This window comes from Myodes glareolus, chromosome 17 (genome assembly GCF_982192425.1).
Source record: "Myodes glareolus chromosome 17, mMyoGla1.1, whole genome shotgun sequence".
Lineage (NCBI taxonomy): Eukaryota > Metazoa > Chordata > Mammalia > Rodentia > Cricetidae > Myodes > Myodes glareolus.
In genome coordinates, this window is record NC_142042.1 from 68,091,925 (window position 1) to 68,162,180 (window position 70,256).

General features: G+C 46.0%; 2 protein-coding genes and 1 long non-coding RNA gene across 5 annotated transcripts in view; 2 read left to right on the forward strand and 1 right to left on the reverse strand.

The window, feature by feature from the left end:
• The first annotated feature begins 14,659 nt into the window (after positions 1–14,659).
• Positions 14,660–39,796, forward strand: Prcc (proline rich mitotic checkpoint control factor). The gene is made up of 7 exons (XM_048453996.3): positions 14,660–15,396; positions 28,889–28,936; positions 31,333–31,899; positions 34,261–34,356; positions 36,270–36,413; positions 38,216–38,281; positions 39,384–39,796. The coding sequence occupies exons 1-7, from the start codon at positions 14,935–14,937 to the stop codon at positions 39,468–39,470; spliced, it is 1,470 nt and encodes a 489-aa protein (XP_048309953.1). The 5' UTR covers positions 14,660–14,934; the 3' UTR covers positions 39,471–39,796.
• Positions 39,797–46,305: 6,509 nt separating this feature from the next.
• Sh2d2a (SH2 domain containing 2A) lies at positions 46,306–53,882 on the reverse strand. 2 transcript variants are annotated; one of them, XM_087897398.1, is made up of 7 exons: positions 53,671–53,882; positions 52,740–52,893; positions 51,970–52,151; positions 51,392–51,481; positions 51,078–51,246; positions 48,849–49,004; positions 46,306–48,665 (listed from the first exon to the last, which is right to left on the reverse strand). In XM_087897398.1, the coding sequence occupies exons 2-7, from the start codon at positions 52,827–52,829 to the stop codon at positions 48,327–48,329; spliced, it is 1,026 nt and encodes a 341-aa protein (XP_087753524.1). In that variant the 5' UTR covers positions 52,830–52,893; positions 53,671–53,882; the 3' UTR covers positions 46,306–48,326. The 2 variants fall into 2 exon arrangements, with proteins under 2 accessions (XP_087753524.1, XP_087753525.1); XM_087897399.1 differs by lacking the exon at positions 53,671–53,882 and adding an exon at positions 53,536–53,647.
• A 13,077-nt stretch (positions 53,883–66,959) lies between these two features.
• Positions 66,960–70,256, forward strand: part of LOC125412993 (uncharacterized) — an 8,069-nt gene continuing 4,772 nt past the window's right edge. The window contains exons 1-4 of one of the 2 annotated variants that reach the window (XR_007235799.3): positions 66,960–67,053; positions 67,343–67,655; positions 68,293–68,395; positions 70,156–70,256. The exon at positions 70,156–70,256 is cut by the window's right edge and continues 1,418 nt beyond it. This is a non-coding gene — a long non-coding RNA (uncharacterized LOC125412993). The remainder of the gene's footprint in view (positions 67,054–67,342; positions 67,656–68,292; positions 68,396–70,155) is intronic. The other variant, XR_007235800.3, reaches the window with a different exon arrangement.

Genomic DNA, 70,256 nt, shown 5'->3' on the forward strand with positions numbered 1-70,256 from the left:
TTTTGGTTTTTTGAGACAGGGTTTCTCTGTAGCTTTGGAGCCTGTCCTGGAACTAGCTCTTGTAGCCCAGGCTGGCCTCGAACTCACAGAGATCTGCCTGCTCTGCCTCCCAAGTATTGGGATTAAAGGCGTGCGCCGCCACCACCAACCAGTGGAAGCAACACATCTTTACACAGCTGAAGTAATAGTCCACAGTATAAGCAAATATAACACATCTTTGCCTAGTTAAAATAATATTCCACAACAGTTTTTCCTTCATGTCCTGCTAGTATGAAGTTTTATTGTTTTTAAACTTTTCAAATCATGCACATTCCAATGTACTTAAAATTTAGGTCCTGCCCTTTTTTCCACTTTGTTAAACGTCAATAAGATTTCTTTTTTTCACTTTTTGGTTTTTCGAGACAGGGTTTCTCTGGGTAGCCCTGGCTGTCCTGGAACTCACTCTGTAGACCAGGCTGGTCTCAAACTCACCAAGATCTGCCTGCCTCTGCCTCCTGAGTGTGGAATTAAAGGCATGTGCCACCACCACCATCAAAGATTTCTAAATTCTTGGTGGGGTTGAGAATAGAGCTCAATGATAGAACAGAAACGATATCTTGGACTTGATCCCCAGCATCACACATAAAAACAAAGAAAAAGTTGTCATGGCATCAGCCTCCTTGGCCTCTCCCTCACCCACCCATGCAGACAGCATGCCACAGCAGGACTCCTTTTGTTGCAATTTAATATCCAAGTTCTTAGATCAACTCCCACAGCTGTCCTACCCAAGCCATGAACCTTAGAGGCTCAGTTACACCACAGCAGAAGCCTAGGCCTTGGGAGTTCCGGCTTCCTGTTGTTCTTTGAGACTGGGAATTTTCTTCAAGAGCAAGTTATTGATATCCAAGTCTTCTATTCGGTTCCATTGGTCCTCCTGTCTGTTTTTATGCCAATACCAGGCTGTTTTCAGTACTGTAGCTCTGTAGTAGAGTTTGAAGTCAGGGATTGTGATACCTCCAGAAGTTCTTTTATTGTACAGGATTGTTTTGGCTATCCTGGGTTTTTTGCTTTTCCATATGAAGTTGAGTACCGTTCTTTCGAGGTCTTTGAAGAATTTTTCTGGGATTTTGATGTGCATTGCATTGAATCTGTGAGAAACCCTGTCTTGAAAAACAAAAAGACAAAACCAAAAAACCAACCAGACAAGAACAAGAAGAAACTTTAAAAGAATGTCTAGTAAAGAAATATGAAATGTTTAGGTTGAAGCCAGGCTACAGCTCATGAATATGAAGCGCAAATATACAAAATGTTGATTATTTTCCAACAAATCTTAAAATATGTTCTTAAATTAATATGTCAAGTAAAAAAGCAAGGCTAGGGGCAGGAGAGATGCTCAGAGGTTAAGAGCACTGACTGTTCTTATAGAGAACCCAGGGTCAATTCGTAGCTCCCACATGGCAGCTCACAACTGTCTGTTCCTGATACTCTTTTTTTTCTTTTCTTTTTTTTTTTTTTTTTTGTTTTTTTGAAACAGGGTTCCTCTGTAGCTGTAGCTTTGGAGCCTGTCCTGGAAGGAACTCACTCTGTAGACCAGGCTGGCCTCGAACTCAGAGGGATCTACCTGCCTCTGCCTCCTGAGTGCTATGTTTAAAGGTGTGCACCACCACTGCCCAGCATTTTTGTTTTTTTGCCCGACACTCTTAGACAGGCACACACACACAGGCAAAACACAAATGCACATAAAAGAATGAATCAATATAGAAAGGCTACATCTTTGCTATTCTAGGACTGTGCTTAGACATTCCTAAGATCATTTGACCTAATATAAACTTGTCAGTTTCATTCGGAGACTATTACAATTTGATGTATCATGTTGATAAACTGGCTTTTACTGTGGACATACATATTTAAGTTATTTAAATTAGCTTCTAGAGTCACTAAAAAATCTAAATCTGGCCAGGTGGGAGTGCTCTTGTTTTTGAGATGAGATTTCTCTGTGTAGCCCTGGCTGTCCTGGAGCTTGTTCTGTAGACCAGACTGGGGTTGAACTCTTGTGCACAATTTTCACTACAACACATTCATCGCATTTCCTCTTTTCCTCTTAGCAATGCACATGAGACCCCTTCCTGTGATGATAGGAAGGCTGTTCTCTCACTAGCAGTGGTTCACACCATGTGTCTGGTGTAGGTTGTTCCCCAGCTCCAGTTGACTAGGACTAAACGGTTTATTTTCTTTACATAACAAATTCTGTGGATGTCAATAATACCACACATCTCTCCCTCAGGGTGGAATTTCCTGTCACTTTTTTTTTTCTGTTTTCAAGTTAAAGCAGGTTTGAGGTCATTCCCAGCAGCACTGCGTACAGGAGCTAGCTGACAAGGAGGAGCCAGAGTGGCTGGAATACCACCACTCAGTCACAAGCCTCAAGTTCCTCTGCTTTCCTTCTGGTACTAAAGACTACAGCAGTGAGTCAGGAGGACTTGTTTTGACATGTCTGGTTCCACCTTACACTATCCATCCAAGGGTGTTGTGGAATATTATTTGTCTATGCTGTATTTCTTTAATTATGTAAAGATGTGTTGCTGGTTTACCTTCCCTGCCTAAGGTACCTGATTGGTCTAATAAAATGCTTAACAGCCAATAGCTAGACAGTAAAGGGATAGGCAAGGTTGACAGGGAGAAAGGATAAGTAGGAGGAATCTAGGCTCTTGAGGAAAGAGAGAACTAGAAGAGGGGAGAGGGAGAAGAAGAAGATGCCTGGGGCCAGCCAGCCAGGCAGCCACCGACTAGTCAGACAAAGAGTAGGACATACAGTATGAAAGAAAGGTAAAAAGCCCCTAGGCAAAACATAGATGAAGAAGAACAGGTTAATTGAAGTTATAAGAGCTAGTGGGACAAGCATAAGTTAAGGTTGGAGACAACTAATAAGTCTCCAGTTCATGACTTGGGAGCTGGTTGGTGGCTCAGAAGAAAGCCTGCCACAGGGTGTTGCTGCAGAGATACTGAGGGCAGGAAGATACTGAGGACTGATAATACTGAGCCCTGTGGGGCTCTCTGTCTCCTTCTCTGGGATGATAAACTCTTCTGATGTCAGGTCAGTATTCTGGAGTTGCTGCAGGAGGCTGATTGTAATTTCTGTTGAGGACAAGTGGTAGTAGTGGGGACTGAAAGGCCATTTCTGTCAGCACATCTTTCCTGTAGGCTCAGGGCTTTGTTTATTCCCTTGGTCAATCATTCATTCCTTTCACAAATATTCTTGGCCTGCTGGATGGCAGACCCTGGGTCAGTGCTGGAGCATGGTACCCATGGAAGGGGACAGCAGGGCATGGTAGCTTGCACATTTACTACATTTAAGCACATGGGAAGCAGAAGCAGGTAGATCTTTGTGAGTCCGGGCCAGCCTGGTCTACAATGTGAATTTCAGGCCAGCCAGGGCTTCTCAGTGAGAACTTTCTCTCAAACAAACAAACATGGAAAGATTAAAAAGCTAGCTGGCTGGGGGGGCTGGAGAGATGGCTCAGAGGTTAAGAGCATTGCCTGCTCTTCCAAAGGTCCTGAGTTCAATTCCCCGCAACCACATGGTGGCTCACAAGCATCTGTAATGGGGTCTGGTGCCCTCTTCTGGCCTGCAGACATACACACAGACAGAATTTTGTGTACATAATAAATAAATATTTTTTTTAAAAAAGCTAGCTGGCTGCTAGAACTATAAAGAGCAAGAATAGAATGCTTTTCAGCGTTATTCTGCTAGTCACTTGGGCCCACTCTAGAAATTCTTTTATTGCCCAGGATTGTTTTGGCTGTCCTGGGTTTTTTTTGCTTTTCCAAATGAAGTTGAGTACCTTTTTTTTTTTTTAAGGATTTATTTATTAATTATGTATACAGTATCCTCAGTGCTCTGCCTGCAGGCCAGAAGAGGGCACCAGATCTCATTACAGATGATTGTGAGCCACCATGTGGTTGCTGGGAATTGAACTCAGGACCTCTTCCTCTGGAAGAGGAGGTGGTTCTCTTAATCACTGAGCCATCTCTCCAGCCCCCTTGAGTACCGTTTATTATTCCTTTGGTCTCTGGTCCCTTTAAGGGACAAGCCATGCCCACTCCCAGCGACCTCTGATCTCTCGTTGCCATCTTTAATCTCTTTCTGTTTTCTCTCTTGGCGTGCACACACGTGTCTCCTCTCTGTCTCTCTGTCTCTCTGTCTCTCTCTCTTTCTTTCTCTCCCTCTTCTTCTCCCTCTCCCTTTCTCTCTCTGCCCCCTCCGTTTCTCCTCCATAACCCCCTGAATAAATATTTCAATCTCACTCTACATGTCCATGTCTCTGTCTCCTGTCCGCCTGCCATGTGTCTGCTTGCCGCTGCACTGGCTGCTCCCAGAGCCCTGCCTGCCGTCTCTCCTGGGACTGGCTGCTGTCTGCTGTCTCTCCCATGACGCAGGAACTGCCCGGGGATCTTGGGCAGGGTGCTCGGGAACAGCATGCCAGCATTTTTTAAAGAATATTACCATTCTTTCAAGGTTTTGAAGAATTTTGCTGGGATTTTGATGGGCAAGTCTTTGTGTGTGTGTGTGTGTGTGTGTGTGTGTGTGTGTGTGTGTCTTTTTTCGAGATAGGGTTTCTCTGAAGCTTTGGAGCCTGTAGACCAGACTGGCCTTGAACTCACAAAGATCCACCTGCTTCTGCCTCCCAAGTGCTGGGATTAAAGGTGTGTGCCACCACTGCCCAGCCGGCTAGTGTGGTCTTGAACTCATGATTCTCCTTTCTCAGTCTCCTGAGTGCACAGCCATGTCTGGTTCTTTTATAGACATTTTGTTTGCCCAGAGCCTTTTGTTTTCCTTTTGCTCACTTTTCCAGACTCTGATCTGTGAGGTGTGAGCTCACCATTTCAATCCCAAAATGCTTAGATAGACTAGAAACCCTGCCTACTTCAGTTTTGCAGCTATTCTTCCCAAAGTCACTGACCTATTTTAACCTAGTTCAAACTGCATTTGAACTAGCTGTCTTCCAGTCTCCCCCCCCCCCATTGCCCTGGGGTTCACTTAGACTTCTTCTTTTTTTATATAAATATTTTTATGGTTTATTTAACTTTACTTTATGTGCATTGGTGTGAAGGTGTCAGATCCCCTGCAACTGGATCTTCATACAGTTGTGAGCTGCCATGTGGGTGCTAGGAATTGAACCCGGGTCCTCTGGAAGAGCAGTCAGTGCTCTTAACCACTGAGCCATATCTCCAGCCCTCACTTAGACTTTTTTATAGCATGTTGTAGCAGACTTTCTTTGACTGCCAGCCCTCAAGCCCCCAAAGCATGACATGGAGACTTAGTTATGAATGCTCGACCTGATCTTATGTTTATCCTTCTCTCTCTCTCTCTCTCTCTCTCTCTCTCTCTCTCTCTCTCTCTGTCTCTGTCTATCTGTCTCTCTCTCTCTCTCTCTCTCTCGATTTTATTGGTTTCTCTGTGTAGCTTTTGGAGTCTGTCATGGAACTAGCTCTGTAGACCAGGCTGGACTCAAATTCACAGAAATCCACCTGCCTCTGCCTCCCAAGTGCTGGGAGTGCCTAGCTTCCTCCTCCGACTTATTCTCTCTGCCCACCAGCCCCACCTATCCCTCTACTACTTAGCTATTGGGTGTTCAGCTTTTTATTAGACCAATCAAGTGTCTTAGGCAGGCAAAGCAACACATTTTTACATCATTAAACAAATGCAGCATAAACAAATGTAACACATCTTTGCCTAGTTAAAGTAATATTCCACACCAGCATGTGGACTGTATTTTCTAAATTCTAGGTCTTTCTCTTTCATGATTCAGTCCTCTTTCTTTGTCACTATTGGGACTGGAACCCAGGATTTCTCATAGAGTAGGCACTGTATCTTATGCTAAACTCCATCCCAGCCCTTAATCGTTTTCTAAGCACATCTGTTAGTTGCTTCTTTAAAAATGATACTTAGGGGGGCTGGAGAGATGGCTCACTGGTTAAGAGCACTGACTGTTCTTCCAGAGGTTCTGAGTTCAATTCCCAGCAACCACATGGTGGCTCACAGCCATCTATAATGAGATCTAGTGCCCTCTCCTGGCATGCAAGCATCCATGGAAGGAATGTGGTATACATAATAAACAAATAAATAAAAAAACAAATGATACTTAGGTGCTGTGGGACAATCATTTTCTACACTATGAATATGTATTACTCTCATTGGTTAATAAAAAAGTGACAGGTCAGTAGCTGGGCAAGAAGTGGGAAAGAAGGAGGACTGAGTCAAGGGAGATGGCAGCCAGCCACCCAGAGAGCAAGATGTGCTAGAGAACAAGTAAAGCCATGAACCACGTGACAAAACACAGATTAACAGAAACGGGTTAATTTAAATGTAAGAGCTAGTTAGTAATAAGCCTGAACTATTGGCCAAGCATTTACAATTAATATACGCTTTCGTGTGGTTATTTGGGACAGAAATATCTGTTTACACTTAGGGGTGAGATTACACACGCCTTTAATCCCAACACTTAGGAGGCAGAGGCAGGTGGATCTCTGTGGGTTCAAAGCCAGCCTGCTCTACATAGTATGTTCCAGGCCAGCCAGGACCATGTACTGAGAACTTCTCTCCAATTATCAAACAAACAACAATACTTAGGGACTCTAGAAACAGCTCTGTAGTTAAGAGTATTGCTGCTCTTGAAGAAGGTGGAGATTTGTTTCTCAGAGTCCACACTGTGTTGTCCATGACTGTTTACAACTCCAGCTTCCAAGGATCTGATGCCTTCATCTGGTCTCCTTGAGCTCTGCATGAATGTGAACTCATATAGATAAGCACACACATAGGCAGCATACACATAAAAAAATAAATAAGTAAAAATCATTTGCTAAAAAACGGTGCTTAGGACTGGAGATGTGTTTTTATTTTCATTTTGTTTTGTTTTATTTTTCGAGACAAGGTTTCTCTGTGTAGCTTTGGAGCCTGTCCTGGAACTCACTCTCTAACCCAGGCTAGCCATGGATGCAGAGAGATCTGCCTGCCACTGCTGGGATTAAAGGTGTGAACCACCATTGTGCCTGGCTCAATGTATGCGGGAGGTGTTGAACCCATGGTTCCAGCACTACATAACTGAGTGTTCTTTTGTCCACCTGTTATTCTGCTCTTAGGAGGTGGAGGAGAGAAAAGTTGATGCCGGAGAAACGGCTCAGTGCTAAAGAGCATTTGCTACTCTTGCAGAGGACCCAAATTTGGTTTTCAACACCCACACTGCATTTTACAACCAACTGTAACTCCAGTTCCAAGGGATCTAATGCCTTCTTCTGACCTCTGCAAGCATCCAGCATTAACATGGTGCCACGGAGGCAAAAAACTCATATACAATAAGATAAATTTAAATTTAAAAAAGTTGGACTGAGCCAGGCAGTGGTGGCACACACCTTTAATCCCAAAACTTGAGAGGCAGAGGCAGGTAAATCGCTATGAGTTTGAGGTCAGCCTGGTCTACAAAGTGAATTCCAGGACAGGCTCTAAAGCTACACAGGGAAACCCTGTCTTTAAAAATAAAACAAAACAAAAATAATGAGAAGTAAAGAAGCTAGACTGTGGTGACACACACCTTTAATCCCAGCACCTGCGAGGCAGAGGCAGATGGATCTCTGAGTTTGAAGCCAGCCTGGACTATGAGTTAGTTCAGCACAGCCATGGCTACACAGAGAAACCCTATCTTGAGAAAAACAAACAAACAAACAAACAAACCAATCCTCAACCAATAAACAAATAAATGTAATAGAAACTTCAAATTCATCCTCAACTTTGTAGAAAATTTGAGGCCAGTCTGGGCTATGTGAGGCAGTCTGAGGGGAAGAAAAGATACATAGTACCATGCATGTTTGGAGACTCCCCAAGATCCACCTGCCTCTGCCTCCCAAGTGCTGGGATTAAAGGTGTGTGTCCCTACCGCCTGACCTTTTCCTTCCTTCCTTCCTTCCTTCCTTCCTTCCTTCCTTCCTTCCTTCCTTCCTTCCTTCCTTCCTTTCTTCCTTCCTTCCTTTCTTTCAAGACAGGGTCTCTCTGGGTAGCCCTGGCTGTCTTGGAAATTACTCTGTAGACCAGAATAGCCATGAACTCACAGAGATTCCCCTGCCTCTGCCTCCTGAGTTCTGAGATTAAAGGTTTGGGCCACCACTGTCTGATGAGACCCTATTTCAAATGAACAAACAAAACCACCACCACCAACAAAACAAAACCAAAGGAGAAAAATGAGAGAGACTGAGAGAAGAAAAACGTTGGCCCAGGTCACCAGAGAGCAGGCAGAGAACTGGCTGAGGAGCCTGGATCTCACAGCAGGTCTTAGAAGTCACCATTGTGCAATACACGTCAGCGAGAGGTGGGACTCAATGGTCTTGTTTCTCAGTATAATCTTCTGTATGCCTACTTTTCAATCAACTGAGAAATTTCTTAAAGAGCCAAACTTTTGGGCCCTACCCAACATCTACTCAGTAGGAAGTTCTTAGGCTAGAGTACAGGTATTTGATTTAAAAATATTTACTTAATGTCTCTGTATATGTGTTTGCCAGGGCACGGGCGTGAGAACAGCTCATAGACTTGTAGGAGCCAGGCTTTCCCTTCGCTATGTGGGGCCTAGCTATGGAACTTGAGTCAGAAGGCTCCAGAAAGTGTCTTTACCTACTGATTCATCTTGCCAGCCCACCCCTGCATTTTTAAATTTATTTTATTTTTATTTTTTATTTTTTTGCCAGACAATGTCTCACTCGCTTTCTAGCCCTGGGACCTAGTATGTAACCCAGGCAGGTCTCTATATCATGAATGATCCTCCTGCTCAGCCTTCCCAGTACTGGGATTATAAGCATGAACCATCATAACCAGCTCTGTATTTGTGTGTGTGTGTGTGTGTGTGTGTGTGTGTGTGTGTGTAGACAGAGAGAGAGAGAGAGAGAGAGAGAGAGAGAGAGAGAGAGAGAGCGAGAGAGAGGACATGTAGAGGACAGAACTCAATATTGGGTGTTATTCCTCAACAGCTACTACACTTTTTGTTGTTGTTTTGCTTGTTTATTTGTTTGTTTGAGACAGGATTTCTCTGTGCATCCTCTGTGTAGTAGCTCTGACTTTCCTGGAACTTGCTTTGAAGACCATGCTTGCCTCACAGAAATCTGTCTCCCAAGTGCTGGGATTATAGGTGTATGCCACCACTGCCCAGTTACTACCTCACCTTTTAAAAAAATATTTTATTTTTGTTTCATCTTTATGAGTCTTTGCTTACATATATGTGTGTGTGCACCACATGTATGCCTGGTGCCCTAAAGTTAGAACGAGGGCTTTGGATTCTCTGTGATTTGAGGTACGGATGGTTGTGAGCTGGGAACAGAACCCAGGTCTTCTGCAAGTGCAGCAAGTGCTCTTAACAACCAGCTGATCCATCTCTCCAACCCTCAACCTTGCTTTTTGAGACACAGTCTTTCACTGGGACTTGGACCTCACCAAGGCTGGGCTGCGTGGCCAGCCAGCCTGTGGGGTCCCCTTGTCTCCACTCCCTGGTGCTGGGATTACAAGTACTGTGCTTGGCAGTTTTACATAGGTGCCAAAAATTAAACCCAGGTCCTCCTGCTTCATCAGGAAGCACTTTACCAAATCAGTTGTCTCTCCAGAGCTTGTTTGTTTTTGAGACAGTTCTCACTTAGGTCAGGATGGCATCAAATTTGCTATGTAGACAAATCCTGATCCTGCCCCACCCTCCCAAATGCTGATGTTACAGGCATGGGCCACTGTATCCAGCAAGAATTCATAGTTTTCAGAATTTTTCCTATGGCACATTACCTTTTTTCTTATACACATTAAAATTTGTTTTTGGGCAGGTGGCAGTGGGGCATCAAATTCTGAATCTTACACATGTTAGGTAAGCAATTAAGCTGCCTAGACCCACAGTATAGTTTAAACACAGGTGCACACGAAAGCTATTCTGGGCAGATCTAAAGAGATGTCTAGAGAAGGTGGTATAATTTGTCTAGGAAGTCAAAGGTCCTACTACAGTTGGTGTGCCAACGTTGTCAACTATATCCCTGTAAAACCTGAAAAAGCTTGGAAAGGAATTTTAGACACACACACACACACACACACACACACACACACAAAGTTTAGCCGCATTTTTTTCGGCTGGTGTCATGCCACAGCTCCCTTACGAGAAGTCTTCCTGATTCAGTGGTAGCAGAAAAAAGCAAAGACAAACAAACTGCACCGTTTCAAAACTGCAGCTCCATGGGCTGTGCTACCAATATGGACTCCGGTTCTTTCAGGAGACTGAGCATTTAAATGGGGTTAGTGAGCATGTGTTACAAACTGCCTGATGACAGGACATAGACCCACTGCATACTTGAAATTGGGGTGGTGTGCGCTGCTTGCAGAGGTGGTGGACATGCCTCCTGCAAGTTCAACTGGGTGGAGCCAAAAGGGAAAGCAGCCTTAGTCCTTGTCATGCTGCGGCTTAGCATCTTAAGAAGTGCTCCTGGACAGAAAAGGATCTCAGATACACAATAGGACAGATTCAGACACAAAAGACCTCTAAACGAGACACAGTGTGTTTAAAAATGTACATAGGCTTGAGAAAGAGAAGAAAAAGAGTAAAGAGACAGTAAATGTAATATAAAAGAATACAGACAGTCATAGATTAAAGGAGTAAAGATAATGAAATAAATATTAAATTTGTAGAAAAAGTAATACTGTAAGAAAAATAATTCATGAAAAGATGGACTACACACAGAGTCTGGATTATGCATATTATTGTGTTTTCTTTGAATTTTTTTTTTTACTATAAAGGAGCTAAGTACAGAGGGACATTTCATTGTATGGGCTGCTGAGTTAAACCAACCTATATATTTTAAAGGTATCTTTACTTCAGAGCTTGGGTCTAAGGATTTGTTGCTTTGTAAAAGAGGTTCTTCTTTTGTTTCCACAGAAGATGAGAACCTATGGATTTCTTCCAGACTAATGTGGTTTGATGGACCAAGACCCCCCCAAAAGGTCACCATGAATGCCCCCCAAAAATTACTTCACTCAATAAACAGCAGGAAGAAGTTTGGAGAGAACTATGACCAAATTTCCTAAATGATTGTTTATAAATGTTTGTTTACATTTAAAGGGGGATATGTTGTAGAGATTTGCATTGCTATGAATTTTGGTTTATTGATACAAATTTTAAATTTTAGATCGGTTTTGTTATATGTATATTTCTTCTCTTGATTAAGGTATTGTGTTTGTGCAGTTCATTCAAAAATGTAATGTATAATCAAGAAATATAAGTTAATAGTCATCTATAATAGTTAAGTCATGTCAGTTAGATTTTCTAGATATATATAGATATATTTCAGTTGGAGGAGTAGTCTTCAAAACTTTCAGAGACCTTCAGAATATTTAAAAGCATTTAAAGTGTTTTAAAACCTTAGGACTTTTCACGACAATGAGACACATCTGCTCCTGACAACACCAATCTACTTCAAGAAGTAGATGGGCATCAAAGAGACTGCTTATGGAGTTTGTTAGCCATTTGGGCGAGAAACTGCTCTTGCCTGGACTTCATGATGCTATGCTGTATAAACTGTACATGCAGGACCTACAGAAAAATGACTGCTGAACTTGCCTAAAGAAGATGAGACAGTCCTTCAGGGTTTCCACTTCATGAAAGAGTCTGCCAGACATTCTACAGGATATAGAAGAAAGTGACTGGCAAATTGTCAGTATAGGCAGACCTGTCTTTGAAATTTCCTGCTTTGTGGAAAAGTCTGCTGGATACTCTGGGCCTGTGGACTGAAGATTGGATGCCCCAACATTACAGAAAAACTTTGGGTGACTGTCCAGGCAGCAAGATATCTCTGTTAATTCTAGAGTTTCGGAAGTTGCTTATAATGCACTTCCTGTTTACTTAGGAGTCTTTGATGGAGTTGAAGAATAGATATAGTTTTCCTTAGTTATGCTAAAAGATAAAGTAGATATAAATTTTGTAACTGTAATTCTTGCTTGATACCTGTTTTGTTTTATGTAATTTTACTATGTTAAAGTTAAACCTTCCTTTTCATTTAAACAGAAAAGGGGAGATGATATGGGAACTTCTTCTGTATATGTGTTGCTTTTATTGTTTAATGAATAAAGAAGCTGCTTTGGCCTGTGATAGGGCAGAATAGGCTAGGCAGGGGGAGGGAGGAACTAAACTGAATGCTGGGAGAAAGAAGGTGGAATCAAGAAGAAGCCATGGAGCCTCCAGAGGAGAAAGATGCAAGTTGTCAATCAGAACCTTGCAGGTAGGCCACACCCCTTGTGGTAAAATATAAAATAATAGAAATGGGTTAACCAAAGATATAAGAGCTAGCTAGTAATGTGCTTAAGTGACTGGCCAAATAGTGATTTAAATAATATAGCTTGTGTGTGATTATTTTGGGAGTCTACGTGGCCGGGAATCAAACAAGTGGCCTCCCACAACATGGCGAGGATGATGAAGAGACACATTAAGTTTGTCCTTCAGTTCTGTCTTTAAGTCATTTTCCTTCTCTCAAAGCTCACTTTATAACTCTTTTAGCTCCTTGCCAAACTCAACAGCTTTTCTTTTTTTTATATATTTATTTATTATGTATACAATATTCTGTCTGTGTGTATGTCTGCAGGCCAGAAGAGGGCACCAGACCTCATTACAGATGGTTGTGAGCCACCATGTGGTTGCCGGGAATTGAACTCAGGACCTTTGGAAGAGCAGGCAATGCTCTTAACCTCTGAGCCATCTCTCCAGCCCCTCAACAGCTTTTCATTTGGCTGATCTCAATAGTTTTCTGCTCTTAGGAGCAGGGAGGTGGTACCCACACAGATGGATGTAAAGGACACGTACAGACTGGCTGATAAGTAGAGGCCATTCCATTACAGGGTGACAGAAAGTGATCCAGAACACAGGTGGACAGGGAAGAACAGGTGCGGAGCACATTCTTATGGGCAGACAGTCAGTGGATGAACAGACAGCTTGCCCAGCCATTAAAGACATGCCAACTGTTTGGTCAGAAGTGAGACCCTCCAGCCCCTGACACCTCTATATCCAAGGAGTCTGGGATATTTGGGTGGAAGCGTCACCTCAGCCCCTGGCATCCATTTCAAGACCCCTCCTCTGGGAGTTGCCTTAGTCCAGACTCCACCTCCGGGAAAGCCCGCCAAGCAGTGACCTCTTCCCAGAGAGGGTCAGGACTACTCCCACAGGCTATTTAGGCTGCCGCCCAGAGAAAGAACAGTGGTGTCCGGTTTTCACGTGGTCTCCCTTCTCTTCCTCTTGCCACGCTTTCCTGAAATCATCCGGGAGCATTCCATTAAACGTGGGCATCTTTTATTTGGTCTGATGGTATTATTTGCGTCGGTGGAGAGGCTCGTCTTTAAGAAATATTCCTAACACCTGTTATGCCCAAATCTGCAAAGTCCCCACAAAAGCCAACAAGGAGACCGAGTCCGTATGTGAAAGCAAAGAGCCTTTATTTTAATCAAGTTTGCATACTTAGTCTCTCTGCATGTACAACAAATTGGAACAACCAGAGAAACCCAAGCTCAATTAGAATAGGGTTTTATAGTAGTAAAGGTGGAGGTGGGGGGTCTTTGAGGTTTAGGACCCCTGATTGGCTGACATTTGTCTAGGAGTGTCCTGGTGAATGTGCACTGGCAGGGTGGTCCTATCTACAGCGGTTGGAATGTTAGGCATTTCCTTTAATGGCCTGTTCTTGGGTGGAGGTTGGGTAATCTCAGTTTGTGGTTCTTCCTGCAACCCTGCTTCAGGGTAAACTACTGAGACTCCATTTATGGATGGCCGAGTTTTACTCTGGCAGGTGATAATGGTTAAAAGTAAAGAATTTCCTTTGGGTGACCTGCCCATATTTAGCTTATCATGGCTGGCTCCCACACACCAACCACATATGCAGAGTTGTTAGGTTAGGGGGTGGCACAGGAGATTCCTCAGAACTGTGAAGTGATCAGTCCTGGGTACCTTAGTATAGCTTCCCGCGCCTTGGCCTTCTCTCTGTCTCGCTGGTTGCTGCGGAAGGAGCCCAAGCTCCAGACTTCATGGGTGGTGTGCTCCTGGATGTGTTCTATTCATAGCAAAGGAGATCGCCTCCTTCCTTTTATGTCACATTTACTTCAGTTCTCAGCTGCCTGCGGCCTCGTTTTCTTTTGGTTTTGCAGCTTAATTTCATACTTGTCCCTTGGTCTTTGGCTTTTCTCGGAGTGCTTTGTTCTAACTACCAGGTCGACTTGGAAGCATCACCGTTTATTTACTGGTAACTTTCCCTTTAAGCTAGTTACTAGTCCACTTTTCCCAGAAGCCATCACTTTCCCGACAACACTTGCAGTTTCTAAGGGTACCACAGCTCCCATAAACCTTAGGCGCTCTGAGGAACTAACTTCAAGTACCGAAATGCTCTAAGTGTTTCTGTGACTACCGCGCTGATTCATGGGACTTGTAGTAACATAAGACTTGCAAGGTAACAACAATAACAACAACAAAACAAACTACGAATCCCAGGAATCCCTGCGTCAAAGGACGGTTTCCGCTCAGTCTTTCTGCGCACCATTTACTCCACCTTTAGACTCCAGCTCCCACCATGCTTTGCACGGAGTTACTTGAGGCGGAGAATGGGTTGTTGTACAACTGTTCTCTGGGAATTGTAGTTCTTATGTTTGTGAGGCGAGTAGTAGGCGGAGTGACTCGGCGGCCATTAGCTGTGTGTAGTTTCCTGGCGCTAGGAGCTTAAGTGAAGCGGGAATTCTTACTCGGTGGAACTCAACCCTGGCCATGGGTTCCTGCCTAGGATAGCTCTAGAACACGGAGCTGGGGGCGCTTTTTGGTTCTCCGCCTTGCCCAGTGGTGGGGCCTACTAGGCCGCCGGGACATCCCGGGTCTCAAGTAGGCCTAGTCTGCGGGCAAGGGCATCCCAAAGGCGGGAGGCGCCATGTCTCTGGTTGCTTATGCCAGCAGCGATGAGAGTGAGCCGGATGAACCAGAGCCGGAGCCGGAGGAAGAGGACGTGGCGGCTCCTATGCCGGGGCCCACTTTAGGAGGCCTGTTCGCTTCTCTCCCCGCACCCAAGGGTCCGGCCTTGCTGCCCCCGCCCCCCCAGATGCTGGCCTCAGCCTTTCCCCCGCCGCTGTTGCTGCCCCCTCCCACCGGAGACCCCAGGCTGCAGCCTCCTCCACCTTTGCCCTTCGGCCTGGGTGGCTTCCCGCCACCTGCAGGAGTGAGCCCAGCTGAAGCTGCGGGAGTTGGGGAGGGGCTGGGGCTGCCATCGCCCCAAGGCCCTGGTCTCAGTCTGCCCCCAGCTGTGGGCAGTGTCGGACACCCCTTGGGGCTTCCCAAGCCAAAGAAGAGAACCGAGCCGGTGAGGATCGCGGCGCCGGAGCTGCAGAAGGGCGATGTGAGTATTAAGGGGGCACCGCAAGCCCCATTGGGTTTGAGTTTAGGGGTTGGGAGGGACTTGTGGCCATAATGGAGCTCTGTAAACTCATCCGTTGACTCAAGGCCTCTAGAATCCTCTTAGAAGGCGGTTAGTTCAGATGAACTTGTCAACTTTGGGAAGTTAGGGTATTGGCTATGGGGCATTTTGGAATCTGGGGCTAGCTTGCAGAAAGGGTTAAATGTCCTTGGCACTGACAGGCTAAGGTACGTGCATAGGGACACTTTCCCCTTTAGCGTCTTCATCTCAGGTTGGTCTCTCCTCTTCCCATATTGAGGTCAGGGTAAAACGTGGGCACCTGTAGTGACAGCTGATAGGACTTCAGTGCCCATGTTGAACATCCAGGACCAGCCTTTTCCTTTGCCCCATCCTTAAAATAATCAGGCTTGATGGTGGCTTGTTTTTGAGGGGAGTTAGAGAAGAAATGGAATATTTATTTATTTTGAGGCGGTTTCACTGTGTAGCCCACGCTTTCCTTGGATCACTGTGTAACCCAGGCCAGACTGGGCACCAGTTTGTGATTTTCTTGCTCCGTTGGATTAAAAGTATGCCACACAATCCTTGGTTTAGGAAATTGACGATAAGCCCCTCTCCTCCCGCAGTCTCACTGAGCTACAGCCCCAGCCCTATTTCCAATCTTTATTTTGAGAAATGGTCTTCCTAGATTGTCTATAATGACCTTGAATTTTGGATTATTCTGCTTCAGTCTCTCCTGTAGCTAGGATTCCAGTCTACACAACCAGGACTGGGAAACCCAGACTGGCTTCAGACTCCTGCATAGCTGAGGTTAGGTTCTCCCAGCTCCCCAGGGCTGCTGCTGCAGCCACACGTGCACCAGCCCAGCTGCTTATGCAGTTTATTCCCGTGCCTAGGCTGTGAGCGCGTTAGGCAAGCACTCTTCAACTGAACTACATCCCCAGCCTTAACATACTATTTACATATATGAGCTGGAAGCCAGTGTCCAAAATCTTATTGGACATTGAAACTGGATCTGTGTGAATCTGTTTCACCATTGACATATTGTCAAGGCTAGATGAATTTGTGGACATAAGGTATACTTTCTAGAATAGGTGACAGTCAAACTTATATTGTTTTGCATTTATGTATTTATTTAGACAGAGATCCTCGTCTCTGCCTCTTGAGTGCTAGGATTAAAGACATGTGCCACCATGCTTGACTTTATGTCTTTTTCTGATGTTTGAGCAGAAAAAGACATGGCCCCTTGGAAAGAAGACTTCCTTTGGTAAGGAAGGCAGTAAACTAGGGAGGAAAGTGTGAGAGTCCTTTGCTTTATACCTTTTGATCAATGAATTGGTCCATCCTGAGCTCCCTTTGCTAACTGCTTCTCTTTAGCTTCCTTTTTTTTTTCCTTCTTGGACTTTCGAGACAGGGTTTCTCTGTAGCTTTGGAGCCTGTCCTGGAACTCGCTGTGGACCAGGCTGGCCTTGAACTCACAGAGATCCGCCTGCCTCTGCCTCCCCAGTGCTGGGATTAAAGGCTTGCTCCACCACTGCCCCATCCATCTCTATGTTTTGCACTTGCGGTTCTTTCAGTTTCTCCCAGCACATGTCCAGTGCTCTCACCATTCTCTGTCAGGTCTTGGCTTCAAAGTTAACAAGCATGTCCTCAGTTAGCATTTCTAGCCTACCTAGTCACACTGCAGTTACCTGTCACATGCCCCTCCCTGTTTTTTTTTTTTTTTCTTTTTTTTTTCTCTGAGTCAGGGTCCCACTAAACTGGCCTGGAATTTGCTACATAGAACAAGTGTGGCCTTAAACTCAGAGATCCACCTGCCTCTGTCTTCTGAGTCCTGGGATCAAAGATGTGCATCGCCATTGCCTGGTGCTTAACCATTGCTCTGTAGCTGAACCACCACATGCATACTGTATATACTTAGCTTTCCCCCCCTCTAGCATGCAGACTCCTTGAAGGCAGAGCAAAGGTTACTTCTTTTTTTTTCTAATTTTTTCTTTTAAAGATTTATTTATTTATTATGCATAGTATTCTTTCTGCATATATATTTGCAGGCCAGAAGAGGGCACCAGCTCTCATTACAGAAGATTGTTGCTGGGAATTGATCTCAGGACCTCTGGAAGAGCAGCTAGTGCTCTTAACCTCTGAGCCATCTCTATGTTATTTTCCTTTCCCTTCTTCCTCTAAGCCCTTCCATATATACTCATATTGGTTCTCTTTCAAATTCATGGCCTCTTTTTTCATTAATTGTTGTTACATACATATATGTTTGTGAATATTCATACATATGAACTGCTCAAACTGTATGTTACTTTGTACATGTTTTAGGGTTTGACCATTTGGTACTGGAGAGTAAGACTTTCCTTTTTCCCCTTGGTGTTCCTAATTGCCTGCTGTTGTTTGTGTAGCGTGAGACCTGCTGCTCCTGCTCAGCTCACGTTCAGGCAGCCATGTTGGTTAATGGGCATAGGTTCTGAGGTTGCTAGGAAACACAATAGCATAGCTGCCCCTCTTCTGCCATATCTTCTGAGCCTTAGATGTAGGAGCTGTTTTGTAGATGTATCCATTGGGACTGGACTTCACAGCTCTGCATTTAGATTGGTTGTGGTTTTCTGTAGTGGTCTCTCTTCATCTGTTGTGAAAAGAAATTTCCTTGATGAGAGGGAACACTCTCTAAGTTTATTTTCTGAATGAATGACCTCAAATGAATTCTTTCTTCTTCTTCTTCTTCTTCTTCTTCTTCTTCTTCTTCTTCTTCTTCTTCTTCTTCTTCTTCTTCTTCTTTTTTTTTTGCTCTTTCTAGACAGGTTTTCTCTCTCTAGTCCTGCATTCTCCCAGAACTCTGTAGACCAGACCGGACTCAGACTCAAAGATCTGTCTGCCTCTGGCTTCTGAGTGTTGGGATTAAAATCATGCAATATACACCAGACTCAGCTACCTACCTGGTCTTGTGTTTTATGTGAGTGGGTGTTTTGCCTGATTGTGGTCTGTATACCCACATGCATGCAGTGTCCATAGAGAATAGAAGAGGACATGGAATCCCCAGAACTAGTTGTTAGTTCTGTGTGGGTGCTAGAAATTGAACCCCGATCCTCTGGAAGAGAAGCTAATGCTGTCAACTGTTGAGCCATCTCCCCACCTCTGTGTCTGGTTCCTAGAGCTCTGATTCTGAACCCCATGCTGTGCACATCGAGGGCTCTCAGTGCATGTTTGCAGGCTGTCTTAGGGTTTCTATTGCTATGGCGAGACACCATGACCAAGGCTGGCTTTTAGTTCAGAGGTTTAGTTCATTATCATTATGGCAGGAAGCATGGTGGCATGCAGGCAGACACGGTGCTGGAGAGGTAACAGAGTTCTGCATCTAGATCAGCAGGCATCAGGAAAAGAGTGAGACTCACTAGCCCTGGTTTGAGCTTCTGAGTCCTCAAAGCCCACCCCCAGTAATACACTTCCTCCAATAAAGCCACACCTGCTCTAGCCAGGCCACATCTCCTAGTGTTGCCACTCTCTATGAGCCGATGGGAGCCATTTTCTTTAAAAAACCCCACACAGGGATAAGCTCACTGCCTTAAAGAAAGAATTTTCTTAGAATTTGGTGCTTCTTACCTTTGCTGCAGGGGAAAGCTACCTACATCTTGTTTTTTATTTCCTTCTTTTTATAGAGCAGCTCAGAATAAACTGTAGTCTAGCCCTCATTCTAGTTTCCAGGCTAACCCAATTGTCTGTCATCATGGGGAGCAAGGGGAGAGGAGTGGCATGCAGAGGGACAGTCCAGTACCAACCTCACTCGTCTTTTCTTCTCTTTGGTTGTCATCCCTCCTTTCTCCCCCGCCCCCCCCCCCGTGTGTGTGTGTGTGTGTGAGAGAGAGAGAGAGAGAGAGAGAGAGAGGGGTTTTACTCTGTGCGTGGCCCAATTCCCAGTTATCCTTGAATTCAAGATCCTTTTGCCTCAATTTCCCTAGTGCTAGGATTACAGGTATGTGCCCACAAGCTCAGCTTCTCTCAGCTGTTGGCTTAAGTGGGAAATGATCCATGGAGTGGATGGTTGTTTTTCCCCCTTTCTTGCTTTTCTTGTTCTAATGAAATGTCATTGGTTGATTTCCTAGGCCCAGGGGATGAAGATACTGAAAAAGACAAACTTAGGATAACAAGTCAGTCAGTCTGTCTGTCTGTCTGTCTTTCTTTCTTTCTTTTTAAATCTTGTTTCCTTTTATTCATCCCCCTCCTCCCCAGACAGGGTTTTTCTGCAGCTTTAGAGCTTGTCCTGGAACTAGCTCTTGTAGACCAGGCTGGCCTCGAACTCACAGAGATCCACCTGCCTCTGCCTCCCAAGTGCTGGGATTAAAGGCGGGCACCACCACCGCCTGACTAGATAACAAGTCTTATTTCTTCTCATTTAATATTTTCTGGCACAAATAGACATTTTAGGGTTGGTTCCTTGTGGAGCATGGCACACATCTTTAATTTTCAGCACACAGGCTGTAGAAGCAGGTGCAGCTCGGTAGTTTCTAGCCAGCCTGTCTAGCCTAGGCTGTAAGCAGCTCCCTATGTAGCAGAGGATGATCTTCAACTTCTCTCCTCCTGCCTTCACCTCCTGGGTGCTGGGTATGGTTACTGATGTGCACACTCTCTGCTCCACCCACTTTGTGCTAGGCTCCTAACTTCGGTTTACCTAGAAGGAAACAGGTTTAGAGAACACCACATAGTTTTGAAGTGGTGACAGATGTTATATTTGAACCTTGATGTACTTTGCTCTGTCTTGGTATTTATTGAAAAGGTAAGGAGAAGGCCCATGGGTAGACAGAAATCAAAAAGGAAGACAAACAAGAAGTAAAATGGAGAAAACAAAATCCTAATGAAAGGGCAAATAAGAGACCAAAGAGTTAAAGAAGTTGATGAATCTAGCTAATGGGATAATAGTATAATTCATTTGGAGTCTAGCAAGGTGGGGTGTCTGTTCTTAACTTTGATTTCCTACTTGGCTCCTGGCCCTGATAGCTAGTGATTGCTTTTTGGAGAGTCTCTCAGAACCAGAGCCTGAAAAGATAAGAAGAATGCTGCCTGGGGAATGAGGCACTGATAGATGAGCAGATCCCACTGGACCTGCCTAATGGAACATGTCTGTTTCCGTTCTTGCTCAGCAGTCTAGGGCTGTGTATATTGTCACTCTTGGCAGCTAGGGAGGACAGTAGTGGCCACTGAGGTTTAGGTTCTTGTCAGGCTAAAAAGAAATATAATAATACCACACTCCCTGTCCTGGTCTTACTCAGTAGACCAGGCCGGCCTAGAACAGTGAGTTCTACACTGTGTAGTCCAGGTTGGCCTCCAGTTGTGTGATACTATTTCTGGGGCGATATAAACAAATGTCTCCTTACCCCAAATATACCGAAATATACTACCAAAGTCCAGCTTGATAAGTCATTGAGGCTATTGGGGGTTATAAGTACCAGAACTCAGAAGCAGTTGTGTCACTGAAAGTCCATCGTTGATGGCTCACAAAGCTGACTGCCCAGAGCAATCTGTGCTGTCTGCAATGTTTATATAGCCATGGGGATGGAGAAGGAACTTCCTGAAACTGTGAGCTCTTCTGTTTTGTTATTCAAGATAGGATTTCTCTGTGTAGACTATGTGTCCTGGAACTGATCATGGTGGGTTTAAAGACATGTGCCACCACCTCCAGATTCATTTATTTATGTATGAGTGCTCTATGTATGTATACTTTTATGCCAGTAAAGGGCGTCAGACTCCACTATAGATGGTTGTGAGCCACTGTGTGGGTGCTGGGAATTGAACTTAGGACCTCTGGAAGAGCAACCAGTGTCCTTAACCACTGAGCCATCTCTCCAGCCTATTTCTTCCTTTTTAAAAATCTAAGTTGTAGATATTAAATTCAGGTCCTCATGCTTGTATGGTGAGAACTTGATCTAAATTGTAGTATTTTTTACTATTTATATGAAGTTTTCTGCTCCTGTAGAAACATATGGTTCACTTATGGAAAACAAAGCTTTTGATATTTTTCTTCATTCCTCAGCACACAAGCATCAAATTAATTATGTCTTGATATTTTGTGCAGAGATGGGGAGCAGGGTTACGTGTTAAGCTGGCCTGATTTCTATCCCTGGAACCTGCATGGTGGAAGAAGAACCCTGATTTCCACAAGTTGTCCTCTGACTTCTACTCATACCCCCTAAAATAAAAATGTAAAAAAAAAAGAAAAAGAAAAAGTTAGTTTGAGTTACTCATTTGAATTTCATTAAAAAAAGTCATTAAACGAGCGAGGTCCAGCATGATGGCCCAGCACTTGACATCAAACTTGACAAGCGCATGTGTGCACACACACAAAAATACAAATAAATAAATGTAATACTTTTTTTTGCTATATGAAGCTGGGTGGTGGTACGCTTTAATCCCGGCACTCAGGAGGTAGAGCAGGTGGATATCTCAGTTCAAGGCCAGCCTGGACTACAGAGTGAGTTCCAGGACAGCCAGGCCTACACAGAGAAATCCTGCCTTGGAAAAGAACAACAAAATCACTATATGCAAGCCAGGTGTGTTGCTGCACACCTGTAACCCCAGTGTTGTGGAGGTGAAGGAGGGTTGGCAGGAATTCAAGCTCACCCTTGGCTAGATGCTGAGTTTAAAGCCTGTAACCCCAGTGTTTGGGAGGAGGAGAAGGAGGAGGAGGGTTGGGAGAGTTCAAACTCACCCTTGGCTAGATGCTGAACTTAAAGCCAGCCTGGATGACATGAGATTCTGTCTCAAACCAGAGAGGAGAAAAATCATTAAATGTATTTTGGCTTGGGATTAGAACAAAATTTTAAGCTAAGTTAGTTTTTTTTCCTCCCCATTCTATTTTGTGGGTGTGGGTGTTTTGCCTGCATGTATGTCTGTGCACCACATGAATATAGTGCCAGTGAGGGCCAGGGGAGGTTTGTGAGCCACCATGTGGGTGCTGGGAATCCAACCTGGGCCCTCTGGAAGAGTAACTAATGCTCTTAACTGCTGAGCCATTTTTCTAGCTCTCAAAAAATTCTAAAATAGCTCCAAACATACTTCTTCCACTTTATATTACATAATATGTGAAGCTATATTCATGAAATAGGGTCTTATGTAGCCCCTGGATGGCTTCAGACTCATTGTGTAGCCTAGGATGACCTTGAACTTCTGGTTCTCTTGCCTCTACCTCATGAGTGCTAAGAGTACTGACCTGCATGTACCACCGTGCCAGGTCTTAAAATTCATTGCTGACTGCTGGGCTGTGGTGGTACACGCCTCTAATCGCAGCACTCGGGAGGCAGAGTCAGGTGGATCTTTGTGAGTTCGAAGCCAGCCTGGTCTACAAGAGCTAGTTCCAGGACAGACTCCAAAGCTACAGAGAAACCCTGTCTCAAAAAACAGAAAACAAAACAAACAAACAAAAATTCAGTGCTGAGAATTAAATTTAGATCCTAGTACTTGGTAGTAGGTGCTCCACTAATGGAGCTGCATCCCTGGCCCTAGTACTGGTGACTATAATATCAAAGTATGGGTCAACCCTGAAAAAGTCTGAGATGCTCTACATTCTATTAGATATGCACTAATATGTATTGTATGGGTGTGGTGGTGCATACCTTTAATCTCAGCAGATGCAGGTAGGTGTCTATGAGTTTGAGTCTAGCTGATCTACATAGTGAGGTCCAGGCTAGCCAGGGCCATATGACATATGATAAGACACTGTCTTTAAAAAATAATAATAAAATAAAAGTACATAAAAAGCAAAACATAAAAATAAACAACAGCAACAGATAAAAATGCTAAAAGTAAACAAAATGCAGGCTGGAGAGATGGATCAGAGAGTAAGAGCACTGACTGATGAGGGGACCTAGTGATGAACGGATGCTTGAAAGAAATCCCACACTAGCTCAGAAATGAGAAATGGATATTTATTTAGGGGTAAGCTCACAAATCAGAATTCTCTGCTTGAACAGTGGACAGTGATCGAATCCCGCAATCCAACAATCTGAACGAGCAGCCGGTGAAAAGGAGGAAGAAAAAAAGGGGGCAGGTGGATGCAGATTCTGCATCCGCGTATATTGTCTAAGAGGCCATGCCCCGGTAGGCGGGTAACCACAAGCTACAAGCCTTCCTACAGCAGACTGCTCTTCCAGAGGTCTTGAGTTCAATTCCCAGCAACCACATGGTGGCTCACAACTATCTGTAATGAGATCTGGTGCCCTCTTCTGTCATGCAGGCACATATACAGGCAGAACATTGTATACATAATAAATAAATAAATAAATCTTAAAACAAAACAAAACCAAAAACCCAGGTACACTTTTTGGGAGGTAGAGGCAGGCAGACAGTCTACATAGAGGGTTCCATGCCAGGAAGGGATACATAATGAGACCCTATCTTAAAAAACAAAAGCATACAAAATCCACATTTCATTAGTCTCATTAGCATGCAGATTTGTATATCTTTAAAAAATAGTAAAATTAGCCAGTTGCATGCTGGGTGTGGTGGTGCATGTCTTTAATCCCAGCATTTAGGAGGCAGAGTTCGAGGCCAGCCTGGTCTACAAAGTGAGTTCCAGGACAGCCAAAGATACATAGAGAAACCCTATCTCAAAAAACAAAACAAACAAAAAATTAGCCAGTTGGTGGTGGTGCACTCCTTTAATCCCAGCACTCGGGAGACAGAAGCAGATGGATCTCAGTGAGTTCCAGGCCAGCCTGGTCTGCACAACAAGTTCCAGGACAGTCGGGGCTACACAGAGAAATCCCGACTTGAACTCCCCACCCCCAATAAAAACAAAACCAAACCAAAAAAAGACCCCAGAAGAAAGAAAAAGTGAAATTAAATGTAAGAAAAAGTTTTCTTTTAGATAGACGGCGTCTCACTGTGTACCCCTGGCTGGCTTGGAAATTGCTCTGTAGACCAGGATGGCCTTGAAGTCACAGAGATCTGCCTGCCTCCGCTGCCAGAGGTTGATATTAAAGGTGTATATCATGCCTGAACCAAACAATTGTTTTAAGATAAATTTCTTCATGGTTATTATCAGAAAGCATTTTATGTATGTGCTTTTTATATATTTATATACTCGGACCACATAAAATTTTCTCCAGCAAAAGAGGTCACAAGTGAAAAATGTTTAAGAAGCCCAACTCCATACTCACTATCCTGTATCCATTCAAACTAGGGCCTCATGTGCACTGAGCAAACACATTACTTCTGAGCTGCAGCACCAGCAGCACTGAATGTTACCTTCTTTCTTTGGTTGTTGGGACACTTCCTGTTAGTCTGGGGTCCGGTGCCCTCATGCCCAGAAGTGCTTTGAGTGGCAACTGAGCTTCTTTCCATGGTATACCACAGAGTCCCATGTTTGCTGCTACTTTTGGGGTCAGGTTGGTGAGGTTTGTGACAGGGACAGGAGGTGCAGGTGTGTATATTGTTTCATCATCTACTGGTACTGTGGTCTTTTGTGACTATGTTGTCTCTGAGCCTTGTTTGTTAATTGTTAGAGGCAAACAATCACTTATCGTTACCTGCCCCTCAAATATAAAACACTGACTTTGTAGTGGTTTAGGGGTTCAGTACCTATGTGTGTGCCTGCATTCGGTTGCTCCTACCTGGTAAGCCATCTCACCAGCATTCCATCTTACTTGAAACAGAGTCTCTCACTAAACCTAACAGCATTTTTGCTAGGCTGATTGGTTTGCAAGCTTCCAGGGTCTGCCTGTCTCTCTCCTTTCACAGTGCTCTCACTGGCTGAGGCGTCTCCCAGCCCCTTGATATAGTTTAGCTTCCTGGATGTTGTGTTTCTGGGAGTCTGTCGTAGTGATCTGTGTCACAATATAACATTCTTTTTTTTTTAAGATTTTTTTTATTATTATTATGTCCAGTGTTCTGTCTACATGTATGTCTGCACACCAGAAGAGGGCACCAGGTCTCATTATAGATGGTTGCTATTGAATTGAATCAGGACCTCTGGAAGAGCAGCACCCCTCCCCTCGGGATAACTTATGAAAGGACTCTCAGTAGAAGGTCGGAGAAGGATGTTTATGAGTAGTGAGCAATCATAGATCCAGGAGTAAAATGGCTTATTAGAGACGGCCAGTCACCGGGTGGTGGGGCACACCTTTAATCCCAGCTCTTGGGAGGCAGAGGCAGTTGGATCTTTGAGTTCGAGGCCAGTCCGGTCTACAAAGTGAGTTCCAGGACAGCCCAGCACTGTTACACAGAAATCCTGTCCTGAAAAATCGAAAGCAAAAAACCAAACCAAACAAAACAAAAAATCAAAACAACAACAACAAAAAAAGATATGGTCAGTCATGGGGCTGGAGAGATAACTCAGTGACTCAGCGCACTAAGTTTGAGGCCAGCCAGAACTACATAGATGCTGTATTTAAACATATATTTATTTAAAAATAAATAAAAACAAGCAAACTTCAGGTTGTCAGTATAGTGAGAACAGTATGTGACATTTAAGGAGAAATTGAATTTTTTTCTTACTGCTGATCTGGCCTTCACTTCTGTTAGCCTTAGGACAGTTTGCCTCCACCATCACAGTGGACACTGTGTCTCACAGGATCTAAGAAACGAGGGTGTGCTTTTACAAGGCCTGATGCTGTACCTGTAATCCCAGCACTTGGAAAGCTGAATCATGAGGATTACAGAGAGTTCAATGCCAGTTAGGGCTGCAGAGTGAAATGTTATCTCCAAAAAACAACAGTTAAAAACCCCACAAACAAAAGGCATGGTCTTCTGTTGCCCTAGTGCTGCCAGTAGACCTGTTACAGCAGGTGCTTTAGTTTAGATGTGCCCATGACTCCATGCTAGCCCACAGGGTTATGTGCTGGGGGGTTCCTAGGCTCTCCAGGGTCAGAAGAAGTCGGGGTGAGGGTGGGAGGGATGGGAGTGGATGGGTAGGCTGGAATGGGGATTGAAGAAAGAAAAGGTTGAACATACCCAGATGGTGGTGTTCACATCTTTTTCTTGGTTGAGTGTGTCATTATGGAGAGTCCGAGAATGACAACCCCAGAGTTCTGCTAGGAACCTTGGTTTGTGTGCATTTCTATCGACAGTAGCCCATGCAGTCTCAGCACCACTGTGACAGGGAGAGTAGTATTCCCGCTCGCCTTGGGAGAATGAGTAGCCACAGGCTGACAGAAAACCTGTGTTCTGATTTGTGCTGTTCCCTCTGAGATCCAATGGCACTTTAGTGTGGTTCTCAGACTTGCACACTGTCAGTATGGTGTTACTTTCCAAACATAAAAGCCAAAACTGGTTCAGGTTCTGTACTGTCCTCGCCACAGTGTGACTTCTCTGAGCCTTGCTTTCCTTACTTATAAAATCGGAATTATAAAGCTATCTTGAGATGCTACTGGAAGGGCTTTGGCTCAGTTGATAGAGTACTTCTGAGGCTGCAAATAGAGGCCTGGGTTTGATTCCTAGCACCACAGAGCTGTAATCCCAGCACTATGGATGTGGAAGCAGGAGGATCAGAAATTCAGGGCCATCCTTGACTACTTAGGGAATTTAAGGGCATCAAGTAATCACCACGGGATGGTGGCAAACACCTTTAATCCCAGCACTCGGGAAGCAGAGTAAGCAGATCTCAATGAGTCTGAGGCCAACCTGGTCTACAGAGTGAATTCCAGAACAGCCAGGGCTAACACAGAGAAACCCTGACTTGAAAAACAAAAAAACAAAATAAAACAAAAACCAAAAAGTCACTGGGAATAGGCACTTGGTCAGTGGTGGATCTCTTCTTTGCTACCTTTTATTTTTCACATTTAGGTCTAAGACAGACTCCCTTTTAAGTATTTTTTGTTGTTGTTATTTTTAATGTTATAATAGCAGTTAGCAATCAAATCAGTGCTTCTTTGATTGCCAGGTGGTGGTTCAGTGTAAGATATAGCCATTGTCAGAATAAAGACAGAAACACGTGGAAAAATGTCTTATTTACACAGAAAGTGCTAGTGAACAAGTTGGTATGATGTCACTGCAGACAGGAGTGACATGGGGTCACAGTGCAGAAGGCTCCTTGGTATCACACGATAAGTATGTGGAGGTCAGAGGACAACTTCACAACCTTGTGATACTGTTCTCTCCATCTTTACATAAGTTTTGGGGATCAAGCTTAGATTGTTGGATTTGTTTAACAAGCACCTTTCCTGACTGAGCCATCTCACTGCCCGTAGTTTAAACTGTATTCTGGACCTGATGAGACGGATCAGCAGGCAAAGTGCTTGCTTCCATCCCTGGAGCCTGGAGCCAGCTCTTGAGAGTTGTGTTCACCTCTGCACAGTGACTGTGGCATGTGTGTCCCGAATTAATAATAAATAATTAAACATGTTCATTTATTGGTATGTGTATGTATGTGTCAGTGTGTGCACGTCAGAGTTCTCTGTTCTGTTGAGGAAGTGTCTTTTGTTTTGCTGCTGCACAGTGTACTCCATCCTGGAAGCTTCAGACCAATTATTTTGTCTCCATTCTTGCTGTAGGAATGCAGCAATAGTACAGATGTGTACTATTGTATCTGGCTTTCATTTTGTTGTTTGTTTTTTGTTTTTGTTTTTTTTTTTTTTTTTGAGATAGGTTTCTCTGTGTAGAGAGGCTGCTCTGGAACTAGCTCTTGTAGACCATGCTGGCCTGGATCTCACAGCGATACACCTGCCTCTGCCTCCTGCGTACTAGGATTAAAGGTGTGCGCCCCCACTGCCCAGCAAAGGTTTTGTTTTTGTTTTGTTTTGAGACCAGGTCTTACTATGTAGCTCTGGCTGGACTGAAACTTGTTATGTCAATCAGGCCAGCCAAGAACTTACCTCTGCCTTATGAGAACTGAGATTGAAGGTGTGCGCCACACTTGGCAAAAAGCTCAGGCGGGTCTTTTCAGTGTGACCCAGTTCTGTTGAATCCAAAGTTCACATTAGTGGCCTCCTTTCTCAGCCAGGATCTCCCAGCCATCATTTGCCTGTCTTCCCAGCCAGGAATGATGGTGTCTGGCAGGCAATAGATCATACTTGGAGAGGGAATGAATTTCTCCAATGATTTTGACTGTTAATACCTAATAGAGAGGTAGTTAACACACCGTTCAATCCCACTGGAGCTCCCCAGCTGTGATGGTCATGTAGTCTATGTAAATAGTTTTAAAAGGGAGGCTGAGGTTGGCTGAGACTGTGGGCCAACTCCTCTTCGTCTTCTAGTGGATGCATTTATAAGAACAGTCATAGCATTTCTTTGTACCCAGGACCAAATGGAGGAAATAGTCTCAGTTTAACAGAGTAGAAACCAAGGCAATCAAGATATATTCATCCTCTGTAGCTGTGTAGTACCCAGGGAGAGCACTGTTGCTTGGCTAGGGCTATAGGGGCTACAGCTCTGCAGAGGTGGGCACACACATAATGGGCTCTGTCCAGTCTTCTATGGATGTTTGTGGAGTGTGTTTCTTCTACTGTTCTAAAACAGTTATGCTTTATTCTGGTTCTTTTTCTCTTAGTCAGATTCTGAGGAAGATGAACCTGCAAAGAAGAAAATTGTCCTGCAGGTAAGCTTGGTGTACCATAGCTCTTCCTTCTCTTTCTTTTTCTTTTTTTTTTTTTTAATATTTATTTATTTATTATGTATACAATATTCTTTCTGTCTCTGTATATGCCTGCAGGCCAGAAGAGGGCGCCAGACCTCATTACGGATGGTTGTGAGCTACCATGTGGTTGCTGGGAATTGAACTCAGGACCTTTGGAAGAGCAGGCAATGCTCTTAACCACTGAGCCACCTCTCCAGCCCCCTTCTCTTTCTTTATTGTTTTCAGAAAGATAGGACTTAATTGCCCAAAGGTTTTCATTTGAGGGCTAGCATGTTTGCAGGTATTTGAGGACTGTTTTAGTCTGACTTTGGTTTCCAATGTAGCTTTGAGTTAGATGCACCAATCTTTTTCTCATTTCTTCCTGGCATTAGCAATGGAGTTGACTTTTCTGGAAGGACAGGTAATGGTAGGAACAGGAACTGTAACTTAATTCAGTCCATTATGTTTCGGGTAGAAGGATTGTTTAGAGAGGGTGTAAGTAGGGTGATGAGATGATAATAGGGAACATCTGTGTTGTGTTTCTAACCTGGAGATGGATACTCAGACAGCACTTACTTTGTACCAGGTACCATTCTAAATGCTTTACCTGTGTCTAGCTAATTCCTTTTTCAACCATAGGGCCTAAATTCTAAGTTATGATTATTCTAGTTAAGTGAAGAAACTGAGGAATTTGCCCAAAGTTGACAGCTAATGTGGATGGAGCTGGGCTTACAACTATATCTGATGTGCTGACTCCAGAGTTCAAGTCTGGCCCTGGAGAGTCTAAGTAGCAGTTGTACTTGACTGCTTCTCTGCAGTCAAAACCAGAAGTCTCAGCTGCGTGACCTCCCTGCTGTTTGTTCATTACCGCTCATCTCAGCACCTTTACTCTGCTCTGAGTGTCTTCCAGTCGCCTTTACACTCGGTGTGTGTACACTGTTGGATTTCATGTTGTTCTTATATATTGGGGGAAGAGTGGTTGTCTTGGAATTCACATATGCAGTGTTGAAGCTGTCCTTTTTCTTCACTTTGTTAAGGTGTCACTTCTAGTTTTGGCAGGTCTTAGGACAGGGTCACGTGGAAGACAAAAGGACTTGCTGTGAGGGTAGTGTGTGTGTGTTGATAGTGAGTGCTGAGGGAAGAGCCACCAAAGAAGCCAGTGTGATTAGATCAAATGAGGCCAGTGATCCGCTTGTCTCCAGGCTTTCTTACTTGAAAGGCACTCCACAAGTAAAGAGCTGTCTTTCAGGTGGTGGAGAAAGATGAGCACTAAGAGATGACCCGTGAAAGCAGAGTGGGAACCTGGCCCTGCGGAGGGATGTAGCTGTGATCCCAGATGGTGCTGAGAAGTTGAACTCTTCTAAGATGGCCTAAGCAGTACTTTCTGCCACCCCCAGCGCCTCCCTCTGATGGTGTAAACTTAGAGAGCCAGGAAGAACACCTCTCCTGCCTGGCCTGCTTGCCTCAGAAGTCCTGTTTAGCTCTTTCTGGGCAGTTCGTGACTGAGAAGATGTCCTGGTGCTCCAGGACAGTGATACAGTGACCTTATTCCACTCTCCTTTTCCTATTGATACCTCCCTACTCCTAGGGCGGACCAGCTTCAGTGTACAGAAAGTAGAGTCCTAGCAATTCTATGGTTGGGTGGGGCCAATTAGTGCACAAAGCGATAAACTAAGTGCTTGACTCTGGCATTAGCCAGTTGAGGTACCACATGCAGAGGGCTTTCCTTGCGTGGGTTGGCAGAGGGAGCTTTTAGCAATAGGTCCAGATGTCTCTTGAGCAGAATCTGTTCAAAGGAGGGAGAAGTTGAGTTTCAGGTTTTTTTTTAAGATTTATATTTGTTTTATGTGTATGAGTGTTTGTCTGCATGTATATACATTTGTACCACACATGTGCTTGGTGCCTGCCAAGGTCAGAAGAGGGTATAAGAGTCCCTGGAACTGGGGAACTGTGAGCTGCAGTATAGGTGCTGGAACTAAGTCCTGGTTGCCTGGAAGATGAACTAGTGCCCTTGATCCCCTGCGTCATTTCTCTGGCCCTGAGACTTAGGTTTTTAAGGAGAAGGGATAATGTGAGACCGAGGGCACAGTGTTTGCTGAAGATGTAAAATTGGGGTAGGATCTCTAGCAGTTAATTGTGGAACTAGGCTGGACAGAGCTGAGACAGGATATCGCCTCTCATTGTGGAAAGAACAACTATAGTAAGTCCTTGAGGTGGGGGGGGGGGACTGAGTGCATGGAGGTAACAAAGCCTCAAGGGGCTTTGAGGCTTTCAGGAGAAGCACAGAACTATATGATCCTGTTTGTCATTGTTGCTAGTACATAATATAAAGTCTCACTTGTCTTTCTTCCCTCTTATTCCAAACCTGGGCTCACTAGGGATCCGGCGAGGGGACTGGTTTGTCTGCCTTGCTTCCCCAACCTAAAAACCTGACTGTGAAAGAGACTAACAGGTTGCTCCTGCCCCATGCCTTCTCCCGGAAACCCTCAGATGTCTCCTCGGATGCTAAGCCCTCTAGACTGGCTTCTAAGACCAAGCCTGCCTCACTGGCTCCTGTTTTGGGCACCACAACGACCACTCCATCACCTTCTGCCATCAAGGCTGCTGCCAAGAGTGCTGCCCTGCAGGTGACGAAGCAGATCACACAGGAGGATGACGACAGTGATGAGGAAGTTGCTCCTGAGAACTTTTTCTCCCTCCCTGACAAGGCTGAACCACCTGGAGTTGAGCCTTACCCTTACCCTGTCCCCACTGTCCCTGAAGAGCTGCCTCCAGGCACAGAACCAGAGCCAGCTTTCCAGGACGATGCAGCCAATGCTCCCCTTGAATTTAAGATGGCAGCGGGGTCAAGTGTGGCCCCCTGGATGCCGAAGCCTGGGGATGACTATAGCTACAATCAGTTTTCCACGTATGGCGATGCCAATGCCGCTGGTGCTTATTATCAGGTGGGTGAGGACACAGAAGGCAGATGGTGCTGAAGGAGAATTTGAACCAGTGAAATGACCTGTGTGTCACTTAGCTTGGTTTTCTTATACTACTAGGTCTTAAAATACACCACTTTTATTTTGAACCTTATGGAATTTAAATTGTCCAAGTATTTGGGAGTCTGATAAGGTGACTCATGTCATACTCATGTCATATCATATCTGCATGATAGCTTTCTGTCACTGTGATAGAAATCCTTAGGTATGTGTTAGAGAAGAGTATTTTGGCTCGGGGTCTCAGTCCAAGGTTTCTTTGCTCTATTGCTTTTGGGCATGTGGGCATATATCTGCTCCATTACTTTTGTGCAGTGTCTCATGAGACTGCAGCAGAGGAAGCTCTCAGCTTATGCAGGCAGCTAGAGAGAAGGGGCCAGGATCCCAGTGTTTCCTACAATGTCACACTGCTGATGTCCTTTCTTCCAATAAGCTCTCTCTCTTTTCTTTCTTTCTTTCTTTTTTTCTTTGTTTGTTTGTTTTTTGGTTTTTCGAGCAGGATTTTGCTGTAGTTTTAGAGCCTGTCCTGGAACTAGCTCTGTAGACCAGACTGGCCTTAACTCACAGAGATCCGCCTGCCTCTGCCTCCCGAGTGCTGGGATGTGTGCCACCACCACCGGGCTTCCAGTAAGCTCCACTTCTTAAAGGTCCCACCGCTTCCTCGTAGTACCACAGGCTGGTGAATAAACCTTTAACGCATGGTTCAGCAGAATATACTTAACTTAAATCATAACATTTTAAAAACAGAAGCTTATGGTGGGAGATGGTGGGAGATTTAAGAAAGTAGGAGAGGAATGGTCTCTAATCTTAGAACTAAGAGATACGTCTTTGAATGTGGGTATTGAGGAAGAGGAAAGTTGGGTGTCAGTTTCTGAGTAGCAATTACTGTCACATAAAGGAGCCTAGGAGCAGAGGGAAAGTAACTGGTCAAGGCAGAACAGGCACCCTGTAGCTCTCCTAGCTAGTCAGATACAATGCCAAGATGGCCTCTGGTTTTTTATCCTTAACTTAGGTGGTGACTTATATCTTATCTCATTGGTAGACGCTCAGCTTCACACTCTGACATGATTAGCTAATCATCGAGAAGAGAAGAGAAGGGGAGATTCAGGGCCTATGGGCCCTTGTGGGACTAGCTACCATTGATAGGAAAAAATAAAAATTTTCACAGTGGATATTTTCCTTTCCCTTTTTTCTTCATTCTCTTCTCCCTTCCTCTCCTGTCCTATCAAATCGGAGTTCAGATTCTCCTGCCTCAACCTCTCCGGTGCTGTACACTACCACACCCAGCTTTGCTCTGGGTTTTTTGTTTGTTTCTTTGTTAGTTATTTGTTATATATTTGTTATATATATGTGTTGTTTGTTATATATATTTGAGCTATATATTTTTCTTCGCTTGCTTTGGGTTTTTGTGTTCTACTTTTTGTGTGATAAATATGAATCATGTTTTCCACTTAGCTCATTATAAGATGCATGTTCTTAGGAGCCTTCTAGGCATAGGACAGTACAGAGAACTCGAGTGTATTGGTGCACTGAAGAGGAGGCGGGGGAGTTAGGGCTACATGGTATTATGACTATCTCAGAAACAAGCTGTTGCTAGGCACAGGGACCAGCTTGCCTTTGTCTCCACCTGGTCTTCCTCTGGGCTCTGCATTCATGTCTGAGGGGAACCACCACATTCATAAAGTACTCGTCTCTTATAAAATTTTTGTAGTATCTTATTTTTATTTATTTTTCGGACAGGGTCTCACTATGTAGTTCTGGCTGTCCTGGGATTTACTACATAGATCAGAGTGGTCTTTAACTCACAAGAGATCTGCCTACCTTTGCCTCCTGAGTATTGTGATTAAAGGCGTATGCCACCATGCACAGCAACAAGTAGCTCATGGTGCATGTTTGTACCTCTTCTGACTGTAGGATCACACCATATAGGCAGTCGGTGAAACTGTCCAGTGGGTGGGAGGGGATAGAATGCCCTGAGGTGGTGCAGCTCCTGATCTGATAGTGCTGGAAGGCCTGGCCAAGGGTGCTGGAGAGATGAGGTGTAAGTTATCTTGAGAAGTAGCTAAGGGATCAGGGCACAGCAGGAGAGAATGTGCATTCTTTGTCTCTTTAAACCCCCCCCCCCCCCGCCCCAAAATGTCCCTCTGCCTGGATGGTGCAGATGAGGGAGCTTCTGGGACTGTTGGTGAGCCAGAGGGTAGGTCCTTGGGTCTCTGCTGGTTCATCTAAGGGGCTTTGGTGTGGGAATCCCTTCTGCTTTTTCCATACAGTTTGCTTTATTTTGTCTCCGTTATGCCTTCAGTTCTGCGTTTTCTGTTTTGGTTATAGGATTATTACAGTGGTGGCTACTATCCTGCACCGGACCCGGCTCTGGTCCCTCCCCAAGAAATTGCCCCAGATGCCTCCTTCATTGATGATGAAGCAGTGAGTTAACAAAATGTATTAGTTACTTCTCTGTTGCTGTGAGAAAATACCATGGCCAAAAGCAACCTAGAGAAGGATTTTTTGGGCTTATAGTTCCAAAGGGGTGGGAAACCGTCCTGGTGGAGGGCATGGAATCAAGCAGCAGACATGGCATAGGGATAGGCAGGAAGTTCAGAATTCAGATCTCCATTCACACACAGGAAACAGAGAACAGAGAAAGCTATTGGAAGTGGGGGCAAGGCTGTAAACTCTTAGAGTTTACCCATTGTTCCAGTGAGACTGGACTATCTCCCCAATGAGCTCCACCAGCTAGGGACCATGTTCAAATACCTGAGCCTATGGGAGACACAGCCAAAATGACTTTTTATTTTCTGTGCTGGGGATCAAACCTAAGACCTTGTGTCTGCTAGACAACAGTGGACTACTGAGCCCACATTACACTTAAGATTTATTTTATCTTTAGTTACGTATATGTTTGTGTATCAACATCAAGATATATGCACATAAGTGCAGGTAGCTACAGAGACCAGAGGAGTCAGTGCCCTCAGGAGCTAAAGTGAAGGCAGTTGTGAGCTGATGTGGGTGTTGGGAACTAAATTCAGATCTTCTGCAAGAGCAGATCTCACTCTTAACAGAGACGTCTCTCCAGCCCTACAAATGACCATTTTTGACACCAGATTTCAAAACTGAAGCTAAAGGAAACTTTTGTTATTTAGTTTCATTTGTTTTTTGAGACGGTGTTACTATGTAGCCACGCTGGTTTTGAATTTGCAGGCTTCTTGTTCTCAGTTTCTGACTGCTGGGATTGTAGGGAGTTTATTGTTATTAATTAATTAATTTTTGTTTGTTTTAAGACAGGGTTTCTTTGTGTAGCCTTGACTGTTCTAGATCTAGTTCTGGAACTGGAGAGATGGCTCAGTGGTTAAGAGCACTGACTGCTCTTCCAGAGGTCCTGAGTTCAATTCCCAGCAACCACATGGCGGCTCACAACCATCTATAGTAGAATCTGATGTCCTCTACTGGCATAAAGTTGTACATGCAGATAGAGCACTCATACATAAAATAAATAAATAAATCTTTAAAAAAAAGAAAGAAGGAAAGAAAGAAAGGAAAAAAGAAAAGAACTTGCTCTGTAGCCCAGGCTGGGCTCAAACTCTCACAGAGATCCACCTGCCTCTGCCTTCCAAGTGCTGGGGTTAAAGGTGTGCGCCACCACAGCCTGGCCTACCCTCAATTCTTAGTTTAAAAAATGTAGTCCTATCCTTTGGTAGACTGAGGCATGATAATTTGAGTTTGAAGCCATCATGGTTGTGTCCAGAAACAAAAAGGAAGAAGGCTCTGATAGACCTTTCAGGCAGTGTTGCTATCTAGTTTTTATTTCTGGATCTCCACAAATACTCTTGGCCACCATGACTCTGACTCCAAGAGACCTCTTGAGAAGCAGCCCATGTCACCTGGCATCATGGAAGTTTGGTAGATGGTGGGGTGGAAAAGGGAGTATTTCACGAAGAGAAGCCATGGGCACAGTGTCTGGCAGTCCCAGCGCTGCTCTGGAGCAGTGGTTCTTGGTTCTCAACCCTCCTAACGCTGCGACTCTTTAATATAATACAGTTCCTCATGTTGTAGTGATCTTCAGCATAAAATTATTTTGTTGCTACTTCGTAAGTGTATTTTGCTACTGTTATGACTTGTGATGTAAATATCTGATATGCAGGCTATGTGATACATGACTCCAAAGCTGAGAACTGCTGCTCTGAATCCTTAGCAGTGTCTCCTGCTCTCCTTACCCACATTCCAGATCCTGCAGTTCTGCTTTTAATTAATTAATTAATTGATTGATTGAGTCCTTACTCACTTATTTGTTTGTTCATTTATTTATTTATTCGTTCATTCAATTAATTAATTAATTGCAGTTTAAGCGGCTGCAGGGCAAGAGGAACCGAGGGAGGGAAGAAATCAACTTTGTGGAGATCAAAGGTGATGACCAACTCAGTGGGGCACAGCAGTGGATGACCAAGTCATTGACAGAAGAGAAAACCATGAAGTCCTTCAGCAAAGTAAGTGTGAAAGACTATTTGGGTGGCCTACGTGGAAGGTCATAAGGTGGTCTTCTATAGGTCTGTCTGACCTATTGTTACTTGACACAGCCTTAGCAGATATCGTTGCCCCAGGTAGTGGAGTATACACCACATTTCATGGGAACAGCTGCCTTCCAGAACTTTATAGAATTCAGCTGCTGGGACAGTGTGTGATTCTTCCCACTGGTCGGAATCTACAGTTGCTTGCCTGTATCCCCACCAGTTTCCATCTGTTAATCTGGCAGCTGGCTCAGCCTATCTTTGGGGAGTGGGAGCAGCAGATCTCCAGAGGTTCTAGGCCTTGGCTCCCAGGCATATTGCTCATCTCTTTGCCAATGTCCTCATAGTTACTGTAGCTGACTGCTCTCTCTGAATGCTCTTCTTCCTGTTTCCCACACCACGGCTTTCCTTGCGCTCATTTTCTTCAGTCAGAATGGTGACTGTGTCTTCACTTAGCAGCTGAGCACAGCAAGTGTGAACACTTACGAGCTGGCCATGGGTGGGGGTGGCTGAATATGAGCTCCGTGCCAGCAACACCAAGGTCAAGAATTTTACCCCCCCCCCATTAGATTTTTCTCTGTTCTCTGGTCACAGATGGCCATCCAGGCCCCATCATTTGTTTTAACTGTTGGCGGTCATACAGGGTAGAGCGAAGAATTGTGGTTAGAGCAGCCGAGATCTATCACTGTTTACTGGAAAAACCACTTAGGAGAAAGGGCTCTGCTAACTTGGGCTTGAGAGGCAGCATCACACAAGTAGCTGCTGGTGTGAGTGTTCACTGTGGAATGGACTGAGTCTTTTATGTATATCATCTTTAATTGTAACATGTAATGACATTCAGTAGTAACAAGCAATTAGAATCTGGTCTTTTTCTAATTCCTGGTTTTTGTCCCATCTCATTTTGTTGAGCTTGCTTTTTGAAAGAGAAGATACAGTCCTTATCCCCAAGAAGTTGACAGCATAGTTGGGAAGAGATTTAAGGACACTTGAGTGTAAATGATTACAGTGCAAATTGATTACATAAGTGCTGAGGAGACTCTGGGGAGGAGTTTTTGAGAGTTGGGTGGGGCTGGCGAGGAAGCATCTAGCTTGAGACAGCTCTGGCAGAAGACAGAAAAACCACACAGTGAAAGCTCAGACCAGTATAGATTTTGACAGTAAATCGTTTGCATCAAAGTGTGGTTTGGAGTGAGCTGTAGTTACTGGTGGAGGCTGGAAGATGGATGGAGGGAGAGTGAGACTGTGAACTTTGTCATCTCAGGGAAGTGGTTGACATATCCTAGGACAAGACAGCGTTTCAACTGAAGGGAGGGCTTAGCCAGACTGGAGAGAAGGGGACAGAAATGATGAGGGTTTAAGGGGCAGATGGATGGAGGGATAGTACAGAGGTCTTGAGGAGGTTGGCAGATCACATACCCATGGCATGAAAGCTGTCCTGACTTACTGCAGGCCAGTGTCCACAGGCAGAGCTAGAGCTGGAGCTCGAGGTACAGTTGGGCTGTCAGAGAGACAGAGTAACCCAAGTCTTGACCTCAGAGTTCAGCCATTCAGTTGGGGAATTAACAGGCTGTTTCTAGCAAGTATTCTCATTTTAGATTTGGTTTTCATGATGGCACTAATAGAATGTCTGTTTTGCTTATATAAGCATAGAAGCAACTCCACGTTGACTTTTCTCCCCAAAGATTTGGGCTCTATGTTTAGCGGCTCAGCTCTTCAGTCTTACACTACCCAGGCACATGAGACTATGTTTTTTGTTTTTTTGTTCTTGTTTTCCCTTGTAGAAGAAAGGTGAACAGCCAACTGGCCAGCAGCGGAGGAAACACCAGATCACATATCTGATTCATCAGGTGAGGATGCTCAGGGCTCCACTTACAGGATCTGTTTAAACCTGGGGATGAGTAGTAGAGCCAGGGCCAGGCTCCCTTTTGGTAGACAGTCTTTCTTGTTCTCCTTGTGGCCACTAGGGGGAGGCTGTGTTCTTAGTGTCATTCCCTCTGCCTCTGGTACAGGAGATTTGAGAACCCTTGTTATGTACGAGGAAAGTGACATGGTTTATTATAGGATTCTTTTGACTTTTCTGAGACAGTTTCAAGCATCCCAGGCTATCGCCCAGGATGGCTTTGAACTTTTGATTCTCTTGGGTCTACCTCCTGAGTGCCAAGATTTACAGGCATGTACCTTTGTCTGATTTGTAAAGATAGAGCTCAGTGCTTCCTGCAGGAACTCTACCAACCGAGCTTCATCCCCACTATTAAAATTGTTTAATACACTTATTTTGTGTGTGTGTGTGTGTGTGTGTGAGAGAGAGAGAGAGAGAGAGAGAACATGTGTATGTACTTACGTGTGTGCCACACATGTCATAGGAGGTTAAGACAAATTTTACTTGTTTTCTTTGTCTACCATGCAGGTCCCAGGGATTGAATTCAGTCATCAGGGTTGGTGGCAGGCATCTCTACCCACTGAGCCATCTTGTCAGCCCCCCAACCTCCCAGCAGGCTTTTCCAATAACAACTTTACCTGTTTTATTTTAAATAAATAAAAGACTGGGTCTAGGCTGTACAGTGGTACAGTGTGTGTGATCCTGGGTCTCGGCTGTACAGTGGTACAGTGTGTGTGATCCTGGGTCTCGGCTGTACAGTGGTACAGTGTGTGTGATCCTGGGTCTCGGCTGTACAGTGGTACAGTGTGTGTGATCCTGGGTCTAGGCTGTACAGTGGTACAGTGTGTGTGATCCTGGGTCTAGGCTGTACAGTGGTACAGTGTGTGTGATCCTGGGTCTAGGCTGTACAGTGGTACAGTGTGTGTGATCCTGGGTCTCGGCTGTACAGTGGTACAGTGTGTGTGATCCTGGGTCTAGGCTGTACAGTGGTACAGTGTGTGTGATCCTCGTCATTCTGTCAGGAAGTCAGGCTGCTCACAGTGATCCCTCTCCCCCTTCTGTGTTCCCAGGCTAAGGAGCGGGAGCTGGAGCTCAAGAACACATGGTCAGAGAACAAGCTCAGTCGCCGGCAGACCCAAGCCAAATACGGATTCTAGGGCTCAGGAACTGATGGCTCAGAATCTCCTGTCGGCCCTGTTGGCCCAGCCCCCAGCTTCACCTCCAAGACCCCAGCTGCTCTAAGTCCAGGACCTCCACCTTGAGGACCCAGCCCTCACCTCTGGGAGAGATTTTTCTTAACAAGTTAGAAGTCCAGCTCCTTTCTGTGCTGGGCTGGAGAGACTCAAGTGTTTCCCCAAAGGCCCAGAATTCTCGGGTGGGAGTTTTGCTCCCTGTCAGTGTGATGAGATGTTGAACTGTCCCACAATTTTTTTTTTTTTTTAAAACCAGGGATGTCTGTTAAAATAAAACATTGAGTGTGACAGATGCGCCTGTGCTGTGGCTGGGTCTCCGTGTTGAGCTTGCGCACAGGCCCGAGCCAAGCGCCCGAGCGGCTCATCCTTGCTTTGCTTTTTATCCTTGTCCTGTGGCCGTGGCCACCCCAGTTGTTGGCAGTTTTCCCCGGGGCGGGATGATTATCAGGTGTGGAGATGGGCGTGGTGCTGCACACCTGTAATCTCAGCATTCAGGAGGCTGAGGTAGAAGGGTTATGATTTCAAGACCAGCCTGAGCTACAGTAGCAAGACTCTACTTTTTAAAAAAAACAAAGAACAAGGGACGGTGATGTATGTCAAGTGACACCTGGTAGTGCGAGGCGTGAAGCAGCACCTGCTCCCAAACTGAATCAAGCTCACACAGCTCTGTGGCATGGGCTGGTTTGGAGAAGGTTGTGTTTACACTCTACCACCAATACAGATTGAGCTGGTTTGAAAGCTGGGCGTAGATGTTGGGGCCAGATATATCTTCATGGAGCCTTCAGAATCTGTTTTGGGGAAGGGAAATGGAAGGGAATATAGACTTAGAACTGAGGGCGCCATGTGCACACTAGGAACAGTAAGTACACTATGCAGTATCTTCCTTTCAGGTCAAGGTTCAAGTCGGGTTGCTCACAAAGATGGCACATACACCATGAGTCAGCTTTCAGGGATCCATGAGTTACCTGGTCTGCAGGAGTGGAGCGCTAAAGAAACTCCAGAGCCTGCGGGTGCCAGGCAGAGGAGCTGGGTGACACACAGGCGCTTCAGTCCACTGCTATGGGAAACGCTGGGTGGGGTTAGCAGTGTTCAGCTGTCCTGGGTAGGCAAGGCTATGGCTTAAATAGGGTGTGGTGAGGACGTGGGCCCAGCAGATGAGACAGCTCACTTTCTGCTTCTGCGCTGAGGTAAGTCCAGGGGTCTGTTTCTCATTAAGTACATTGTAGGGTTTCATCACTTACAGGAAAAGTACCCGCTTATCTGAAATCTGACCTACTTCGGGTTGGAGCCAGACAGGGCTCCCGAGTCCCACAGAGACTGTAGTTGTTCAAGTCTACACATCCAGCCAGTCTCAGTAGGGGGCATCAGTACCAGTGATACCCAGGGCTGAGATCACTCCAGATGGGTCAGCCAGGTGTTCTCTGGGTGCAGCCTAGAGCAACCCTTTCCACCTGCGGTCCCAGCCTGCATTCAGTTGCTTGTCTTCAGAGTCTGCACTGAAGTGATGGAGAAGGAAGTGCCTCTGCTGCTGGGAGGCAGGAGACAGATAGGCCTTTCGCCTTTAGTTCTCATGGAGACTGCAGCTACCTTTTAAAAGAAATTTGTGTTTTGAGATGGTCACTACAACAGTTGGGTTGGTCTTGAACTCACCTGAGCTGAGGTTAACCAAGTGCTGGGGTTACAGGCATCCTCCACTACGCACCACTCCAGAAAGGAAGAAAACAATTTAAGGCAGAGTTTTTCTTTTTAGTTCTGGCTGTCTTGGAACTTTGTAGACCGGGCTGGCCTCAAACTCGGAGATCCGCCTGCCTCTGCCTCCCAAATTCTGGGACTAAAGGCGAGTGCCACCACTACCCAGTTTTAGAAAAAAAAAAAGTGAGGCTGGAGACATGGCTGAGGTTGAGAGCGCTGGCTGCCCTTCCAGAGGCTTGGGTTTTATTCTTGCAGCTGTGTGTATGTGCTCCACATGTGTCAGTGGTACCCATGGAGGTCAGAACAGGACATCAGGAGCCCCTGGAACTGGAGTTGGGGATGGTTGGGATCTACCATCAGCACTATGGAGGCAGAGGCAGGTGGATCTCTGATTTCCAGGCCAGCTAGGGCTACATAGTGAGGCCCTTTCTAAGAGGGGGGAGGAGAATCAAGAAAAGGGAAGAAGGAAATAGGCACTTCTGGGGTGATAGCCCTGCTTCTGATTAACAGGAGAAGACAGATGGTGGATTAGCGAGAGCGGAGCAGTAAGCTAAACTTGGCTAAAACTGATCTACCAGCCACAGTCAAGGATAGATGGTGAGAAAGCCTTAACCACAAATTGGTCCTTGGTTGTGGTGTTGCACACCTGTATCCTAGCCCTTGGAGGCAGAGGCAGGTTTTTGGGTTCAAGGCCAGCCTGGGTTTCAGAGTGAGACCTTACCTCAGAACAACACACCATACCTGTGTAAGTCACATTGACCAGGACAGAAACAGGCTGAGGTATTTGAGGATCGAACTCAAACTACAGAAAGATGGGATCTGTCATGAGGGGTGTGAACTGGAAAGGGACTGGATTTTGGTTTTAGCTTGCTCAGGGGAGGACTATATGGAGGTAGTTAAGGAGGCCAGTTAAGGATGGTCCTTTTTGGGTGTGTCTGTGGACTGGATCTCCCTGTCCTGAGACGGCCACAAGTGACATTGCTGAAATTGTCTGTTCACTGAAGGAGCAGGGAAATGGCAGTCATGAGGATCAGTCACTCTGACCAAGGGCTGGCTCTGCAGTGGGAGGAGCTGTGCCTGTATGGCTTTCCATTTGGGAGATGACTGTTGGCAGAAGTGGGGGCAGTCTGGGCCAGAGTGCCCAGAATGGGCAGAAGGGTTGGCATCTTAGTTTCTTTTCCCATTGATGTGGTAAAACTACTCTGACAAAGGCATCAGTAGGAGAAAGGGTTTGCGCTGGCTCACACTGGAAGCATGTCATGGCAGGGGAGCCAAGGCAATAGGATCTTGAAGCAGTGGGGCTCCCATCTTTCCAGGAAACAGCGACGAATGGATGCTGCTTAGTTTCCTTTCTCCTATACTCCCGGATCCCCTACCAAAAAATAGCTTCCATCCATGATTAAGGTGCATCTTCCCACATGAACGAACAGTAGTCCCTCATGGACACTCAGAAGCTAGCCTTCATCTAGACGGTGCCCCACAGCACAGGTGTGCCTGGAGGCTCTTATGTAGTGCCTGCACTATGGGATGGTGTACCGGTCAGGAATAAACACACACACACACACACACACACACACACACACACACACACACACAGACACGGGAACACGGGTCATCCTTGATACAAAAGTGCCAACTTTATTGTGTTTAGGGGCAGCTTATATAGGGATCCTTAACTGATATCCATACCCCAGCTTTGGGGATTTTCAGCTGTAAAACTCACCAGAACCCACTCCCCTGCCCTCAGAGTCTCATGCTCAGAGCAGCTGCAGGCACAGGGGTTTTGTTCAGTTCACTCCAGCAGGCAAAGAGTCTGAGGGAGACAAAGAAAATCAAGGGGCCAGGGGTCTGCAGCCCCCAACAGGCTTGCCTTTTGGATGTTAGATTCCAGCTGACAACACTAGCTGAGGAGACAGAGTTGGTCCCCACCTCCCCTGTGAAGTCTGGCTGGGAAGAGAGGAGCCTGCTCCGTACAACGATCTAGTTCACTTTCTGGCTTCAGGCATCACCACAGTCATAGGCCTGAGGTCTGTAGGAAAGTCAGCAGATTGGGCAGGGCAGGGCGAATCAGCACCTTGGATTTTATTTCTGTATGCTCTGAGAACTGAGTCCAGGGCCTTATGGGTGCAAGGCAAGTGGTCTCCTTCTGTGCTATCCCCACACTGACTCCTCGAGAGGTCAAGAACCTTATCCTTCTGTTTGTGGGGGCCCCCTTGGTATCAAGACTTTTGTCACCTTGCTCTCTGACCTCATATTCCTCTTTAGATGTCACAAAGGGTCTCCAAAGCCCCTGCTGGCCCCAGCAGTCATACTAGTCAAAGCTGTTCGTGTGAGACATACATGACCGGGAGGGCTCAGTCCCTCTTCGTTTTGGGGGCTACCTTTGGTCTAAGTGCAAAGACTGCACTGTTCAACAGCAGAATGTCCTAAGGAGACATACCTGCCACTGCGCTCTATCTAGAAGTTTAGGGACGTTTTTTGCTTTCTTACTTCCTGCTCCCATCTCCTCTATCAGTCACTCTTTGCCTGCTCGGAACCTACCCTGAAGTGACCACCCAAATGTCTGGTGAGACCTTTCTTGTGCTTTCGGCTTCCTCTCTGATTCCGAGGGGGAGGACATGTGCTCCCCACTCATGTCTAACAGTGCTTAGGTGGACTGTAGCTCTTCAGCTGACATAGACTTGGCACCTATGGCTCCTCAGCCGATTAGCACTGAGTGGAAAGAGAAAACTGGCTAGTCACTGGAGCTGGTGTTGGTGCCAAGCTGGGGCAGCTCCAGTGGTGGCAGCACCCAGCTGTCTGGAACAAAACTGGGAGGAAGAGCCTGCGAGAGTGCTGTGCCTCAGCCAGGGGTGGGACCCAAAGGGCACATGTTGCCTTAAATGGCTTTAGTGTAATGAAGATGCCATCCAGGTAGGGAGCTGCACAGAGAAAGGAGCAGCAGCAAAGACCAGTCTGGAGCCAGCAGAACCATGCGTGACCAGCCTTGGAAAACCTCCAGCATGACATGAAAGTGAGACCAAGAGTGTAGACCTCTCCCTGGCCACGACCCCAGAGTAGAGTTTTGCTGTTGGGCAGCGGTCAGTCCTGAAGTGAGTCTGGGTAGGGAAGGGAGAATACACTCCAGGATGGGATGGGGAAGGGAGAAGACACCCTGGAATGGGATGGAGAAGGGAGAAGGCACCCCAGGATGGGGTGGAGAAGGGAGAAGGCACCCCAGGATGGGACGGGGAAGGGAGAAGTCACCCCAGGATGGGATGGGGAAGGAAGAAGTCACCCCTGGATGGGGCAGGCCAGGGATATGGCTCCTCCTGAGTGAGACAAGGGCCGAGGCTCAGGAGGTCAGGAAGTCCCAAGAGAGTTATGGAGCTGTTTGAGGAGTCTGCATCCTCCAAAGGCTCACACACTCTTAAGAGTCTTGAATCTTTGTCCGTCCCCACCCCCCGCCCCGTCTATAGCATCCACTCCCGTGCCCCTGGCTGCCCATTTAACCTACCCCAGCCCCAGCTAGGGGAGAAGCACTTGGCAAAAGAAGCCTGTGTCCTTGTCTCAGTGTTTCTCAATTTCTGGTCAAAAAACCTATAACTTTGCCTAAGTGTCTTTGAACCCCTAACCCCATGGACCACACTGGGAGAGAGGAAAGGGTGGAGGAGGAGCTGGAAGGACTTCGGTTCCTGTGGAGGGAGATCGTTGGCGATGATTTATTAGCCAGACAAGAACCAACATACAAATTCTAGCATCTGTTCTCACCAAACCATCCCTCAGACAACAGCAGCATTGGACTGGGGCCCAGATTTGAAGGCTCAGAGGGCCAAGGCTTCCTAAAGTTCAGTTTCTTCAGGAGAAAAAAACCGGGTCATAGGAGGCAGGACAATTTCCCTAGTACATTTCCTTGAACAGGGTTCCTGGCGACTCTCAGGAGAGCTGGCTGTGTGTCACTGTGATGGAGAAGATCCCACATTTGGTCCTCTGATCTCCAGCCTGCTTTGGAGTTGGACGGCCCCTTCCAGAGGAGAGAGGAATCAGGGTGAGGACAGAGAACCCTGAACAGGGAATTTAATCCTTGACCTTGGCCCAGACATTCTCTCTCTGGCTTCATTTCATTATTTGCATAACGAGGGAATTGAACTTAATCGATAAGGGCAAATGAAACGCAGCTTATTTTCCCTCCCGCACCCACGGCAGACACCACTCATCAGTCATGGTGGTCTTCTCTGCTGGGTTTGGGCGTGACCTTAATGTCCTTCTCGGGGCCGCATGCTAAGCAGCCGAGACCAATGGATTGGAGTTGGCATGCGGAATGACACCTTCTCACCATCCGTGTAGTAGATGAAGGAGCTCAGCTCACGTGTAGTCTCACCACCTGCCTTTCCGAAGAAGGACCAGGTGTGTATGATGGTCTCCGGACACAAAAATACCCCGAGCTAGCCTCTCTCAGGTCAGACCTACCACCTAATGATGAGGACTGAGGGGAGCCATGCCTGTTCTCTGTCCTGAAGCTCCTGTCTACAAAGGGTATGCCTCCAGGGCAGGAGGGCTGACGAGGAAGGAGAGGCCTTTGCTTTGCCACAAAGTTCTCAGAATGTAGCTCTGCAGACAGAAGGACAGCCCTGGGTCATACCTTCTGTCTCTAGGAGAAGCTATCTGCTCTTAACTCTTCGGCCTCCAGAGAAGGGATTTAGACTCCCACCCATATTCACTCATTCCTTCTGTCTCCTCTCTTCTCCATCCCCTCTTCTTCCTAAGCACCTACTTTGCACCAGTCACTGGGCTGCTCCATAGCTGAGTCTCCCCTAGGGCTGCCCCTGGTGTGTCATGCTCAGTGTGGAAGGGGAAAGATAGAAGAAAAAAAGGAAGAATGGGTGTTCCAGGTGGCCAGTGGCCTACCAAGTGTGTCAGGGGGTCAGGCCGGGAAGGCTGTCCAGGGAGAAGGGCAAGTGGTCTTAAGGTGGGGTTAAGGGTTGCCAGGCAGCAGGCGGACAAGCCTGTAGGAGCTGCTAAAGGCAGGGCAGACTGTGAATTGGAAGAGGCTTAGTGTTGTTGGGGTTTCTGTCCTGCCTGGTTCCCGTAGTCGTTAAGTTCCAAAGAAATCACACAGAGGTCTACATTAACTATAAACTGATTGGCCCATTAGCTCAGGCTTCTTATTAACTCTTATAACTTATATTAGCCCATTATTCTAGTATATGTTAGCCACATGGCTTGGTACCTTTTTCAGCGAGGCAGTCATATCTTGCTTCCTCTGTGTCTGGGTCCACAATTGCATCCTCTTTCCAGAATTCTCCTGTTCTCCTTAATCTGCCTCTACTTCCTATCTGGTTGTCCCGCCTATACTTCCTGCCTGGCTACTGGCCAATCAGCATTTATTTATAATATAATTGACAGAATACAGACCATGGTTCCCACACCAGCTTAGTAGTTCTTGGTGAGCTTGGAGGAATGTGGCGTGAGGGTCTGGAGTGGGGCCGACGTCGTGGGACCCTCACCTAGGCACGGAAGACCGGGGTCAGGCGACTGCTTCAGAAAGCCTGTTCTGACTTCCTTGGGGAAGAACAGGTCAGAAGTGACAAGACTAGTATGCAGGTGAGCAGTTGGGATGCTCTTAGAGAAACAGGGTATAGCTCAGGTGGTAAAGAGCATGCCTAGCATGCACAAGCCCTGAGCTTGGTCCTTAGCATTGGAGGAACTGCTTGGGAGTGTACACTTGTAATCCTCGTATGCAGGAGGTAGACACAGTAGGGTCAGAAGTTCAAGGTCTATCAGCTTCATGGTAACAGGAATGCTTGAGGTACACCCAACACTCTAGTAATCTTTGGGGGGCTGAAACAAGCAGATATCTGTAGTCACTGGTCTACATAGTGACTTCTAAGCCAGCCAGGGCTACACAGTGAGACCCTGTCTCAAAAATAACACCAACAGAAAGCACAATTCTTAGAAAAGTCTTGATGAGAAAACAGCAGGGACTAGAATGGGGGAAGAGGGCACATGCTATCGATCTACAGAGACTGAAGTATAAAGGGTGGAGATGTTTAGGGACCCCACATTTCTGGCTGGATAGCTAGGTGCTGGGAGGTAATCATTCAGATGAGGAACACAGGAGGACACTCGTGTATGTGTGTGTGCGCGCGCATGTGTGAAGGGTGAGAGTGGTATTGGCCCAAATGACATCTGAGTGGTTTTAGAACCATGGGGATGTTGCAGAATATTTGTTTAACTATGCAAAGATGTGTTGTGTTTGTTTAATTATGTAAAGATGTGTTGCTGTTTTACACTGTCTGCTACAGTGCCTGAGTGGTCTAATGAATGACAATTGTGAGTGAGGGGTGTAGGTAGGGCTTCAGACAGTAAGTAGGAGGAGGAATTTAGGATTGAGGAGGAGAGAAAAAGATGCCAGGGGCCAGACAGACAGACATGGAGAAAGCAGGAAAGTAGGACATACAGAATGAAAGAAAGGTAAAATGACCCAATGCAAAACATAGATGAAGAGAAACAAGTTAAATTAGCTTAAAAGAGCTAGTGGGACAAGCCTAAGCTAAGGTTGTACGTTCATAATTAATAACAAGTCTCCATGTCTTTAGTTGGGAGCTGGTTGGCAGCCCAAAGAAAATGCTGACTACATGGGGAAGTCTGGACAGAGACAGAACCCAGAAGACAGCAGCTGGCAAGGGCACAGGGAGTTCAGCAGGTGAAGGCAGAGCAGGAGTCTTTGGTACCAGCAGAGAGGAAGTCTGAGGGACCTGAGGTACAGGGTAGCGAGTCCGAGTCACAGGGAAGCGATACCACATTCAGATGTGTCTAAACTCTCCATGGGGAGGCTGTGAGTGCAGAGGCCTCCTCCTCTGCGTCCACTGGCGGTGACAACTGGGATCCTAAGTGCCCTTCTCTGGGAGAGCTGAGTCAGTACCTCGTGTGTCTGAGGAAGGCCTGACAGACAAGAGGCTGGTTGGGAGGAGGAAGGTTGAAGGAACCCTGTCTCCCTTAATTTTCTCTGAAGTAGGGGCAGGTAGGGCTTCACAGAGGTGAGCTTGTGAATGTCAAGGAGAGCAGATAGAGCCTGGAGTCAGGTCTCTGGCAGCACGGATCGCTCGGCCCTGCTTCGGTCCACTGACCTTCACCTTGCCCCTCTGGTCAGGAGGAGCTTCCTCTTTCTGCTGGCCTTGAGCTTTTTGTCCCTTGTACTCCCTTTGCCTGGCCTCCTGAGATGGGCCTGGACCAGCACTTCCGGAGGATGGGGTGCCCAGTGGAAGCTGTTCCCGATGGCCCCTCTACCTCAGCATAGACATTACTAGGGGCTTCTCCGGGGCTGCCCCGCCCCATGGCATAGAAGGCTATAGGCTCATCAGGCTCCTGGTAGATGGGGTTAATGGGTAGAGCCCGATGGGGTCGTGAAGCCGGACTTGCATAGACTTCAGATGGAAGCTGAGGCTTGGCAGGGATGGGAGGCCTGGGTCTGGGTGCTGGTGAAGTCTAGGAGAGAGGGCAAGGCCAGGGAAGAGAGCTGATGAGAACCATGGAGACAGGAGCTCAGGCCAATCTCAGCCTGAGCCTCTACCCATGAGGTCCCTACCTTCCTGGCCTCTCCCTCTGACCTGTGTCCCCTCTCCAGACCCTGGTCCCCTTCCTGTCAGGATGACTTGTCTCATACAGTACCTCCTTGGGTTGGGAGGCCCATGCCTTCTCTTTTTGTGCTGGGACCTGGGTCTGCCCCTGTTGGATGGGCAGGCTGTGCTGGCTGGCTGCGTCCTCCTGTCTTTTGCTTCCGGAGTCTGACTCAGTCCTCAGGGAAAGTCCAGTCGGCTCAGCAGTCTGCAGGGAAAGAAGGAGGCCTGAACGATTGGGGTGGGGTGGGGATGACAGGTAATGCAGGAAAAGCAATCAGACCTGAGAGGAAGGAAGAGAGAGAATTGAGGTGTGGGTCAAGTTCTCTGTGTGAGGAAGAGGGGAGATGGTGCTGAGGAGGCCTGGGAACTGTGGACATGGACACTGGTCACAGGTGTGTCTGGGACTGAGCTTCATCCACCTAGAACTCAGCACCAAGGCAGTCAGCCTCATCTGGGCTTGTGGTTGCAAAACCGGAAGGCTTTAGGAGCCTTTACTTTCAAAATAGTCATCATGGGGATAAACCCCATGACAGCTGGGCCTTCTTTCTTCAGGCTCAAGAAGCATAATGCGTGAAGACAGAGCTACATGTTCAGGGCAGAGACCTCCTCAGGAGAGATGACCCTTCCCATAGGGTAACTACCCTAGGTAGCTCTGCTTTTAGCTCAGCACTAATGCAGCCTCTGCTTCTGGAGGCCAAGGCCATAGGGCTCTCTCAGGCTCCTACAAACCATTCAAAGTTTTCTAGATCCAAATGAGAATTCTTTCTCTTAGTGTCCATCCTGACCTTCCCTGACCTTCCTTCAGAAAGCAGTATATCCACTGTGCTGCCCAAATGGCAGGAAAGTCAACCTCACCACCCTCTAAAGGTCTGCTCTGCTCACTGCCAGTCCTCCCATCTGCACGGCTTCTCCAAGCTCACACACAGCCAGCGCCATCTTTAGACAATGGACACTCTGCCCCCGCTGGATCCTCCCACTCCTGACCATTCTGCAGCCTCTTTGCCCAGTCTCTTCAGCAGCACAGCAGGGCTTCCTGCTCTAAAGGAACCCAGGCCTTCAGGCGTGGTTAGAGCTGGGCCTAGTTCCATTCTGACCTTTTCCCCAAACTGAAGGTTTCCAGTTGCCTTTATCCTGTGGATCTGGGGGTTGAACTCTGGGCCTCTAGCTACACCCCAACCCCAGCTCCCTACTTGACCTCTCAAACTACAAGTGTTTCTTGCTGACTCAGACAAGCTTCTGCTCTGGTCTTTATCTAAGCATCTTCCTGCTTCCTCATCTAGTTCTGCAAAGACCCTGTCAGCTCCACCTTTTGAAGAGCCAGCAGGCCCTCTCATACCATCTGCTCCACAGCGCTAGCCCACGCCCTCAGTTTCCCACGCCCTCACTTTCTGAAACACTGTAGCCGTCTCCATCCCTGGCTGCCTTGTCCAGCCTGTCAGACCTTAACTTGTAACCCTCCAGGGTAATCCTCCCTGTACCTTCGATTCATCAGTCATCCTGATCCATCCAAGGCAGCTTACTCATGGCTCATTATTCAAATCCAGCAAGCAACCTCCCACTTCAGGGTCTTGGCCCTGGTTGTTACTTTAGCCCCAAATGCTTTTCCTCCAGCTGTCTTCAAACCTCTCTCCACTTCATTCGGGGCTCTGCTCTGATGCCCCCCCACCTTCTCTGCTGTACCTATGCGAGACAGTGCTAACTAATCCTGTTACCTTCCATCACTGCTTAGCTTTTTTCCAAGCTCTTGCCCTTTCTGCTGTCAGTTTGTTCTCTGTATTGCGGATGGTGTCTGTCTTGTCCTCATGAAGGCCAGGCTATTATTGGGTTGCTGTTTACTTCCTCAGTGTTGAGAGCCACTCTCCACATACAGTGGTCAGAAGCCCCTGCACCTTTTGAAGGTGGGGGGGGGCTTCCTGACACTTCCTGCCAAGCTAAGGGTGGACCGTGAGTCTCCTGGCATCCAACGCAGTCTCCGCACTTGATCCCATCTTTGCTGGCATGGCTACTGTAGTAAGGTTTATGAGTGAGATGTCCTCCTGTCATGGTCACCTCTCCTCCTCACCCCTGCTCCGCAGACTTAGTAAACCTAGCTTAATTTACCTTGGTTCCCTCCCTTTACCCTGCTGTCATGTGCTTTTCTGGAAGAGGAGTAGGTAGGCAAATGTGGCCAGTCATGGATTAGGATGAGAAAGGCAGATCCAGTGGCCTGGACCCTGCTGGGATGCTGGAAGTGGCGGACAACATTGTCCTCAGTTGTGGATTTTGGGTAAGGGCTCACCTGGCGGGCAAGGGGCTGGGTGAGCATCTCCCCATAGGGACTGAGGGGACACTCTGTGTAGTGTTGAAGCAGGTCCTGAAGCTGCGCGTGAGCACTGTCTTCGCCCAGCACCACGTGACGCCCATCCCCTAGCTGGGCAAGGAGGAAGTGACGGCAGCAGGTCCGGCTCCTAGAGGGGCCGCTGTGAGTCAGACTCGCCGTTTCTTCCCCCACCCAGCCCTCCTTGGAGAAAACAGGTCAGCACAGGAGCCAGCCCCTTGGTTAGCACAAAGCCCCACACCCAGTTGGTCACGGGGGCCGGGGCCGCTCCTCACCTGTAGGAAAGCACAAAGGTCACGGCGCTCTCGCTGAAGCGCACCAGATAGCATCCTTGAGGCTGCGACTGTAGCAGCCTCTCAGCTTCCCTGCACAGTTGGAGAGAAGTGTCGGCTCTGACTCTTGTGACCTCATTTCTGCCTCTCAGGCTCTCCTAACCTCACCTTCACCCAATGCAAGTATATCACGACTAGGTGGAGATGAGGGGTGAGGGATCCTACTCAGTGGGAGCCTCAGCAGCAACAGACATTCCAGCTACTGTGCTAGAGTTTCGAAGTCAAAAGCTGTACTGAGGAGATGGTGAAAGAGAAGTGGGGTTGATGGATGGAGGTCTGCAAGGGTAGGAGGAAAGGAGGGGCTGGACAGCGTTGATAGAGATGAAGGGAAGAGCAACTGAGAATATGAGCACCGGAGACCTAGAGCCAGTAGGATAAATGAGCCTAGGGACAGAAACTGAGGCCCAGAGTATGCTGAGCCAGAGTGTCTCCTCAGTGAAAGGCCTGGGAGTCATGATTTCCGGGCTGACTCAGGCCCCACAGCCCCTGTGCCTTCTGGTGGTTCCCCCTCCGTGACTCACCTCCTGGTAATGAAGCCATGGAACCAAACTGGGGCAGTCCTGAGCAAGAGCCAGTGGGCCTGGGTCTTCTGGACCCATGCTCTGGTCTCGGCTTGCAATGACAAGCCACTTTTCCCAGACACCACTTCCTCCTTGTCAGTCTTCCCCGGGACCCAGGCAGCTGCTGGGGCTGAGGCAGAAGTCTGGGTGGGAGAGAAGCAGCCATGACTAGAGGGCTTCTGACCCCAAGCTGCCTTCTTTATCCTCATACCAATCCCTCAGCCTGTCTTAGGGTCAGATTGTCCAGAAGGTCCTTCCCAAGACCACTGACCTAAATTTCTTCTGGGTTTCTGAAGGACTTCCACACTGGCCTCAGAGGCCAGGGGTGGTGTAGGAGTCACCCCAGGCAGGAGAGGGTGGCTTCTTCTTTAGTAAAGGACACTGAATTGGTGTCTGGGAGGACAAGATACTGAAATAGGATCTGAAATGTTTTGGGCTAATGGAGAAGCTGACACAGAACACAGACAGCTGTGTCTGGGATCAGTGCCTGACTGTGCCCTGGTCACTTCTGATGGGGCCTGACCTTTCTAGGACCAGAGGAACTTAGGGCAACGGGTTGCTATGCATGGGAAGGGAGCACTCTCCACTTCCTCCTTCCTGTGTACCCAGCCCTGCCCTCGTCCATCCATCCATTCCTGCAGGTGTTCTTAACCCGTGTCCATGTGCACACCCTCATCCTTGAGAGGGTGGCAGCGAATGAAGTAGCTGCACTCTTTCATGTTGCTACTCACCATAGTGTGGGCGGCCCTGGGCTTGAGCTGAACCTTCTGCTCCTTCAGAGCCTGTATGCTGAGCTTGCTCCCCCAACCCAAGTCTGGCATCTCCCCTAGGTCAAGTTCATGGGCTGGAAGGTGCTGAAGGTTGGGGAGGGGGCCTCATGATTCCCTGTTGGAATGAAAGGGGTTGCTGGGGTTTCTCAGGGAGGGATTGCCTCTCTGGCCAGGTGGTTGTGGTGCACACCTTTAATCCCAGCACTCAGGAGGCAGAGACAGGCAGATCTCTGTGAGTTCGAGGTCAGCCTGGTCTACAGAGGGAGTTGCGGGACAGACTCCAAAGCTACAGAGAAACCCTGTCTCGAGAAACCAACCAACCAAACAAACAACCCCCCCCCACAAAGTCCTCTGAAGGGACTTTTCCCTGACAGGGACAGTTGTGAGAACAGGTTAAGTGCAAGTGTATAGCGGGAGAGTGGGTAGCACCTCAGGGACAGGAATAGGAGCTAAGGTGTTCCAGAGAGACTGATGGAGAGAGAGGTTTGTCAGTGAAAGAGAAACCCTGGGAACTAGGTTGGCCTTCTGATGGCCTGGAAGTCATGTAGAGAGGTAGATTCCTTCTCATCTGGGCCCTCTCTTGGTCTAGGCTCCTTTGTCTGCCATCTCCTTTTACCCTCTTGTTCTAGTCTCCTAAAGATCCGAGGACCCTGTCCCCTGTCCTCGGGGATGCATAGATAGGGAGCCCCCAAGATGGAGCAGGAGTTGCGGCACTGTGGCAGCAGTAGGGGTAGGGAATCTTGAGCTTCACACGTACCTTGGGGGCATGTCTGAGCCAAGCAGAACTCCACAGAGGCAGGTATGTGTGCTCACGAAAGAGGCACACACTCGGTGGTGGCTCATCTGTCACCCCACCCCTTCCCCCAGCCACAGGAAATGTCAGTCTACTCACCTGCTTTGTTGTGAAGAGGATCCACGTCACAGAAAGCCCAGTAAGACAACAGTCCCGGCCCTGGAAGGCAGGCAGTGGATCGCTGGTGGCTTATTCTACGGTGGCTGAGGAGTTCTTCTGTCTGAACTTTGTCCCCTCTGAAAGCTTTATAAGATTTCTTAGAGATTCACAGTCAGAATTTTACATGAGGATGGAGGGGCAGGGCAGCAACAGGAAGGATGTGGGTTAGACTCTGGAAGAACTTTGCGTATGTGTGTATGTGTCTGTGTGTGCGATGTATGTGTTAGACCACAGGTGCACTTGCCCCTGTGTACATGGAAACTAAAAGCTGAAGCAAGCATCTTCCTCAACCATGCTCCACCTTATATTTTGCAACAGGGTCTTTCATTGTGTCTTAAGTTCATAATTTCAGCTGGACTGGTTGGTCAATTAATCCCTCAGGATTCACCAGCACTGGTTTACCGGCCTGTGCCCAGTTCTGATGCGCAGGCTGAGGTTCCCAACTCAGGTCCGCAAGCTCGGACAGCAGGAGCTTTGCCCATGGAGCCATTGCTCCAGCAGCTGGAGGGACTTGGTTTAGTCCTAGGAGGTTCACGAGACACTGAGTTTGAGACAAGGAGCCTGACATCTGTCCTTGAGCAGATAATGGAGCTGGACTAGGGCAGCACTAAGTAACCTTAGGGGATTCTCTGACAACACAGGGCCCTGTTAGAAGGGGCAGGGTTAGTAGCTGTGGTTGAATCTGAACTGTCCCCACAGGTCTGTGCTAATTTGGGAAACCGTGGGGCTTTTAAGAAGTAGAACTGGGGACCAGGAGCAAGTCACATGGGGCAGGTAGCATTTTCTGCATCTTTTGGTGTCAACCCAGGAGACTAGATTCTAATACCCATGACATGGTATTTAATGTTACTTAGAAATAGAAAAGACTTGCCAGGCAGCGGTGTTGCACACTTTTAATCCCAGTACTTGGGAGGCAGAGGCAGATGGAGCTCTGAGTTCAAGGGCCAGCCTGCTCTTCAGAGCAAGTTTTAGGATAGCCAAGGCTACACAGAGAAATCCTGTCTTGAAAACCAAAAAGAAAAAAAAGAAAAAAGAAAAAAAAGAAAAAAATGAAAAGGCCCAGTAGAATTTACTAGAAAACTCTTAGATCTAATAACACAGTTATAGGAAATCAATACCGAAACATTGGCCTTTATATATACTAACAGTGTACTCTAAGAGAAAAAAAATATTCTATTTGTAATAGCTCCAAAAAGTTAAGTATGTAGGAACACAGCTAACCAAAGAAGAGAAGGACAAGGAGACAAGGAGGACTTCAAGACCTCAAAAAGGAAATCAAAGAAGGTTCTAGATGGTGCAAAGACATTCCATGCGCCAGACTGGCAGAGTTAGTAATGTGAAAATGGCTGTACTACCAAAATTAATCTACAGATATAATGCAATACCTATGGCATATTTTACAGATCTAGAAAAAACAATCCAAGAATTCATTTAGAACCACAGATGACTACAAATAGCAAAGTATCCCAAAGAGGAAGAGCACAGTTGGAGTATCACAGTAGCCAGCCCCAGTCGGAGCTACAGTGATAAAGCAGCCCAGAGCAGGCATAAAAATGGAGGAGTAGACCAATGCAACAGAACAGAGATCATGGACACAAACCCATAAAATTGTATCCCCTTAATTTTTGACAAATGAGATGAAAACATTTAGTGAAAAAAGCTATTCAACACATAGTGCTGGCAAAATTGGATATCCACATGCAAAATAATGAAACTAGATTCATGTCTTTCATTTTGAGAAGCAATCAATTTAAAATGGATCCAAGGCCTTAATTTAAAAATGGAAACTTCTGGAAGAAAGCATAAGGAGTACTGTGCAGGACATCGGGGTAGGCAAGAGCTTTCTGAACAGAGTGCTACGGTCACAGGAACCAGTCCTGGTGGAAAGGACGGACACGACATGAAAATAAGTCTCTGTACAGCGAAAGAGACGACTGGAGACCGGGCACGGGCGCACCTAGCGCTCGGGAGGCGTGCAAGGCCAGCCGGGCTTCCATATAGAGACCTTGTCTCCAGAAACCAAAACCAAAACCAAAACCAAACCCAAAGACAAGGGACTGATATCTAGAATTTACAATGGATTGCAGAGATTAAATATCAAGAGAGCAAAGCTGCCAATCAACAAATGACAAATGAACTGACTGAGCAGTTCTCAAAAGAAGAAATGCAAACGATCATTTGTAGTTTAGAAGGTATTCAATAACCCTCGTCATCAGGGTGTGCAGTGCAGAACCATTCTGAGGTCCCTGGCAGGATGGCTGTCAGCAACAAATCCTCTGTTTCAAGAAATGTAGGAGAGGATGTGAATAGAAAAAACCTCTTACTATTGGTGGGCTACAAATTAATACAGCCATGTGAAAATCAGTTTGGAGATGCCTCAAAAAATTAAAAACAGACCTACCATATGACTCAGCTATTTCATTCCAGGGCATCTACCTAGAGAAAGTCATACCCTGCTACAAAGATATCAGCACCCCCGTGTTTATTGCTGCTTGATTCACTGTGTCAAGGAGATGGAACCAACCTAGATGTCATCAGCAAATGAATGGTTAATTACAACCTTGTCTGTATATAAAATGTGATATTACTCAGTGACAAAGAAAAATGAAATCACAAAATTTTAGGAAATTAGATGGACTTAGAATGTACAAAATTAAGTGAGGAAAAGAAACCAGCATGCTCTCCCTCATATGACTATCAAGCATACATTCATACCTACATATATATAACTGCAAGTGTGGGTATGGTATAACATTTAGAAAGGTGATAAATATTGGCCAAAGGGGCCTATGGAAACCTCCAAACATCACAGGCTGTTGTCAAAGCTCTTGGTTGTTCTCCACAACTTGGTGGTGGAGGTTCTATAGTAGAAGGCAATACTTATGACATCAAACATGGAGAAATTGGTCTGATGCTCAGTAGAAGCTTCAACCCTATTGGCTATCATGCATAATCCTATAATGTACCCTACATGTTACTGGAGGAGAATGGCTGTCATGAATATTATCTAGCTATAAACCTTGTGCCTTCAACAGTGACCTGCCTGTAACATGAGGGCCTGCTTGTTGGGGTTTCTGTCCTGCCCAGTTCCCACAACTGGTATGTCCCAAGAAAATCACACAGAAGTCTACATAAGTTATAAACTGATTGGCACATTAGCTCAGTCTTCATATTAGCTCTTATAACTTATATTAACCCATTATTCTTATCTATGTTAGTCACATGACGTACTTTTTTCAGTGGGGCAGATCACATCCTGCTTCTTTGGTCTCTGGACAGGACTGTGGAGAGATGGGCTTTCCTCTTCCCAGAATTCTGTTCTCATTGCCCTGCCTCTATTTCCTGTCTGGTTGTCCTGCCTCTACTTTCTGCCTGGCTACTGGCCAATCAGCATTTATTTAAAACATAATTGACAGAATACAGAATTGTCCCACACCACCTGCCTGTTACCGGTTTAACAGGGGCACAATGCTATGAAAGTAATCTACCACTTTCTGGGTGGATTTAAGTTATGAGTTCCACTCTGTGAGATGGAACTCATACCTGATACTGTAAAAGTGGCCAAGAATCTGGAACTAGATAGGTCATGGTCTAGGGGAAAACTTACTGCTTTATTCCACTAAAGGAACATAGCAATAAAATAACCTCCCAAACTGGACTCCCAGGACTCAGAAGTGAAGCACAATTAATAAAAACTCAGTGATAGAAATTGGGGTTCAACCTGAAGACCCAAAAAGCAAAGCAGCAGGCCACTAACTCTTACCTCAACCTCTGTCTGAAATGGCGATCCTGTCTCCAGGAATCTCAGAATGAGTCTGTGTCGGAAAGCTGCCTCCTTCTGTTTTATAAACCTCTCTAGGGCTGGGATTAAAAGTGTGCCCCACTGGGATTAAAGACATGCACTGCCTGTTTTCTATGGCAACTAGTGTGGCTACTGGGATTAAAGGTGTGTGTTATTACAGACTTGTCTGTAAGGCTGGCCAGTGTGGCTATTTTACTCTCTGAACTTCAGGCAAGCTTTATTTATTAAAATATAAATGAAATATCATTACATTTAATATTTTTGTCTAAAATAAAAAGAAGACTATGAATAAAAGACTATATACAATAAGTACAATAAGTTTATACAAAATATACAGGCAATAAATACATCAACAATGTCTAGTCCATTTCCATTTGACAAATTTGGAGTAAACACTCAAATATCTATCTTGGTGAGTCCAAAGTCTTGTACCTAATTTACTTTCTATCATAACTTGCTTTCTGCATCAAGTAAACAAGGAAAACTATAAATATAACTATCTAGTCTTCAACTCCCTCAGAGACCCGAGAAGGAAATAATATTAACTGAGTAAGCAGGAAGTGTGAGCAAGCGACTTCCAAAAAATGTTGGAAATGTCAAATAGTTGGCTGCCTGGACAGTTACCTAAAATTCTCTGCAATGTTAGGCATCCATCTTCGACCTACAGGCCTAGCATATTCAACAGGCTTTTCTGTGAAGCAGGGTATCTTGTGTCCTGCTTGTCTAATTAGGACAGCACACTGCCAGCAGTCAAGGCAGGGGCATTTTCTTGCCTACTTACTTCTGTCACAAAGAGAGTAAACTTCTGTGGACTTTTTTCGATGCCCATTATCTTCTCTGAAGTAGATTTGTGCTGCCAAGAGCAGACATGTCTCATGGTTATAAAAAAGAAGAACCTAGGTTATTAAAGAATCTTAAATGCCATATTCTGTAGTTTTTGAAGTGTTTGAAGATGACCTGTCTATCTAAAATATATCTTTGTTTGACCTTGAAAACATACCTAATGTGACTACAAGTTCGATTATACTTGGTGATTAACTACTAACCTATATTTCCTTATTATCCTAAATAGTTGGTAATAATAATTTTCAAGGATTATAATTGCATTACATTGTTAAATGAGTTGTATAGGTAAAATACCTTGAACAAAAGTAGAAATATATGTACAGTATGCTCTAACAAAATTAATCTCCAATTTGAATCAATATACAAAATTTATATACAATATAGAAAAGACTAATCCAATATAAAACATTTAAAACTAATAGTTGCTTTTTAAAAGTAGATTTAATAATCCTCTTTTTTATCTTATATCTATATAAGATAATATACCCTTTTATCCTATCATATCTATATCCCTTTTTTCCCTTTCAAAACAAGAACCTTGAATCTAATTTTATTTGTTTAGCTTTTTTCCTGACCATTATCCATAACTACTTGTAATTAACACATTAAACAAAGAAAATATTCATAATCCATTTTTTGGGAATATCGACATAATTTTCTATGCTACTTCCTGTTGACTGGGGGTGCTCATAATCTTATGCAGACCTAAATTTATTTAAGACTATTTTATGAGGCTGGAACATCTCAGTCAGCAGTCTTGAAGCTGTTCTGGGTGTAGAAGTCCAAGGAAACTGTATCAGAGGTGCTCTGAAAACTTGGCTTATCTGGGCCATTTGCTTTTATAGGAGATTTTTTTCAGGGGATCTTTCTTGATCAAACCTTCTTTTTATTTTTTCTTTTTCTTTTTAAATATGTACAGTTTTGGAAGTGGATCACAATCCTCTTTTACAGATGAAACTTAGGCCCACCAAAGTCGAGTAACTTGTTCAGTGTCCTATGATGAGTAAATGCAGAGCCAGGCATGGCTTCCAAAGCCAGAATCTTAGAGTCCAGAGCCTGGGTAACCTCTGTGGTCTCAGTGTGCTGCCACCACCAGCCAAGCCTGTCCTCCATGCCCCCTGCCAACTCAGGGATATCGCCTGCTGTCTGAGTCCTCAGAAAGCAGCTGCAGCTGTGTGGTACAGATGTGCACCAGGCGATCCAGCTGCTGCTCGCTCTCCTGCAGCTGCTGTAGGTGCTGGGTGATCCCCACCATGGTGTGGCCTGGATTAGCCCACATCAGAGAAGCTTCCTCTTGTAGTAGTAACTAACATGGAGACCCACAACTGAAGAATGAGCAGAGAGTGAGAGACTTTGGAGCACTCAGTTCTAAATGGAAGTATTTATCAAATCCAGCCCTTTGGATGGGACAGTGGAAAGATTGTAAGAGCCAGAGACAATGGATGTCTCCAAGGAAACTGTCTTCCTGAGGAGCGATGTGTATAGGAGCTCACAGAGACTGAGGCAGCACGCACAGGTTCTGCTCAGACTCAAGCTAGACAGGTCTTTGTAAGACCTTCGTAAGACACGGGCTCCCACCCCTAACTAAGAAGCTATCTGCAATTGATACCTGTGACAGAGGGAAAAATCAGTTTTCTCTGATGGGATGTCACTGGGTTTATCAGGCACACGCCATGGTACATCCCATGCCCAAGAGTAGTTGGCTAACACAAAATGAACTCAGAGGTTTTTCTGTGAACTTTTGTTTCATTTTGCATTGCTTTGTTTTTTTTTCTTATTGGTCTCTGTTTGTTTTGATTTTAGTTTTTGGGGGTTTTATTTATTTATTTATTTATTTATTTATTTATTGGTTTGTTTTTGAAAGAGAAAGGAAGAAGAGCATAAAATTGGTTGGGTAGGAAGGTGGGGAATCTGTCTGAGAGAAACCTGACCAAGACATACCATACAGAGTTTTTTTTTTTAATTAAAAAAAGATAGAAAGAGAGAGAGAGAAAGAGAGAGAGAGAGAGAGAGAAACCAGGCAGTGGTGACTCATGCCTTTCATCCCAGCACTTGGGGGGCAGAGACAGGGGGATCTCTGTGAATTTAAGGCCAGCCTGGTCTACAGAGTGAGTTCCAGGACAGCCAGGACTACACAGAGAAACCCTGTCTTGAAACAAACAAACAAAAGAAAAGAAAAAAGAAAAAGAAAAAGAAAAAAAGAAAGGACGCTGAGAAGGGGTGATGGGGAAGGGGTGATGGGGAAGGGGTGAAGGAGTGGTGGGGAAGGGGTGGTGGGAAAGGGGTGATGGGGTGATGGGGAAGGGGTGATGGGGAAGGGGTGAAGGGGTGATGGGGAAGGGGTGATGGGGAAGGGGTGATGGGGAAGGGGTGATGGGGAAGGGGTGGTGGGGAAGGGATGATGGGAAAGGGGTGATGGGGAAGGGGTGATGGGGAAGGGGTGGTGGGGAAGGGGTGATGGGGAAGGGGTGAAGGGGTGGTGGGGAAGGGGTGATGGGGAAGGGGTGAAGGGGTGATGGGGAAGGGGTGAAGGGTGGTGGGGAAGGGGTGGTGGGAAAGGGGTGATGGGGTGATGGGGAAGGGGTGATGGGGAAGGAGTGATGGGGAAGGGGTGAAGGGGTGATGGGGAAGGGGTGGTAGGGAAGGGGTGGTGGGGAAGGGGTGGTGGGGAAGGGGTGATGGGGAAGGGGTGATGGGGAAGGGGTGGTGGGGAAGGGGTGATGGGGAAGGGGTGGTGGAGAAGGGGTGGTGTGGAAGGGGTGAAGGGGTGATGGGGATGGGGTGGTGGGGAAGGGGTGGTGGGGAAGGGGTGGTGGGGAAGGGGTGGTGGGGAAGGGTACAATGCAGGCAAAGGACACTGTGGAGGCCAAAAATGGTGAGTCTGTTTCCACCTTAATCAAAGGTCAGAGAGTTAGAAGTTACCTCTATTCCTTCAAGTCTGTTTCTACCTCAAACAAAGGTCCACCTAGATTTAGAGCAGAGTTGTACAGGTGTGGCTAACAGCCAGGCCCTGTGCTCCAGGAATGGAGAAGGAGATCTGTTTCTACCTCAAACAAAAGTCTAAGGATCCAGCTAAGGTTCCAGTTCCTTTAAGGAGTAACAATGGATTCCACCCAGGGAGTGGTTTGCCTACAGGATGTTTTGGTCTAGGATGTGAGTGTGACTTGTTTGGTTCTAGCAGTAGAATGTTTAACTAAGGTTGCAGCCCGCGACCTTCAACTGATCTGTTCATTTCCCTGCATCATCTTAATACAGTTTTTTCTTTTGTCTTACTCCTACCTTTTGGGGCCAGGGGTATTTTAATCAATTGAAAATTAAACGTGGGCGATTTCAGTATTCACTGGAACTCCCTCCTGGTACTATTCTATATGTTTCTGTTTTATTATTTTTCATGCATCTTCATATTCTTTACTAATATTTCTAAATCCCCAAGCCCCTACCCTGGCCAGTGGCATTTTTGCTGAGCTGGTCCCCGACAGGACACGTGGTTGTGAAGGAGGCTGTAAAGCTCATTGCTTTTCCAGTTCCAGCTCTGCCAAGGCTCCTCTTTTGTAGTGGTTAAATTAATAAAAATGTGATTGACAGCCAAAGTCCAACAGTTTCAGAACAGCGACTCTAGTGGCATAGAAGATCGTTGGGGTGATTGGACAAGTGTTTCAGTGGCCACCTTCATTTAGCTGTGGATATTTTTGTTTGTGAGTTCATTACAAAACAATTATTTTAATTAAAAAAAAAAAAGGAAAACTAAGCTGGGTGTAGTGGTGCACGCCTTTAATGCCAGCACTGGGAGGCGGATCTCTAAATTCGAGGCCAGCCTATGTACAGAGTGATTTCCAGGATAACCACAGCAACACAGAGAAACTTTGTCTCAAAAAACCAAAACCAAACCAAACAAACAAGAAAAGAAGGTGACACAGAGAGATCAGCTTCACACATGGGGTGTGAAGACCGCATTCTTAGGACTTCAACTTGAACTCCAGTTGTGGCTACCAAAAAAAAAAAAAAAAAGTGTGAGGGGGGTCTTTGACACGTGCTGTAGATTACAGGGCTAAGCATCGCTTTGGAAATAGTGAGTCAAAGAATACCGAAGGGGGCTGTGGATACCCAGCACCACATCAACCAGGCATAATGTAAAAAGAACACTGAGCAGGACATCCCAGCACTCAGGAGGTAGAGATGGTGGGGGGAATCAGAAATTCAAGGTCATTCATGGGCTATAGAAGAAGGTGCAGGCCACCCTCGGGTATCTGAGACCCAACCTTCAAGAAGATTCTTGTAACTTGTAAGTTGCCATAAACACCTACCCCAAAGAAAAAGGAAGAAAGGATTCTAAAGCCAAGTACAAGTTTTATGTTCAACGTAGTCAATCCTTTGACCTTCTCTACAATTTTCCATTTAAATTTGTACTGTTAAAAAAAATAAAAGACATTCTTACCTAGCAGGTGGGGGGTACACACCTTTAGTCTCAGACACAGGAGAGTCTCTGTGAGTGTGAGGCTATCCTGATGCACACATCTCTACATAGAGAAACCCCGTCCCAGCAAAGTTTTTTTTTCTTTTTTAAAATATTCTTAACTCATTATCCCCCCAAGAAGAGAGCTAGAGATTCAACCAATCACAACACACCCTTTGAAATGGTGACGGAGACATTTTCTTAGAGAGTAACACAGAAGGATTAGTGGGCCAGGATGCAGATGTGCAGACGTTCTGATGGTCACAGTGTTCCTGCTCAGTACCCATCTCCAGCGCCACTTAGGTCTGAGCTGTTTCCAGCTAGGAGAATCCAGAGCTGCCCTGACCCTGTTGGTTAACGTAGTTACCTGCTAACAGCCACCAGTTGATGTGGTGATAGAAGACCTCAGGGAGCAGCTGCCTGCAGGGCATACCTCCTGCTCCACCTCAGCTCCTCATGGCCACCTTCCCTGACTCTTTCTTGTCCTTCTTTCTTTTTATTTTTACTTTTTTGAGACAGGGTCTATGTAACCTTCACTATGGCTGGCCCAGAGCTTGCTGTGTAGACCAGGCTAGCCTCTAACTCACAGAGATCTGTGTGCCTTTGTCTCTTGAGTGCTGTGACAGCAGCTTGGCTGTCTTATCAGGTGCTGGAAACCCCTACTTCTGGCTGCCCAGAAGGTGGTGCTTTTAGTTTCCAACTCTATTTTTTTTTTCAAGACAGGGTTTCTCTGTAGCTTTGGAGCCTGTCCTGGAACTAGCTCTTGTAGACCAGGCTGGCCTTGAATTCTCAGAGATCCACCTCTGCCTCCCTCTGCCTCCTGAGTGTGGGGATTAAAGGCATGCGCTGCCACCACCACCCGGCTTTATTTTTGTTTCTTTGCTTTTTGAAATAGAGTCTCACTATTTCTGCCCTGACCTCGAACTTACTGTGTAGATCCAGCTGGCCTTGAACTTATAGAGATCTGCCTACCTTTGCCTCCCAGAGAGTGCTGGGGTTAAGCATGGCACATGTCTGACACTTTGCTTCCTTTTAAACATTGGTAATTTCTTCATTCCTTCCTTAGCCTCAACCTTTCATTAGCTTTTCTGCCCAAATTGCAATGTTTTCAAATCTTCCTACTTTGCTTCTTGTTTCTATTCTGACTGTAATTGAGTTAACAGTATCCAGTAACATCCATGCTGGGATGCCTTGAAGTTGTCTCTGCTGCATTAATTATATCTGTCACTTTTAAATAGCCTAGCACAAAATTTCAGGGCTCAGAAAAATATAACCAGGTTTTCAGCTCTAATGTAACAATTCCCGATAGAAGCCTTGTTGCTGTGAGAAACCACAGGCAGCCTGCAGTCATTTTAGTTTTCTGAGTTGCCACCAAAATTGCCCGTTAATCTTTGCTTAGTATTTTCTAGTATTTGTGTGTGTCTGTTTGCATGTAGTGGCCAGAGGACTCGGTATTAGTCAGGCCCTGATTGTGTGCGCACCCTTCAAACTGATAACGGTTCTCTGCTGGGCATTCCTACTTTGTGACTCAGGGGTCAGGTAAGATCCAGCTCATAATGGGCAGCTCAGGTCTCATGGTGACTTGGTGGCCCATTGTCAAAATTCAGTTTCCACTTAGGCCCAAGAACAGGCCAAGAGCTGTCTCTTAAAGGGAGAATAGTTGTCTGCATATGATGGTAGAGCCTTGTCCAAAATCCCAGAGGTCTCGTCAATGATTCACTTTAAACAGCATCCCTGTCTGGATCTGCAGGATCATATGGTCTAGGGAGTATAGCAGCCCGCACAGCAGCCTGGACTTGGTGAAGAGCCTTCTGCTCCAGGCCCCACACCAAGCTGGCAGCTCTCTGAGTCACTTGGTATCTGGGCCTAAATAACACACCTGAGTGAGGGATGTGCTGTCTCCAGAATCCAATAAACCCACTAAGCCTTGAGCTTCTTTCTGGGTGGTGGGAGGGGCCAGGTTATTACTCATCCTTTACCTTAGAAGGAATATCTCTGCAGGCCCCACACCACTGCACTCCTGAGAATTTCATTGAGAATGAAGTTCGTTGAATTTTGGTTGACTTTATTCTTCATCCTCTGATACCAACATGTCCAAAATTGTTGCAGCCACCTGCTCACTTGGTCCGATCAGCATAATGTTATTAATATAGTAGACCTGTGTGATATTTTGAAGAAAAGATGGACAATCAAGATCACTTCCAACTAAATTATGATACAGGGTTAGAGAGTTAATGTATCCTTAAGGTAAAACTGGAAAGGTGTATTGTTGGCTTTGCAACTGAAAGCAAATTGTAGTGAAATTTTGTTTGTAATCTAACAAATAAAACTTGCCTGAAGATGAGAGTGCAGAGCTAAGCCACTACTTAGTCATAGAGTACAGACGGTAGGGGCTCACACCTTCAATCTCAGCACTTGGGGGGTCACATGTCTTTAATCTCAGCATACGGAGGTGGAGACAGGAGTGATATGGCGGGGCAGAGAGAGGAATATAAGGCAGGAGGAGACAGGAGCTCAGATGAGGCAGTCTGAGCGTACAGTCTGAGGACTCATGAGCCAGGATCAGTCTGAGGATTCAGTAGAGGCGAAGGTCTCTCTAGTGGCTGGCTGTTCTGCTTCTCTGATCTCTCAGCTTTCACCTCCTAATTTCTTACTCTGGTTTTTGTTATTAAGATCAATTAGAATTAGGGCTACAGCAAATTTCTTCTGGAAGTCCATTTGAACAGGTACAAAAGAAAAGGCATTTGCTATATCAATGGCTGCACACAATATACCAAATCATGTACCAGGTGTGTTAATCTGCTAAGAAAGCACAGCACACATCTGGTGCTGCGCAGTGACTGCAAATCAGAGTCACTACTTGGTTAAGTCTGTGATAGTGTTATTCTCCACAGCCCATCTGTTATCTGCACAGGCCGGACAGAAGAGTTAAAAGGAGATGTGCTGGGGACCACCACCCCTGCATCTCCAGGGATGTGATATTGTCTGGGGTTCAGTTTGCCCTGGCAGAGGTGGTTCTAAAGGCATCCCTTGCCCTTTCCAACCACAACAGTCCTCACTCCACAGGTCAGGGAACCAATGTGAGAAGTCTGCCGACTTTTGAATACATCTATCCCAGTTATACATTCTGAGACTGGGGAAATAGCTGCAGGATGAATTCAGGGACCCACTTGATCCACTGTACCCAAGTTAACTCCATTAACAACCTGACCTCTATGAGTCACTACTTTGACTGGAGGGCCACAGTGCTTCTTGGGATCTCCCAGAATTAGCATCAATTCAGAACCATTATCTAACAGACCCTGGAGAGTCTGGTCATTTCCCTTCCCCCAGTGTGCAGTTACTTTGTAAAAGGCTGTATGTTGTCTATGGAAGGACTGGGAAAAGGCTAACAGTAAATTTCTTAGGTATTTTATCAGGGTCCTTCCTTAGGAGGACCTGACTGTCCCTTCATTCAAGGGGTTCTGGTTCTATAAGCTGGCTCAAGTCTAGAAATTGGTCTTGGGCTGAGGTGCCCTTTCACCATGATCCTGAAAGACCTCAATAAATCCAGACCCCTCTAGCAGGAAAAATAGAGTCAAATATCTAGGTTAGCCAGTTCAGTGAGTCTGTTTCAGGAACTAGCTGAAGATAAAGTTAGATTATAATCTTGAGAAACAGGAAGTTACCCCCTTGTGATTATCACTGGTATTTTCGGAATTTTTCAATGATCACTGGTATTTTCGGAGTTTTCCAATGATGCCCTCCCTATCCCCTTTGGATTACTGGGTTGTGTTTTTTTTTCCCTTCAATACCCTTTCTCCCAGCTACTCGGGGTCGAACTCTCTACCCCTGCATGTGAAATGAGTTTTAGCCCCAGTGCACTGGTTCCTGTCCTGTCAATAAACCTCATGTGATTGCAGTAAGGACGGTCTCTCGTGAGTTCTTGGGGGGTCCTCTTATCCCGAGACTTGAGTGAGAGTCTCCCCGCTCTGGAGGTCTTTCATTTGGGAACTCGTCCCGGGATAGGCGACCACCCTCGTCTCCGAAGACCCACTTGGAGGTGAGACATTGTCTGTGTGTCTGTGTCTTTGTGTTTCCGTGCTGGCTGAATTCAGGTTCTGTATTTTCGGTTTTGCTTTTGCAGTCGCTCGCATCTCGGGAGGAGACTGAGGGAGTGATCAGCAGACGTGCTAGGAGATCAGGAGATCACCAACTGCCGCCCTGGGAGACGTCCTGGAAGGTGAGAAGGGACCCAGGGACGCCTGGGAGATTCCCATCTGGGTGCTGGTGAGGATATGGAAGTTCTCCTGGATTGGACACCCTCTCGTTTGTCTGTATTTCTGGAATGGTTTTGTCTGTCTCAGTGGAGACAGACGTTTGTTTGTGTGTCTTCGGTCTTTTGTCTTTCTTGTGACTTTGATGATTGAGACAGACTGTGATGTTGACTCTGGATCAGTGGTTTTGTATTTCTAAGTTTTGTTAGCCTTTGTCTGTGTATCTTTGGTCTGTTTTGTCTTACATGTGCACAGGTAGCGTGTTCAGGTGAGACACGCGAGTGGCGTGGTCAGTTCTCTGTAAAGGAGAGAAGACGCACACCTTTAATCCAGCAGGCACACCTTCTGCTGGGAGCCTTTGTGGGACATGGATGAAGGAAGCTTTTGCCTTTTGCCTGCTTGCTCTCTCCTTGCGACAAGTTTGTTCCTACGCTGGCAAGAGCCTACTTCTTCAGAATACCAGAGTGTACTAGAGACCAGCTGAGACCCAACCTTGGGGATTGCGCAGCTATCAGAATCACGGACTTCCAGATTATAGCCAGCAATTGTTGGATTAGCTGGACTGCATGTAAGCCATTATAATAAATCTACTTTACATATTTCTGTCTATATCTATGGAGAGCGAGAAGAAAGATTTTTCTATAAATTTTGTCACTCTAGAGCAGCGATTCTCAAACCTTCCTAATGCTGCAAACGTTTAATATGGTTCCTCATGTTGTGGTGATCAACCATAAAATTATTTTTGTTGATGGGTCTGAAAATAAAGAGATACTCCAGTTTCGGGGGATCTGGCACCCTCACACAGACACACATGCAAATTTTCTGACTTCTTCAGAATTTGAGTGTTCAAACCCTCAGTATCATTAGGGTATGCACACACATTTCCTCCCCACGTTATAGGATCAATTGCTTACTAAATCAGAGCCATTGCTTTAACAGTCCACACCTTCTATCACTAGGACTTGAATTTTCATTACAGTTCAGCTAATCTTAAAACCAGGGCTTCTGCAGCTCCAGCTGTGTGACTGCCAGAGAGGTGACCCCCCCCCCCCCCCCCCCCGCACACCTCTGCACTGTGTGTGTGAATCTGGGGCCGTTCAGTTTTTTCATGGTGCTCATTATTTTCTTTTGCCAGTTTATCCAGTGATGCTAAAAGCAATCAGCCAGTTTCATTATTTCACTAAATTCCTTGCTCCTCACACTAGGTGAATCAGGATAATCAAGTGCATTTACCTGAAAAATTGATGAAATAATTCACTCCACGGTGTTTTGGTGCTGTCTGTGCTTCTAGCAGAGGCTTCAGCAACGGTAGGTGTCAGCAAATTGGAAAATCTCTTCCAAATACTTTAAAATATTCATTCTTATAGTTCTGTCTCTCTAGAACCACCCCTGGTCCATAGTCTGTATTAGTCAGTGCTCTCCAGAGGAATAGGACTGATGGAATGAATCTATATTGTCCCGCCCAATCTGCGAAACCCACTCTCCGATAAGGGTGCGCGCTTCCCGAATTGAACCGCGAGACTGAATCAATATCCTAGGAGTTGAACAGACATACACACAGAGATCAGGATCACTTGCCCAAAGGGTAAATGTCAACTTTATTAAGCACATGTTAGGTATATATACTTGGGGGCAGAAGGACGAGAGCCTCCTCCCATCCAGGACAGGGAATGAGGGTACCAGGCTCCGGACACCAGCGGCTTGACAACTGAGGGGAGGCTTTTAGGTGGGAACCTTGGCTTGCAGGTGGAATTACCGTATCAAAAGAGGACAAAACTCTCTCTAAGTTTTGTCCCCCAAACCGGTGCAGCGAGCAGAGAAGGCAGGAAGCTAGGAGGAAAACAGCCCTGCATAGTGCCTCGAAGAAAGGGGAAAAAACCCGGGTACCAACACTATATTAAAAGGGAATTTTCTAGAGTGGCCTACAGGCTCTGGTCCAGTTTATTCAACAGTGGCTGTTGACCGATGGAAAGGTCGGGAATTCAGAGGTTGCTTAGTCCAAGAGGATGGATGTAGGCGGTTACAATAAAGTAGTCCTACATCGGCTGGTCTTTGGTCTGCTAGAAATGAGTTCAGAGTTGCAAAGAGAGAGATCACCATTCTAACTGAAGTGTCTGGACAAGACAAACTTTACTCTGGACCAAATGGGTATGCTCAGAAAAGCAAATATTTCACAAACAGGAAGTTCATTTGGTTTTTATTCTACCTCAAGTGGTGGCTGGCTTTTTTTTTTTTTTTTTCCATTGTCTAGGGTTGAACCTCACAGTCTTTTTTTTTTTTTTTTTTTTTTTTTTTTTTTTTTTTTTTTTTTTAAGAGCATTTCTCTGTAGCTTTGGTGCCTGTCCTGGAACTAGCTCTCTTAGGCCAGGCTGGCCTTGAAATCACAGAGATCCTCCAGCCTCTGCCTCCTGAGTGCTGGGATTAAAGGCGTGTGCCATCACAGCCCGGTGAACCTCACAATCTTATTCAGTTGGCTAGTCTGAAAAGAATTGGCACACAGTAAATGAAAGAAGAAGGGGGAAATGGTCACTGCTCTAAGCCATCAAATTCCTAGAATAGAGAACACTGAACCTTTGTGTAAACAAAGGTTTTATTGGGTGGGGAGGAATAAAACATTTTCATAAAAGTCTTACAAGGTGGAGAAAATAAAATATTTTAATTCCTTGTCCTAAACACAGTTTTCTATTATTCTGTGGTGGGATCCTGAAGAAGTGAGTTCCAGCATCAGTGTAGGAATGCCTCAGCAGCAGGGTAGATGTGGACCTTGCCAGTGAGAGCAAGAACAAGTGGGCACAAAGTAAACGCTTGCTTCTCCTATAGCTTTGACATAGCCTGCCACTGGAAGGTGTGGCCCAGATTTACAGTGGTTTTTTGCACCTCAAATGATCCAGATTTAGGGTGGGTCTTCCCATTTCAAATAATCCAATCAAGCAAAATCCCTTACAGTTGTGTCTAACTGTTTGCGTTTTAGTTAATTCTAAATGTAGTCAAGTTGATGAGACTAGCCATTACAGATTCCATCAAGTGTGAAAACATCTCCCCAGTCTCTGTGTTCTATGTTTTCTTAGGCCTCCTTCTCCACACTTTTCCAAATTCCTCTTTCAAGCAAATTCCAAATGCGTGAATCCTTCTGGACTTAGCACTCTGACACCGGTGAGAGTGAGAGAGA

Coding starts and splice junctions, on each gene's coding strand:
- Prcc (XM_048453996.3), top strand. CDS start 14,935: ATGTCTCTGGTTGCTTATGCCAGCAGCGATGAGAGTGAGCCGGATGAA. Junction 28,937..31,332: donor AGAAGAAAATTGTCCTGCAG/GTAAGCTTGGTG, acceptor TGGGCTCACTAG/GGATCCGGCGAGGGGACTGG. Junction 34,357..36,269: donor CCTTCATTGATGATGAAGCA/GTGAGTTAACAA, acceptor AATTAATTGCAG/TTTAAGCGGCTGCAGGGCAA.
- Sh2d2a (XM_087897398.1), bottom strand. CDS start 52,829: ATGCCAGACTTGGGTTGGGGGAGCAAGCTCAGCATACAGGCTCTGAAG. Junction 52,152..52,739: donor CCAGGGCCGCCCACACTATG/GTGAGTAGCAAC, acceptor TCTCCCACCCAG/ACTTCTGCCTCAGCCCCAGC. Junction 51,482..51,969: donor CATGGCTTCATTACCAGGAG/GTGAGTCACGGA, acceptor CCAACTGTGCAG/GGAAGCTGAGAGGCTGCTAC.